Source organism: Eucalyptus grandis, chromosome 5, assembly GCF_016545825.1.
Source record: "Eucalyptus grandis isolate ANBG69807.140 chromosome 5, ASM1654582v1, whole genome shotgun sequence".
Taxonomy (NCBI): domain Eukaryota; kingdom Viridiplantae; phylum Streptophyta; class Magnoliopsida; order Myrtales; family Myrtaceae; genus Eucalyptus; species Eucalyptus grandis.
This window is the reverse complement of record NC_052616.1, coordinates 43068928-43129875: the sequence shown is the minus strand read 5'-3', so window position 1 is coordinate 43129875 and position 60948 is coordinate 43068928. Positions and strand designations below refer to the sequence as shown.

General features: G+C 38.1%; 1 protein-coding gene and 1 pseudogene across 1 annotated transcript; both read right to left on the bottom strand.

Annotated features, from left to right (window-relative positions):
• Window positions 1-21160: 21160 nt before the first annotated feature.
• On the bottom strand, window positions 21161-26328 carry LOC104446897 (coniferyl alcohol acyltransferase-like). The gene is made up of 2 exons (XM_010060691.3): window positions 25891-26328; window positions 21161-22306 (listed from the first exon to the last, which is right to left on the bottom strand). The coding sequence occupies exons 1-2, from the start codon at window positions 26326-26328 to the stop codon at window positions 21281-21283; spliced, it is 1464 nt and encodes a 487-aa protein (XP_010058993.2). The 3' UTR covers window positions 21161-21280.
• A 23756-nt stretch (window positions 26329-50084) lies between these two features.
• Window positions 50085-60948, bottom strand: part of LOC104446899 — a 12967-nt pseudogene continuing 2103 nt past the window's right edge.

Genomic DNA, 60948 nt, shown 5'->3' with positions numbered 1-60948 from the left:
AAGTTGCCTGGTAGATCAGGACGCGCTAGTATCGTGCCAAAGTGAAATTAACCGTGAAATTGAGATTAAATTCAGAAATTGGAAGTCATGGTGTGTCACAAATCATTTTAGGATCATTGACTCATCTTTGGAAGATTTTTCATACAATCAGAGTTTTTCAGTAATTAAATCATAAAATGGCTAATTTGGCGCGAGAAATTAGTAGGCCCGCCTTTGGTCACACTTTTGGGACTTAAGTTGGTTCTATGGACAAGTGAAGATGTGAATTGAAGTGTGGTGACCTCGGATTAATTTTATGGTCTTCAATTTGATTCAATTGGAAGATAATCAAGTGGAATTGAAGAATTTGTTGTACAAGATTTTGGGAGATAGTGGAGTGTGTGTCATCTTAGGTCTTGGTGGGCCATTTTTGTTGAATTAAAGAAAAAAAGAAAAGAAAAGAAATGGTCCCATCTCTCCCTCTCTCCTTCCCTCTCTCCCCGTCGCTTCTCTCCTCCATCTCCATTGTGTGAAGACCAGAAAAATTTGCAGAGGAGAAGCTGGAGCAGCCATGGTTGTCGCATGCCGCTAGTCGGAGCCTCATAATTTGTCCATTGCTGCCGCCACTCCGCCCGACCGTGCGCGCGCCACCCGCGTGCCTAGCCACCGCTCAACATCGCCCTCGTCCGCACCAGCCCCCGTTCCAGCAGCTCGTCCGAGCAGCTCGAGCCTTCACTGGAGCTCCCTCCACCGCCGTCGACCTCCCCACTAGCCCATCCAAGCCACCGCTGGTCTTCCTCTACTGGATTCGGTTCAAAGCCAGCCCGTTTCCCCCTTTGTCGGCCTCAACCAGCAGCCAAGAAAAATGGGTATGGCAGCTCGATTTTGGCCCGTTTTGGCCGGCTTCTTGGCCCCGAATGCTTGGCCCACTGTGAAGGAAGTTGTTCCCCTCGGCGTCCCCATCGTTTTGGTTTGCTCGGTTCGTTAATCGGGAGAGTTTAGCTCACTAAACCTTGATTAGAGTGTTAATGATGCCCTAAGTGTGCTTAGTCTAAGTTAAGCAAGTTTATGTGGATAGTTTAGTTTATTTAATTGTGATTTGGATTAAGAAGTTTGTTTAATTTAAAATGTGTTTAATTAAGGCTAATAGAGTTATTTAATAATAAGTCTTGATGGGACATAATAGGGTTTTATTTTTGAATTATTTAATTGTTTCAAAATTCTGGAATTTATAATATTATATTATATTCCAAAATTATTAAAATATTATTATTTATTATAAAAAACGGAAAAATTATTTTTACCCAGTTGCTCATAGTTTCATGCCGATCGCTGCTATGCATTTAGAATTTGAAATTGATGATTGGTTGTGGCAAATTGAGTGTGATTGCGATAAATAGAGATTCTTTTCATAAAATCTCAAGTGTCAAAATTTGATGGAAGAACGACCGTGATTGACCACCTATTAGAGGTTGTGCCCAGTGGGGTCATGATTGACCACCTATTACTATTAGAGGTCGTGCCCAGTGGGGCTGTGATTGACCATTTATTAGAGGTCGTGCCCATCGGGCCGAGATCTACCACCTAATTAAAGGTCGTGCCGAGTGAGGCCGTGATTGCCACTGGTTGTTAAACCTTCCTATATGGTCGTGATTGGAAACAATGATTGATTTGCTAGAATAACATGTAATCAGCCGAGTTGATTGATCGCTGAGACGATCCAAGTAGTTGAATTGTTATGATAATGTGATTGTGCCTTAGTCGTTTGGTTATCATAATTGCACGTTGTTGAATTATATAAACTATGCTAACCTGCAGATGAAGACTAATGCGAGGTAAGTCTTATATGTGATATGGCTAGGCCACCCGGGGCGTATTTTCTTTCTAATAGGGGTTTAGGGGGTTGAACTTGCTGAGACAACGTCTCATCCCGGTTGTGGGATTAAAATTTCAGGTCCCTAGTGGACGGAGCGGGCATATAACTTTGGTTGGCCTTGAGGAGTTGCAGATGTGAAGTCATAAGGATTGGAGAACGTGTCCGACTTGTAGGTCGTAGGACAGTTCATTTTTAAGAGCCGGTCTTTTGTAGACTTTTGGCTGTAGACCTCTATTAATAATTCTATTGAATTATGAAAGTGTTATGTTGTGGTTTTGCTTCCTACTTTTCTATCTCGTATTTCATTGTCAGGGGTTTTATAATACGTTCCGCTTGCGCAATAATAAATCAATGGGGTCGGCGACACTACCTGGGAATGTCGCATTTGCATGACCATGGTGGGATGTTGGCGCGCTCGAGGTTCGGGGCATGATAGCAACGGTTGGCGACCCTCACCAAATTTGGGGGAGAGCGATGACCCTCACCCCAGATTTGGGTGAGGGCTTGCAGGGTCCTTGCCGCTAGTCGACTAGGGTCATCGGGCCTTGGCCCGCCAAAGGGTTGATCCCTCACTTTCTATAATCTTCATCTTCATCTTCATCTTTTTCCTCTTTTTTTCAATAATTTAGTTTTAAATTTTATTTAATTAATATTTATATTAAAATTCAAATCCGAGACAAAATGACTTTGTTTTAGCTTATCTAGGCATGTCAATGTACAAAATGACATCGTTTTGCACTTGTCTCACTAGAAAAACATCACATCAGCATTTCGGTAAGATTTTCTCGCCATTGGGACTTAATTGATCAATTTTGCTATGGTTTTGTCACTTAAATGTACATTCATTAAATTTTGGCACTTAAGTATCCTCCATAACCACTGGGGGTTCGCCCCAGTGGCCACCCTTCCAACATGGAAGGGGAGGTGAGGTTCAAATCCCCACCTCCTCATGGGGATGGGGGTAGGGACGCGTAAGTTTCGAGAGTGGGTTGCGACCCACGCCCCCGCAAGAGGCAGGGCACAAGTCTACGAGTGAGTGTAGAGTAGGATTAGAGTAGGACTGACCAAAAAAAAAAAAAAGTATCCTCCATGTCAAGTTTTGGCACTCTATGGATTTGGGTCTCATTAATTTTGATATAATAAATCCCATTCAAGGCTTTCAATAAGAGTAATCTATCATTCTATGGTTGGAGTTTCATGAAGCGTATCTTGATGTAATAGTTTGCATGCATTCGTGAAATTTGTGTAACATAAGGTTTATGATCATATTACAAGATAAAAGGATCATAATTACTACTCACACATCAAGAATGCAAAGAGATCCACACAAAGAATGATATTAATATAGTTATGATTAGGCTAATAAGTACCTAAAACATTTTATTGTCGGAGGACATAGAATTTTTATTTAAGTTCTATTGTTCTCGATGATATAAAGGTGACCAAGATTTGAAACGTGCATACTCTCAAAAAATACTCTAAAGGAACGAAATTGACTTTTGTTGTATTAGCTGACCCTAAGGTGCCAAAACTAAATTTTGTCAACCTAGGTTGTCGGCTAAGGTGACCCAAGGCAACAAATCATGGTTTTATCATTTTAAGTCAGACTCCACTTGAAATAAAGAAGAAGAAGAGCGCTAGCTGTTCTTGAAGGTGCCGCTAAGGTCCTCTGCTTAAATTGTTGAACAAAATAAGATCTACATTTTACCATTGCCATGGGCCGGCACCACTTATCTGTGTTCTCCTCTATCACAGTACTGGGTCTAGGCTCACGATGCTAGATCACCAACATCACGACCTTTTTTGAGGTGAACCATTAAAAAAAAGTAAATGGATTATTAGGTGAGCATAAATGATTCCTTGTTAAGCTTCGACTCAGCTCAAATGGGAAGCCAAGCAACCGCAGAAAGAAAATGGCAGCGATGACTAGTCTGCATCTCCGGTATCCTCCGACTATCTCCAGGCCTTCACTTCTGTTCTTGAAACCTTCATTATCTCCTCATCTCTACTCCTACGCATAACAAACACCTCAGGTCTCTCTCTATTCTCTCTCTTAATTGATGCGCTTGGTGTTTCCTACTCATGTAATTTTATGTTTATCTGCCTCTCTGACGCCCTTGCTTGCAATCAGAGTGCCTCTTCGTTGACTCCGTTGAGCGGTTCAAGTGTTGGAGATCTAGTGGTTGGCTGCTGACCGACCTCTAGCGACCTTTTGTGAGGCTTGAGCCTTGCCTGGCTCGTTGGATCTAGTGAGGTGAGCCTCGCCAGATTTGGACGAGGCTTGAGCTTGCCTATGGCTAGTGGCTGGCCATTATTGTGGCCAGTGACTGGTCAAGGATGAATCAATAAGAAATGAAGAAAAAAAAAAAAATTAATTAAAAATTCAATTTTTTAAAATATTATTTTTGAGAAGAAATGTTTCATTAATCAATGACCCAAGTTCAAGTACCAAGGACCTGAGCCTGAGTGTCGGGGACTCGAGCACGGCCTTTACGGACCCAGGCTTGAGTGTCAGGGCATCAAGCACAGGCACTAGGGGTTCAAAGCCAACCTCAGTGGACCCAAGCATGGGCACCGAGGTCCGAGGCGTAACCATGGGAGACTAAAGAACCAACATTGGGTTTCCGTGCCCAAGTGTAGTTTTGGATTTAAGTTCTGGTACCTAGTCATATTTTATAATATGTTTTCCGAATTTTCAAAGAGAAAATTTCCTTAATTTAAACTTCATTAGGAAAATACTTTTCCTTTACTTGGAAAGCATTTTCTGTTGACTCATTTTTCTAAGCAAACCAACTACCAGAAAAATGAGTAAGATATTTTCCAATAATTATATTTTTTAGGAAACAAACAGAGCTTAAAGAGATGGTATTGTCGCCTAGCACGATCTCTCTCTAGCCTATACCAATCGCAACTTTGGCATTTTAAATAAATCATTTAGACATACAATTTAACTTATTTTGGAGGTGTCACTGATCTATTATGCTTAAGACGAGAAGCTCCAGTCAGCATAAGCAAGCTTGAATTTCTGAATTCGGTGGTCAAAGAATGGCTACAAGGAGACATGAGGAAATGAAGGGCGTAATTAAATGACACGCAAGAGCATATTTGCGCTTGGGCATTATGAGAAGCATAGGCTGAGTAGGTATCAAACGAAGAGGCGTTTTTCTTAAGGAGGTGAACGAATGAACGGACAGGGAAGCACGCGATTGTGAGTGCGCATGTGGAGGAACCGAAAAGAAGAGCAAAGAAGCATGTCACTGGCAAGAAGAAAGCAAGGTCCAGAGGGAATATTTGCTCAGCTACGAATCGGAAATTTTGGGAAGAGCAGGTCAACATTCACGGCCGAAGGGAGAGGAAGAAACAGTAGCATTCTAGAAGAAAGCAAGAACCCGTTTAGCTAAGCATGGATAAAACGTGATGGAAAAAGACGAACGCGCATTTCGGGATGGACTTCAGGAGCTCTTCCTCCATTTTGTTTTTCTGTTAAGAGGAGATTGACGGTGAATTATAGAGGGGGAATTTCGGGAGAAAAAGAGAGGAGAGAAAAGGAGGAATCATTTGAATATACAGATACACGACGAGATTCACTCTCTCCCAGGTTAGATGGCTACACGATTTGCTAGAGGCAATGGCATATTCGAACAAAGAGAAGGAGAACCCATGAGTAACTAAAGATGATCACCTGTTTCCATCCGTCGACTGCATTTATCCTCGTTGATCACTAGTCCATCTTCACTGCCGCAATTATTGTCGTAAATTCTGTCTTGGCTGCTGTTCTAGTCAGCAATGCTGTCACCCACTGCCCGTGACGTTATTGCTTGATGAAATAATTTGAATTTGAAACACTCGCAACTCACACATCTGAAGGAAGTGAAGGAGACAAGATGGATTTATTTATTTATTTATTTCACCTTATCAGAAACGATTGCAATACTTGCTTTTAAATAAGCTTGTTATGTGACTATTACACTCAAGTGACTCATAAATATATTTATCATTCCAATGAGATAAATCTTGGGAATTTACGAAACATTAACTCAACTTAGAAACACAAACAATCAAGACAAAGAAATACGAATAGACTCTTTAAAGCAACATTACAATAAAGACTCTTCTTAACTCATGCATGTGTAGTGGAATTTGAATAGACACCAACATTAAACTTGCCCATCAATACAACATTATGAATTTGGTTTGCTTTTTGACATTGCTAATGTGAACTTTGGAGCTACCCTCCTACTCCGCTTCTATGGTGGTTTGAGCTCAAAGATTGTTGCATCATTACCATTTTGAGCCGCATCATCTTTGCCATTCAAACTGCGGACCTTATGTACATCTAACTTCATGGACTAGGACGTCAATCGATAAGCTAAGTCCAACACATTCACTCTTTTGATTCTCCATAGTTTCGTGTGTATGATTTTGTAATAGATGGGCTCAACAAGCTCAAGCCTATCTCTCCCAAGCCCCAACCCATTTTAATTTTCTTCAGCAAATTAAGTGAGACGTCTCCGACGAACAAAACAAGGAAAAATAGAGGGAGCTCATCCTGGGCAGAAGAAGAAGAAGTGTAAAAGGAGAAAAGAGGAAAAACTTAGCGCCTAGCCAATTCAGACTCCATGATTAGCCAAATCAACTACAAGTTGCAACACTTGGTGAGTATTCAAGCCGATCATTCATCTAATTGGAGTAAATTTCTGATTTAGGGCACGAGTTCAAACTTATGTGGACTCTAATGAACGATTGAGGAGCTATTAAGCTTAGATTTATATGGAAATGATTGATAAAGGCATTGTGGAGCTTCGGAGTTTGAAGAAATTCAATTCTGAAGTACATTTTGATTGGAACAAAATTATGAAGTTTGCATACAAGTTACACGTAATGGATAATACACATAAGGAAAAGGATGCATGTGTGCTTTGAATGAGGTCACTCGCAAATGCATAGAAGTAATTTTGTTGATGATTAAATGTAATTTAGTCTAGTCGTTTGTTAGAATTGTCTTACTCAGGTTTTCATATTGTTTTTCAATTAATTGATAGGAATGCAAGTGCAATAGTTTGAATAACCACCGTAGGTTGGTTTTTGGTTTTTTTAGGTAAATGATAGTATTTCTTCTTTGAGTTTATAAATTCATGTTTCAAAAATGAAATAAATTAGTTATGTTATGAGTTAAGAACAAGCATATTCCTTGCATAAATTGGATTGCACATTTACTACCATTTGCGTATTAGATGTGAAAATGTTATATTTTGATTATAGTCTAAATTGATTACTTGCAAATGGGTTTGCAAAGCCTTTTGCGAAAGACTCATGAGAAGTCTTTGATTTTAAATATGGTTTGTGAATGGTTATATACTGATTTGTGAATTGGTTTACGAAATGGACTTTGAAATAGTTTGGGAAATGTATTGTGATATATAAGATGTGATTTAATACAGATTAATTAATGGACTTGACCATTGACATTTGAATTGTAATGGTGAAAAAAGTTGTGATATGGTTTTTAAACCTGAGTTGTAAGATTTTATTTTATTTTATTTGTGGATTTCTAGAGATTAAGCTTGATGGATTACGCTTAGTGTCTTTATAAACCTATTGAGGTGTGTGTGGGTATGTGCATATTGGTTTAGGATGTTTTTGTGAACAAAGTCGCCAGCTGATAATAGGTGGAGACCTAACTAAGGAGAGAATCATGGTCGCCTTTTTACAAGCATTATGCATGATCACGACTAGATACTTGAGCATGAGATTGGTCAATGGAATGGACTATTTATTGGCGGATGAAGCCAAATCTTTTTAGGGGCTTTTTTGTCTTTTATATTAATTTTGCTTTTAGGTTAAAAGCTAAGTCTTTATATTAGTGATAGTTAGATATTAGTAGTTAGCCGTCGAGGGGTTGAAAAGGAAAATAGAGAGAAAATAAAAAGTGAGTTTCTCTTTACGAGTGTACTCAACCTTTTTGTGCCTTGATCTTGATAGAAGATTATCACTATATTCCAAATTTCTTCAAAGTGCATTCATAGAGTGCCTTGTGCGAAAACGTAGCCCAGGTTTGGATAAACTTCAATAACACATTTTCTAGTGTGTTCTTTCGACTCTGCTCTTTATTATTATATTATGCTTGAGTGAATTGTTTGTGAACATTATTTTTTGAAATTGACATGCTATTTCCTAACAACTAGTATCGTAGCCTAGGTTGGCTAATTGAGAGCATAGAGGGTTTTTTATTTTAATGTTTGAGTGAAAGCAAACAACGTGACAAAAGATAAAATTAGATTCAACAAGTTCGATGGGCAGGATTTCGGAGGTAGAAACTCCAAATTGAGAACTTTCTTTATTAGAAAGATCTCTATGCACCACTCAACGGTTGGAAACCCAAGATCATTTAGGTGGATCTAGTAGTAAAATTGGGTGGAAAATTGATCAAAAAGCATTAGGTGCAATTCATCTAGGGCTAACGAAAAAGAGAAGATACCACATTGCGAAAGCAAAAACTACAAAAGAAAACATGGATATTCTAACGAATATTTATGAGAAGCCATCCACATCAAATATGGTATTCATGTTGAAGAGATTGGTTAATATGAAGTTACTTGTGGCAGAACTTATCAATAGTTTCACATAAGTCATAGATTAGTTGGAATTCACAAGCATAATGAGGATATGAAGTTTCAAGCATTGTTGTTTTTATGTTCACTTCTAGAAAGCTACAATACCATAGTGCAAGGAATTTCATGCACCATGAAGGATGGTTTGACTTTAGATGGATGGAGAGATGCCAAAGAAAGTCTCAAGTGGAGATAACTTTTTGGCATCTACATCTTTTTCCCAATGACCAATGTCATTTTCAATCACACATCCACATCATGATGCAACAATTCCATGATTCAATTTAAAAACACGTTGATGTCAGTACAATCCACGGACTCAACCGTCAATCGAAAAATCCTTAGTCATTTCTTATCCTCAAGAGTAATATAAACTCACTAGTGCTGATATTAAATGAACTGTAAAAAGAATTTCATATTCTAGGCCCTAAATTAGCCTTAAAAGGTGTTCTGCGCGCCTTTAGAAATGACATTTGTTATCTAGGTAAATAGGTTTAAAAAATTATGAAACTTTAGTATAAGGTAGACAAGACCTAGAGGGACATTTTTTAGCGAAGGACCCAAAGTCCGATTCAGCTCATATAGTTCTAAATAACTTTCATGAAGGATGCATGTTAAGATTCTCTGACTAAAAATTGGTGGAAAATGGAAAGCAAAAAGAGGTTGGTTCAGCGACCTCAAAAATAGATTTCTAATCATGTAGTTTTCAAATGTACTTTTGTCGTATGAAGTCCTAAAATTCGGATATTAAAGTATGTTGCAGAATGGCCAAAAATGGACAATTTTCATGAAGAATGCCCCTAAAATTCACATCATATAAGTTAGTACAAAATTAGCAAAAGTTCAAGGTTGGGCTAAATCGAATATGTCCTCAATCTCAGCATTAATTTCACCCAAAAATTCAACTACCAGCCCCCGTACGTGGTAAATATTAACCGTCCATGTTCCTACGACCTAACCACAAGCAGGACTACTTTGAACTCAACAGTGTAGCTAGGTAACGTAATTGAAACTTTCGATAAAATGAGGATCTAAACAACGTTCATGAATTTCACCAAAAAAAAAAAAAAAACAACGTTCATGAATTTCTAGGAAACCATCCTCATCACATATAATCGGTTGACATAGGATAGAACGGGAGATATCTACTTGCCTTGGGTCTTCGTGCATTGTGGTGAACCATCACATATAATCGGTTGACATAGGATAGAACGGGAGATATCTACTTGCCTTGGGTCTTTGTGCATTGTGGTGGTGGTTCAGCAGGACGATGGGGTGGTTGATGGTGGCGATGTGCATGGCTGCGACAGAAAGGGAAGTTGCTAGTGGTTGCAAGTTGCAGTGGTGCGCTAAACAAAGGCTTGGGGGAGAGAGCATGACTGTGAGCTGAGGAGGGCCGATCTTCGCTAGCTTCTAGCTTGCTAGCATAGACATGCAGAGGGCAACTGAAGATGAGTGTGAGGTGAACTGGGGCATCACAATAGAAGAGAAAGAGGGAGGGGGCATGTAGTGTCTAAAGAGGGATTAAGGAAGCAACTTCTTCTCCTAGCGAGGATGGGTAGAGTTTTTATTATACTCTGTTTCTGCCTTTTCGCTGCTGTTTTGGAGTTGGGCAGCACCGTTGCTCGAGTTGGTCGTCGTGATTGACTTGAGCAGCATTGTTGCTGAAGGCAAGTGGAAGAAGGGCCAACCAGTCAGGCATGTCTTGTAGGGATGCGGTCAGGTGGTAGCATGAGGAGGTGCTGAGTTGGCGAGTTGGCGTGGCATTGTTGTGGCGGTGTGGTGGTGGTTTGCCAGTGTCAGAAACTACTAACGTGAGGCATAATGGATCCGGTGTTGAAATTCAATAGTGAGCTTGGCAATTACGAGGTGACGGTAGGACCTGGTGGTTTGTTTTGATGGCGGTTTAAGACACGGCACTAAGTGAGGGAGTGGTGGTGGCGCATTTCGACGATGTCAACTTGACAGACTGAGGCATCTTGATGGTGCCGAAGGGGAGCTTACTTGTGCCGCATGATTCGTCAAGTATTCAAGGCTTGTTATTTTGTCGAGGGAAATTTTGGATGCCACACTCCCCATCCCTATAACTGTACATCATCACAAAATTGACAATTCTTTTATGTAACTTCCAATTTTCATTGAAAAAAAAATGTGCAGTGAGGCACAAATAATTCGGGTTTTGAATGGAACTTCATGTATCGGTCATGAGTATGATCCTAAATTAAAGAAAAAAATATCATCTTAAACAGGAAACTTGACCAAGGAGGTATGGTAGCAACCTTTGGATGTGGAGAGTGGGAGATAACCTTAGAGACAAGAGTCGTAGCAAAGGGAAATCATACAAGTATACTTTACCTTCTGCAATGAAACAATATTAGTGATATGGTTGTAAGTACAGTGGTTACAAGTAATTTGTCTACTCTTTGACATTATTGTTTGGGACATCTTGATGAAGTGAGTAAAGCAATTAAATTCAAGGAAATTACTCCTAGGTTTGCCAAAAGTTGAGTTGGATTTCTATGAGAATTGCATTTATATATATAAAACAAAGGACGGTAATTGATTTTCAATTGAATGGGTGACAAATAGAGGTTGAAAGTTAGAGTTTGTTCATACTAATGTGTATGGCAAACACAATAACTCTCTTATGGTGGTAAGAAATATTTTGTCATCTTCATTGATGATGCAATAAGGAAGACCTGGGTCTACGCCCTCAAAGGAAATTCAAAAGTATTTGGGATGTTCAAAATGTGGAAGACCACGATAGAAAAAGAGATAGTTTTTTTTTTTTGTAAGTTAGAAAAAAAAACTATCTCTTTTTCATACAATCAAAACTCTGAAGTTTGATAATAGTGGTAAATACATGAGCAAGGAATTTGCAGAATACTTGAGCCAAGAAGGCATACAGTGGTTGAAGACTGTTCCTAGAAACCCTCAAGAAAATGATGTAGCTAAGAGGATAAACAAAACCCTTCTATAAAGTGCGAGATGCATGAGGCTACACATGCGTCTCTTGCTACACTTATTGTGAAAGCTAGTATAAGCACCTAGAGGGGGTGAATAGGCTTGAATTGAGTGTACATTTTATCATCATCATTTCCATCAAGCTGACTAAGACCTCCAACACGTGGATCACTAGGAATATTCGCAAATGCTCAATCTACCGACCTCGCAGGAGCAATCTTCAATCGTTCCATTGTTCGCAAAAAGTGGATTTCATTGCGATACCCTTTATCTTTAAAAAATTCATCGATATAATTCAAGGGAGTCCCTCCCCTTTTTAAAGCATAATAAAGCTTATACATAAAAGCGGGCTTTTGAGATCTTACGGGTTCTGCGTCTTCAATGATTATTCCTCCGATCTATGAATACTGCCTTGAGGTTTAGCTTGAGGAGATTGACGTTGTTGAGAATGTTGTGGGCTCTGCTCTTGTCTTGGAGATTCTTCTTCCTCGGTGAGGTCAACATGTGTAGGACCCTCACACATTTGCTATGGTCCCCTGTTCGCAATCCTTGAAGACTTTCTCTGGGATGCCATTCTCACAGTTTTTGAGAGATTCCAAACTCGATTCGTGATAAAGGTGAGAACTTAGAAGATTAAACTAAATAGTAAAAGTAAGAAAACAAAGGTCTGTGCTTTTAGAGTTTTGAGGAAGACGAACAATATATAAAGCAGTCGAAAAGAGGCATACGGAACGACGCAAAAAGGAAAAAATAGAAAATGCCTTTTAAAAAATAACTGCATTTTTCAAAAATGGATAACTGTCTTTTAAAAAATAACCCCTTTTTCGAAAAGGAATGAGTGCAATAATTACGAAAACCGAGGAGATGATCGTGCCTTTTCAAGATCAGTCAATTATAGATTAATAGATAATCGTACCTTTTCGAGATTTTATCCAAGAGATAAATTTCTAAAAAAGAAAATAACTTATAGTCGTTGATCTTCATCTTCTGAGTCTGAATATCATTAGACTTTTATCCCAGAGTCTTAACTTCTTCAGACTTTAAGATATTTAGTCTGGAATGAATAAGCTCAAATTGACTTTTCTCTTAAGGCTTTGTGAAGATGTCTACTAGTTGATTCTTTGAGTCAATAAACTGAATCAAGATTTCTCCATTTTGAACATTATCTCTAATGAAATGATGTCGAATCTCTATATGCTTTGCTCTTGAGTGAAGAATTGGATTCTTGATGAGATTAATTGCGCTGGTGTTGTCACATTTGATCTCAGTGCACGAATCTTTAATTCCAAAGTCTCTTAGCTGTTGCTTTATCCACCGAATTTGTGAACAACAACTTCCAAGAACCACATATTTTGCTTCTGCTATAGATAGAGCTACGGTACTTTGCTTCCTCGAGAACCAAGATACTGTCTTGTTTCCAAGCAATTGACAAATGCCCGAGGTGCTCTTTCTATCAACTCTGCATCTTGCTAGGTCTGTGTCTGAATATCCAAGAAGAGTAAAATCTCATTCTTTAGGATACCAGAGACCTAAATTTGAAGTAGATGCAACGTATTTGATGATGCGTTTTGTAGCACTTAAATGAGATTCTTTGGGATCTGATTGAAATCTGGCACAAATACAAACACTAAACAAAATGTCAAGTCTAGAAGCAGTAAGATAAAGAAGTGAACCAATGATACTCCTATAGCTTCTGGTCAATTTTCTTTCCTCCTTCATCTTTGTCCAGCTTCGAAGAACTTGACATTGGTATGTCAATCTTTTTGCAATTCTCCAGGCCAAACTTTTCACAAGTTCTTTAGCATATTTTTCTTGGTAAATGAAAATTCCCTCCTTCAATTGTTTTACTTGAAGTCCGAGAAAGAAGGATAGTTCACCCTTCATGCTCATTTCAAACTCATCCTGCATAGTCTTAGAGAATTTCTTGCACAAATTTTTATTAGGAGATCTAAAAATAATATCATCAACATAAATTTGAACAAGCAAGAAGTTTTTGTTTTCTCTTTTGATAAACAGTGTAGTATCTAATTCTTACCAAAAAAAAAAAAAAAACATTGTAGTATCTACTTTACCTTTAACAAAGCCATTTTGGATTAAAAACTTACTTAGTCTGTCATACCAAGCTCGAGGTGCTTGCTTTAGACCATATAGTGCCTTTTTTAGTCTGAATACAGAGTTTGGTTTCCTTGGGTCTTCAAAACTGGGAGGTTGTTCCACATAGACTTCCTCTTGGATAAATCCATTTAGGAAAGCACTTTTGACGTCCATTTGGAATAACCTGAAATTCTTATAACAAGCAAAAGCAAGTAATAGTCTAATTGCTTCTAACCTTGCTACTGGTGTGTAGGTCTCATCATAGTCTATCCATTTTTCTTGTGTATTTCCTTTGGCCACGAGTCTTGCTTTGTTCCTTACAACTTTTCCTTTCTCATTCATCTTGTTCCTGAAAACCCATTTGGCTCTAATAATAGATTTACCTTTCGGTTTAGTAGTCAATTCCCAGACATCATTGATACTAAATTGCCTAAGTTCTTCTTGCATAGCTTAAATCCAGCTTTCATCAATTAAAGCTTCTTCTATGCTCTTGGGTTTTATTTAAGAAATAAGAGCCGCAGCACTAGACTCTTCACGTCTTTTGGATCTTGTACAAATTCCCTCATTAATGTCATCAATAATGAGTTCTTTAGGATGACTAGATTTGTGCTTCCAGTTGCTGGTTGATTTGTTAGACTGTTGATCATTTTCTTCATTTGATTCTTCAACGATCATTTGTTGCTGGTCTTTTGAAGTCTGAGCTGCTTCTGTAAATTTAGACTTTGTAAAGTCTGGAGCAGGTTTAGGTTCTTCAGGTTGAGTTTGAATTGATTGATTTTGCATAAAGTCTTGAAATTTAACATTCATTGATTCCTCCACAGATTGGGTCTTTTTGTTGTATACTCTGTAGGCTTTGCTGGTGGTTGAATATCCAAGGAAGATGCCTTTATTTGATTTTTCTTCAAACTTACCGATCATTTGCATTTTTTAATATAAAACATTTACATCCAAACACACAAAAATAAGAAACAATTGGCTTCTTTTCTTTGAACAACTCATAAGGAGTTTTCTCTAGAATAGGCCTTAAGAAGACTATTAATAATATAGCATGATGTAGAAACTACTTCAACCCAAAAAGAGAAGAAATGTTACTTTCAATTAGAAGAGTTCTAGCCATTTATTGCAAATATCTATTCTTCATTTCCACAACTCCATTCTACTTTGGAGTATAAGGAGAGGATAATACATGCTGAAAACCAGATTCATCACAGAATTTAGCAAAATCTTGATTTTCAAACTCACCTCCATGGTATGTCCGTATACTTGAAATAACATACCCTTTCTCATTTTGAACTTTCTTAGAAAATTTTATAAAATAAGAAAATGTTTCAGACTTACTTGCCAGGAAATATACCCAAGTGAATCGTGAATAATCATCCACAATTACTAGGCAATATTTCTTACCTCTAATGCTCTGAGTTCTGGTTGGTCCAAATAAATCCATATGCAAGAGCTACAGAACACGATTAGTGGACACTTGATTTATTGGTTTGAATGAATTTCTTACCTATTTTCCCAATACGCATGGTGTACATAAGTCAGACTTTTGGTATGTCAGATTGGGTAGTCCACGAACAAGCTTCTTTGTAGAGATCTTGGCTATTTGTTTCATGTTGATGTGCCCAAGCTTTCTGTGCCATAGATTTACTTCCTCTTGAATTAAGATTAGACATTGGGATTTTTTTGGTTTAATATCCAAGAGATAGATATTCTCATGTCTTCGCCTCGTAAAAGTCTGAGAGGAGTCTTTATTGGTTCCTGAACATATTCATTCTTGAAAGTTGATTTTGAAATCGGTGTTGCACAGCTGGCTAATACTCAACAAGTTATAGTTGAGTCCTTCTACTAAGGAAACGTTACTGATCGTGAGACTTCCAATCTTTACAATTCCATATCCCACAATTCTTCCTTTGCTATTTCCTCAAAAAAAAAAAAAAAATTTCCACCATTAACTTGCACAAGCTTTATAAAGCATTTTGAGTCTCCTGTCATATGTCTTGAGCATCCACTATCCAAGTACCATTTAACCTTTTCTCTTGATAGTGACTTGCATTTAAAAAAGAAACTCAAGCTTTCTTTGGTACCCATATTTTCTTGGGTCCAGTGGAGTTAGTGTGATATACAGTCTTTGCCCAAACCTTCTTCACAGGTTTCCAAACCATAGGACATTCTTTCTCAAAGTGGTCTGAGCTGTTACACTTAGAACATTTAAGAGCACTGCGGCCTACAGGTTTTACAAAAAAAAAAAAATTGGAAATGATTTTTGTAAGAATCTTTTGTAGGTCTTTATTTAATTCTTTCCTTTACCTTAGGAAAATCAATTAGAGGAATGGTTTTAGCAGTCATTTCCAAACCTGATTTGTTGAAGTAAGGTCTTTGAATAGAAAGAATTTTTTCTAATTTCTCAGATCCTATAGAAAACCTTTTAGAAATGCTTGAGATATCATTTTTCAAGAATGCATTTTCTTTTGAAAGATTATCTGCATTTTCTTTTAAAGTAATAACACTTTTGTCTAAACTTTCGACATTTTCATTCCAAACAATTTCTTGTTGCTTTAGTGCAGAATTTCCTTTTTAAGTTCGGAAATCCTCTTGAGAGAGGTTTTGAGACTAAGACATAATTCATCAATATATTTAGAAACTTTAGTCGGAATTTTTAAATTACTTATCTCGATTTCACTATCTGAGTTTGAGTTTGTCTCAAAGTCTGAATCTGAGTCTGATTGTGCCATGAGACAAATATTGGCATAATCATCATCACTTTCCTCACATTCAGTGTCCCTCTAGGTTTATGCTTTAAGTGATTTTCGATATTTCTCAGCTTTTACTTTCTTTCTCTTCAGCAGAGGATAGTTAAGTCTGATGTGTCCCTTTTTTTTGCATTCAAAGCATGCTATATCTTTGTTAGATTCATCATCCTCAGCTGATTTATTTTGTAGCTTTTGAAAACTTTGTTTTTTCGGATTGAATCTTCTTCCCTTTCTATTCAGTTTTCCGAACCTTCTTATCATGAGAGCAAGCTCTTCATCGTCCATATCGTCTTTAGAATATGTGACATCAGAATCATCATTAGATTTTAATGCAATGGATTTCTTACCTTTGGGATCTTCATCTTTGTTGATTTACTCCACTTCATAAGACTGAAGAGTGCTAACTAATTCGTCAACAGAGAGTGGCATAAATCTTTGTGTCTCTCTTATTAAGGTCTTAATGTGGTTCCAATCTTTGGAAAGCCCACGCAGTAACTTGTTGACCTTCATGGGTCCAGAGATTGGTTGACCTTGATACTCAAGACCATTCACGATTTCTGTAAAATGACTAAACATGTCAGTAATAGAATCTCTTTGTTTCATCTTGAATGCTTCATATTGACCGAGCAGAATATTGATTCCGGTTTCTTTCACTCGATCGGTTCCTTCATAGGTGATGTGCAATTTATCCCAGACTTATTGAGCTGTTTCACAAGAAGATATTATGTTATATCCATAGGAGATATTGCACAATATAAGGAATAAATTGTTTTTGCATCAAGAACTTGTCTCTTGGTTATCTCTTCTTGAGTCATTTCACTGGACTCAACAGCTTCTTTTCCTCTTTCTAAGACTGTTGCAGCTTTAGGAATGATTCCTTTGTCTACCATATCCCATTCCAGAGGATCATTTTGTTAGAGAAATCCCTTATGATATTTTGAAGATGACAAAATAAATCAAAGGCTACTAACATGTTAAGTAATAGACCATTCAGATGATAAAACATGTAAATGATATTGTTAAAGTCAAAAGACTGCTAGAAGACTGAATGTAACATATCTCCAAAGTATATTTTGAAGATTTCCAGACTTCTGTGTCAAAGTCTGAAGACTGCCAGACTTTTGTGTCAAAGTCTGTTATACATCAGAAATCTGTCAACTTTGACAAATTCCAGACTAAACGTGAAGCTGAACCAGAAGACATACTCTACACTGAAGCTGAACTTATTCAGACGGTGTTCATACCTTAAAGCTAAATTTGTTCAGAAGCAAAATATGTTCAAACCCAGATTATAAAGTCTATTGTACTTAGACTCAAATTGTAAAGTCTATTGCACTCAGACTTTACATCCAGATTCGACATAACGTAACACAAGCTCCAATCATACAACGGCTAGTGATTTGGATTGGATTCCACATCAAGATTGATTTGATTGACTCAATATAATTGATTGACAATTTGATCTTGAAGACAAGAACTTTCTATACGAAGAAGCTTTACTTATGGAAACCAAGATTCTGTTTATATGGGCGATCAGAATCAATTTGGGATTCTACCTTTGTCACTCAACGGCTACCAAATCTTCTAGATACAAATCTGTCCAATGGGTATATTGGAAGACGATCCTCAAGATACTGTCCAACGGCTAGTTTGGAAGTGGAGGAGTATTTAAGGAGATGAGGGACCGATGAACAAGAGAGAGACAGAGTGTACAATTTATAATTCCAAAGTTTGAGCAACCTCCGATCAAACACTTGTCTCTTGTGAGCTTAAACGTTTGTGATCGTAAGAAAAATACCAAAAGAGTGACTTAGTGAGATAGTGTAATCTATTACTAAGTGCCTGCACTCAAAGTTGTAACCTCTTGTTGATTGCATAGTGGAATCCAGCCAAGAAGGCTATTAGCGTAGGAGAGTGGACGTAAGCTTGAATTAAGCCGAACCACTATAAACCTCGTGTTCTTATTATCTTCCTTGAATCTCTTTATTTCGTTCGTAATTTTATTTAACTGTTAAAGTCTGATCTCGCTCAAAGTCCAATGCTCTTTAGACTCAGTTTCAAAAGTCTGTTGTTATTTAGAAAGTCTGTTGTTATTCAAACTCAGGTTAAAAGTAAAAGTTTTCACTGCATTTTGCAGAATATGTTTTTACACCTATTCACCTCCCCTCTAGGTGTTCATACTAGCACTTTCACCTTTGATCTTAGGAATGCATTCATCTTGTTTTTCCATATGTTGTATTCCTTTCCATCAAAATAAGGTGGTATGGTATTGCTCTACCTTTCAACCAAACCTAGAGCCAACATACTAGCCATGGATCGTTAAATCTGAAGTAAAAACACTTCAATTTAAGTGAGTACACGAGCTCTGATACCAATTGTGAAAGCTAGTATGAGCACCTAGAGGGGGTGAATAGGTGCGAAAACAAATTTTGCAATGTAAAGATTATAATTTTACTTTTAAACCAACTCGGTTTAGTAATAGATTATGAAAAGAACATTAGACTCTAACAAACAAATATTGTTGCGATCAAAGTAAAGAGCTTAGAAAAGAGAATAAGAACACAGGGTTTATAATGGTTCGGCTTGATCCAAGCAAACATCCATTCTTCCGCACTGATAGCCCATCGGCTGGATTTCACTAAGAATCAAAAGAGTTGTTACAGTATAGCACTTCCTTGATTCCACAGTATAGAGACTCTGTTACACTTCCTCAAGGTCTCACAAAAATATAAACGCTCTTTTGAGTACAAGTTTTCGCTCAACAATTGAATTTGACAAAGAACAAGAAGCTTCAGACTTTAGAATTCTTCTATCACGCACACACTCAAATAACTAGAACGACTTCCTTATATACTCCTCCATGCCTTCATATCCATTGGCACTTACCAAAGGAGTTCTTCCAATCTACCCGTTGGACAGAATCAATTAGGAAGATTTCGAGTTATTTAAGGAATATGACGATAGCCCACCAATCCTGCTTGCTCATACAATCGGGATCTAGGTTTCCATAAATAGAACCTTCCAAGTATGCTTTGTCAATCAACGGATCTAAATTACCCAAATTGAAATTAAAACGAATAACAGATTTCAAGATGTTATCTCCAGTCGAGAGATCTTTTTCAGTCGGTAGAATCAAATCCTTAACAAGATAATCAGTTTTGGATAAGTCTTCTTCGACGGTCTAGAAATTGTCAATAATGATAGACTTTGAATCTTGAGTCTAGCGGTTTGGCGATCTTCAGACTTTGACTAAAGAGTTTGCAAGTCTTCAGACTAGATTGATGGAAATGTTTTGTCAGCTTCAAAACACACAAGGAAGTTTTCTCCAACACTTATAAGCTATTACAGTTAATGCGGCTGTTTACATTATCAACCGGAGTCCATCTAGTGCGTTGGTTGGAGAAATATTGCAAGTGCAGTGGTCAAGTAAAAAAGTGAATTATTCATATCTACTAGTATCTTGTTGCATTGCATACGATCTGATTAATACATAAGATAGGAAGAAGTTTGATGATAAGTCCTAGAAGTACGTCTTTATTAGATATGGTGATGATGAGTATGGATATAGGCTTAGGGATTACGAGAATAACAAAGTCATCCGCTGACAGAATGTGGTATTCCATGAAAAAAAAAACGTACAAGGATTGTTAAAGAGAGCATGAGAAGGCAGTAGAACTAGAATATCTTGAGCTGGACATAATGTACGTGAAGATGATTCTAGAAAATTAGAGTGCACTTGAGGGAGAGGTTAAATATGAGCCTATTATCAATAAGGAGGTAAATTAAGAGGAACACAGTGACTTGGAGTAAACTAACAACCTTGAAGAACTTGTCTTGAGGAAGTCTGCACGTGTGAGAAAGTCGAAGGTAATATTGATCCACTAGCAAATATTATTACGAGCCATGTCTTATATATAGATTCAGGAGAGTGTGAGACTTTTGATGAGGCAAAAAAAAAAAAAAAAAAAAAACAAAACAAAAGGCATCACACATGCAGTGGGAGCATGCTATGAAAGACAAGGTGGGTTCGTTACTTCAGAACAAAACTTGGGAGTTGACCAAGTTGCCTAAAAGTAAAAAAGGCCTTATTAAACAATTAATATTAAACAAGTGAGTGTATAGGATTAAAAATGAAGCAAGTGATGGTATCAGATACAAGGCGAGACATGTGGTCAAAAGTTTTTCTAAAAAGAATGGATTGACTACACAAAGATATTTTCACCAATAGTTAAAATGACATCAATCGGAGTTCTACTGAGTATAGTTGTAGTGGAGGATCTACATCATAAGCGGTTAGACATAAAAACAACGTTTTTACATGGTGACCTAGATGTAGACTTATATGGCGTAATCTAATGGTTTTGAAGTCGGAGATAATGAGAACATGGTATGTTGCTTAAAGAAAAACTTGTATAGCTTGAAACAAGCTTCACAGCAATGGTATTTAATTGATGGTTTTATGGAAGAAAACGAATTTGCTCATTGTGAGGTTGACCATTGTATTTATTTTTGCAAATATGATGATTGTGATATTGTGTATCTCTCTTTATATGTAAATGACATGTTAATTTTCAATTGATGGTCCATGAACTTTTGGTACTTATTCGATATGGTCCCTAAAATATATAAAAATGTTCAATGTAACTATCAATCAAAATTCTATATGATACACAAATTATATAATTTGTATATTTGGTTGTAATTATCTTGTGGTGCAAGGAAAAGTTACTCCCTCGTACACAACGTTTATGTCACATTCACATGTAATGAGTGATTCGAAATGTCCGCATTCGTCAATTGCTTATGACATTGAAAGACTGAGCAAGCCAGACACCTTGCAATTAAAAAGAAGACGTATGCCTTGGATTGATTAAATCATAGGGACCGAATGGACGGGAAGAAAACACACGAGGAACATAAGGTTTTAATTCAATAGGACAAACAACAACAATGGACAGTGCTGATGAGGCACGTTAACGATACTCATAGAAGAAGAACAAGAAGCATCAAAGGAGGTTAAGATAGTGAGGGGTCAACGGCCTGAAGATGGTGGGAGCGTGGGACTCAATGAAGGCCACCTGAGACCTGGAGAGGTGAAGGTAGACCACCCAATCCCCGTTGGAGAGTGGGCTGGGCATGGGCATAACGTACCCGGATTTGCCTCCCCATGGGAAGTGGTAGGACCCCAGCACTGGCTTCCCCCACCCGAAGTCCATCTCGGTCACCGGGAACCTCTGTCCGGATGACACCACGAGCGCTGTCGACCCTTCCTCTTCCTCCTCATTGCCAGGCTTGCAGAATATCCTTGCTGATGCTGGCACTGGCCGGTGTCCTTCCACCCAATCTATCAGGTCTAGAAAGTGTTCCTTCTTTGCCGCCCTCTCCACAAACTCGTGCACCACATCTGCCACCCAACTCAGCGGCTTCTCCACCACCTCCCTCGCCCTCTTCTCTCCAAATGGCACCGACAACACGTTCCCAAAGTAGGATGACATGGGTGTGGGCTTGTCGTCCTCGCCCTGACTCATCAACCTACACCTACCGTCCACCACAATCCCCATCCTTGACATTGTCTTGTTGTCATCATTATTAGCAACCGAGGAGGATTCAGCCACCATCCTCCAAAGGAAAGCGCTGAACGATTCCAACTTAGTCCTTTTGCTTCCATTGGAGCAGGCACTCTGCTGCAACTCACTTAGCTTGGCAGCGGTCACATAGTACAGGCGGCTTAACAGGTGGTCGTCATCCCTTAATGTCACTGTCTCGCATTGCTCATCCACTTGCAGCTTGTGTTTGGGAGGTGGGGGCAATGCGGAGACCGGGATGTACATGCGGTCTAGAGAGGGGTCAAAGTAGAGCGGATGCCTTGGGTTGAGAAGAGAACGACGGAAGGAAGGAGGGAGGGAAATGGGTGTAGCGGAGCGAGCCGTTTCTGCCCAAAACACCATGAACATATTGATCGAGTAGGCGTCAGCTATTCGATGGTCAAACGTACAAGCCACCACTATTCCTCCACACTTTAGCTCCGTTGCCTAAAAGTTTTCCATCAAATGAAGAACTTATGTCTCAATGAATAGTTACAATCCTAATGTGGAAACTGTATCAAAAAACTTATGCCTTGGTGAGATTTAAGATTACTTCTACATGCTCTAGACATACCTTTGGTAGCTTACGCCAAGAAGTTATCAAATGACATATTGACCACATAGAACAATATTATTTCAATAAATAATTATATATGTCCGAACATGGATACGCATGAGTAACAGTGGAAACGAACTTGGTCTTTATCATAGAGACTACGAAAATGGTGATATCCATTATCCAATTACTTCATACGAGACTTACCAAAGAGAGGAGAGATTATTTAAGAGTCTTAGTATGTATTTGGTAACCATTCTATTTCCAGAAACAATTTGTACTTGAAAATAGTTTTTTTTTATTATTATTATGCTCCCTGAACAAATTTCTAAGTATTAGCCCCCTCTTTTCATTTGGGTTACCATGACACCCTTGTACTCCTATTGACATTTCCTAATGTCACCAAAAGTGAAAGTCCTTATGTTGGTGTCGGGTCCCCCTATGTATAGTTCCGTTTTGGGTTAAAGTTAATACATGCCTTACTTTTACCCAAAAAAAAAAAAAAAAACAAGTTTCTAAGTATATGATCCTCAAATTTTTTATGAAGTAAAATTTCTTTCAATTTTTTAATAATTATTTTTAGATTTTTCTTTTTTTTTTCCTTTTTTCTTCTTTCTCCTCTAGCTAATTGGTGGGCCTCGAAGATGGTTAGTAACCAACCAAAGACAAGAGCTAGCAACCTCGTTAGCCCCTGGGAAGGTCGGCATCACCTAGCTACTAGCAAGGCTCGACCTCACCCAATCAAGGAAAGGCCAACCTTGCTGAGGGCTAGCGAGGTCACTAGGCCTCATCTCCGATTGATCATTAGCTAGTCGCCGCCATTGCCGAGCCCTACAACTAGTTAGAGGAGGAAGAAGAAGAACAGAAAAAAAAATGATTTGGTTTTATAAATTTGTTCCCGAAAACAAAAATGTAATTTTTTTCAATTTCATATTTATGTTCCAAATCTATTCCATGGTCACCGATTTTTTCTCGTGAATAGAAAAATTAGCTAATGTTATCAAATGAATTTTTTTTTTGAGAAATAAAAGAATAAAAATAATCAAGTATTGACCGGTCATCTAATAAGACCTTAACATGTTTCCCATGAAGTCAAGGGTAAAAGAGAGATCCCATCTCTGCCACATATATTTGAATTCTTTTGTGCTCAAGGGCACTGGGAACCCACGCCATGCCATTATGGTCTCAATAAATTAATGATTGCTTCTAACGTCCACCTTCGCAAGATTTTTCCACTCATTCAATTCCGTCCATTAAAAAAAAATGATATCCTCCTCCTCCGATATATTATTATCACTCATCTATCATGCTATTATTATCTCGCTATTCTCTATGGACTCAATGAGCCAATGTATAATCTCAATGATCACACAAGTAAACGAGAGAAACTCGTGCAAAGTGTGAGATTCTTTTTTCCTTTCAATATTTAGGCTCAATTTGTTTCGGGAAAAATATAATATTTCTGAAAAATATATTCCAAGAAATCACTTTTAAGGAAATGACAATATTTTCTAGTGCTTAACTAAAAATATGAAAATGAATTAGAAGATATTTTTCACAATTTGATATGGAATTTGATTTTCCTAGAGAACATTGATATATTTTCATTTATTTTTTCTATTTTTTTATTTTATTTTTCCTCTTCCTTGACCAATCAATGGCCATAGCGGCAATTGGCTAGGCTCATGCTCTCCAAATTCCAGCAAGCTTGAGCCTTGGGTCGCCTGTGATGGGCTGTTGTCGTGGTGATTGAGTAAGAAGCGAAAAGAAAAGAAAATAATAAAAAGAATAAAAAATGATAATAATTAATTAAAAATTCATTTTTTTATAAGAGCAAACGTTTCATTAACCAAGGACTCGATTCCAAGTGCCAAAGACCTATGCCGATACATAGTCATATTTTGGAAAATGTTTTCCAACCTTTTAAGGAGGAAATCATTTTCCTGAATTTTAGTATAGGTTTTTTGTTGACTAGGAAAACATTTACCATTGGCTCATTTTCCTAAGCAAACCAAATGATGGAAAATGAGGAAAATGTTTCATAGAAAATATTTTCCACGAAACAAATAGAACCTTAACATTAAATGTTTCTACATTGTTATGTTTTGTATGAGAAATCATTGATGTATTTGTGCTCTATTTGTTTCACATAAAATATAATATTTCTAGAAAATCTTTTCCAAAAAGTCATTTTCCAAGAAAATGATAACATTTTATGATGTAGAGTTAAAACCTAAAAATGAACTGGAAAATATTATTCACCATTTGGTATATAAAATCTAATTTGATTTTTCTAAGGAAAATTACTAATAAATTAAATATTTTAAATAATATTTCAAATTTATTTATTTTCTTTCTTTATTATGTTTTCCCTTCTTCCTCAGCTAGTCATTAGCCATGGCAACGATCAACAAGGCTCAAGCTTACTAGATTTCGACAAGCTAGAGACTTGTTAGAGGTCATTGAGGCATGAACTCGCCAAAGTCTAGCAAGCTCAAGACTTGAGCTTGCCAGAATTCAGCGAGCTTAAGCTCGAGTCTTGTTGACCTTTGGTGAAGCTCAAGCTAGCTTATGGCCAATCAATGATTGTTGCCATGGCCCACAATTGGCCAAAATGAAGCAAAAAAAAAAAAAAAAAAAATCAAAATTCAAATTTTTTAATATTTTTATAAGAATGAACGTTTCATAAACAAGAACTAAAGCTTCTTTGCCGAAGACCGACACCAATACCAAATCATATTTTGAAAAATGTTTTCTGATCTTTCAAAGAGGAAATCATTTCCCTGAATTTATTGTTTGATTTTTTTTTTGGTCGGATATAAGCATAGTTTTCCGTTGACTCGTTTTCTTAAAAGAACTAAATGCTGGAAAATATTTTCCGTGAAACAAACAAAGTCTTAATCATAGATTATGCTGTTAGGTGTGATCGAAGTCCAAGCATTATTCTTCTTTTTGAACAATGGTAAAGGGTATCCAAATCGCACACCAAGTAATGTAAACAATTAGTTTATATTCAACACCTATTGACAAAACTTCAATATCGATGAATAAATCAATTTTGTGAACTGTTCTAAGTAAAGATGGAAAATTTGACTAATAGACTAGAGGCAGAAGATACACTATTTCGTTTGACGCTGGTTATGCATGATAACGTTCCTAGTCAACAATATTATCTCTTGTATCTAATTTAAGATATTGTTGATATTGTTCCCGTATTTTCTCTGCTTACCTTAAGCATCCTCAATCATCCCTAATTTAGGACTCTTGTAATATCTTTATATGTAGTTTGTACAAAAGAGATCATATGACAATATACAAAAAGTACGATTTCTTCAATGCATAAATAAAAGATATAAGCAAAATACTATAGATTTAGGTGAAATGAAGATGAAAATGGGTGCGGGTGCATATACGGTGATATGATCTCTTGAGATGGATAAACGATATATAGCAAGGCTGTATCAAATATCAATACCTGAACAGCAAGCACACCTCGCTTCTTTGTGGGCACCAGTTTCCCTTCAACGGTGTTATCCGGATTATATAGGTTGAGATGGCGGAGTTCCACGTCTGCGAAAGCTTCGATGAAGTCGACCCCTTGATTGTTGCACAGGAGCTCTGGCTCACCGGCTGAGTTCTGCACCACCTCTCCAGCGAGAGCATAGTAGGAGACTAGAGCTTGGGCCAAGGCGGCTTTCAGAACACCAATGACAGGCCCATATTCCAGCCTTTGTGACGCGGTGGTGGTTGGATTGGCGTAGCAGAAGAAGACGCCTACATCGAGCGGAGGCAAGAGCAAGTCGAGGTTGGAGAGGGGCAGCCAATGCCCTTGCATAGGTAGTGGTGCCACCACCACTTCTCTCTTGCCTAACTTCACCACGAACTCTCTGCTTGTACCTCCATCTGCATCCATTTTATGTACTCTGGTGCAAGTTTGGGAGGAGGAGGAGGGACCGATTTATAAGATTTATATTTAAATTCCTCCACAAGTCCTCCCGGTTGCTAGGGACTTATAAAATCAATTTGCGGTCACAATTGATTAAATTATTATATCAAAGTATTCAACGTAATCTTTTTTTATTAATAATTGAAATTGTTAAAAATATGACCCAACAAGCCAACTTTATAGAAAGAGAGTGGTTTGGCCCTAAGTACAATTTGAAACTGCTTCGTCCGAGACTTCATGCAAATCTCAGCATCCTTTAGATGTTAAATAAGCAGTGGGTACACTAGCGTATGTGGCTCGAAAAAGATATTATACCCACGAGAGAGGTAAAGTAGGTAGGTCCTAGCACATAGAAATAAGGGACCCAATTTAGTAGTCCACCACATTTTTCGAGGGTTGTAGACAGTTTCAGTTGTTGAAGACGACCAATGTTGATCAAAACGTTTAAAAGTAAATCACGACCGATTTATAAGATTTATATTTAAATTCCTCCACAAGTCCTCCTGGTTGCTAGGGACTTATAAAACCAATTTGCGGTCACAATTGATTAAATTATTATATCAAAGTATTCAACGTAATCTTTTTTTATTAATAATTGAAATTGTTAAAAATATGACCCAACAAGCCAACTTTATAGAAAGAGAGTGGTTTGGCCCTAAGTACAATTTGAAACTGCTTCGTCCGAGACTTCATGCAAATCTCAGCATCCTTTAGATGTTAAATAAGCAGTGGGTACACTAGCGTATGTGGCTCGAAAAAGATATTATACCCACGAGAGAGGTAAAGTAGGTAGGTCCTAGCACATAGAAATAAGGGACCCAATTTAATAGTCCACCACATTTGTCGAGGGTTGTAGACAGTTTCAGTTGTTGAAGACGACCAATGTTGATCAAAACGTTTAAAAGTAAATCACGTGGTTCATGAGAAAGAAGATTTCTTGTTGGAATAAACAAAGAAATTGAAAAAAGCATGTGAAGAGTCAAAAGTTTGACGTGGGCCCACCATGATTTGTCTTTCATGTGCACAGAGTCTCGGCAGCCTTTTTCTTCTTCTTTTGTTTGCATCGCCGAACAAGAAATTAGCGTCAATGTGTGCCCAAGGTCAAACCTTTGACCTTGGGCCCCACCAACTTTGATTCTTCATGTGCAGCACTTCTTCGTGGAGGGGGACATCTTCGGCAGCTTCACTTTAAAGAAAAAAATTCCTTTTTTTTTTTAAATTATTTCATTCTTTGTGCAACTTTAGCTTTAAGGAGTCCAGCGAATCGCATTTTGTTAATACTCAAACTTGAGATATAATTTAACAGTTTCAATTATTGAAAACGACCAATTTTGATTAAAAGGTTTAAAAGTAAACCACGTGATTCATGACAAGCATAAAAATCATGTCAAGATTGTCTTATTGAAATGGAAGATTTCTTGTTGGAATAAACAAAGAAAATTAAAAAAAGCATGTGAAGAGTCAAAAGTTTGACCTTGGCCCACCATGATTTGTCTTTCACGTGCAGAGAGTCTCGGCAGCCTTTTTGTTTCTTCTTCTGTTTGCATCGCAGAACAAGAAATCAGCGTCAATGTGTGCCCAAGGTCAGACCTTGGGCCCCATCAACTTTGATTCTTCTTCGTGGAGGGGGGCGTCTACGGCAGCTTCACTTCAAAGAGAAATCTTTTTTTTTTAAAAATTATTTCTTCATTTGTGCAGCTTTAGCTTTAAAAAAATCAGCGAATTGTATTTTATAAACGCTCAAACTTGAGACATAATTTAACAGTTTCAGTCGTTGAAAACAACCAATAATGATTAAAAGGTTTAAAAGTAAACCACGGGATTCATGTCAAGCATAAAAATTGTGTCGAGATTGTCTTATTGGAATGGAAGATTTCTTGTTGGAATAAACAAAGAAATTTAAAAAAGCATGTGAAGAGTCAAGCGCCCAATTCGTCATGTCCATTCCCTACAAAAAAAAAAAAAACAAAAAACAAAAAACGAAGAAGGACAGAAGCTGGTCTCACATGCTTAACGTGTCGATTGGGACTGTGAATTCAAAACTTCAACAACCAACGTACGAGCTTCGAGCTGAAGACCGTGTGGTCCGACGCTCTCGATGGGTTTTATCCAGAGTGGTTCGCGTAGTTTCGGATTCAAGTTTTGTTACCTAGTCATATTTTATAATATGTTTTTCGAATTTTCAAAGAGAAAATTATTTTCCTTAATTTAAATTTCGATAGGAAAATATTTTTCCTTTACTTGGAAAGCATTTTCTATTGACTCATTTTTCTAAGCGAACCAATTACTAGAAAAATGAGTAAGATATTTTCCAAGAATTATATTTTCTAGGAAACAAATGGAGCTTAAAGAGATGGTATTGTCGCCTAGCACGAACTCTCCCCAGCCTATACAGATTGCAAGTTTGGCATTTTAAATAAATCATTTAGACATACAATTTAAGAAGCTCCAGTCAGCATAAGCAAGCTTGAATTTCTGAATTTGGTGGTCAAAGAATAGCTAAAAGGAGACATGAGGAAATAAAGGGCGTAATTAGTGACACGCAAGAGCATATTTGCGCTTGGGCATTATGAGAACCGTAGGTTGAGTAGGTATCAAAAGAAGAGGCGTTTTCCTTAAGGAGGTGAACGAATGAACGGACAGGGAAACACGCGATAGAGGAAGATAGAAAATGGTGAGTGCGCATGTGGAGCAACAAGAAAGAAGAGCAAAGAAGCATGTGACAGGCAAGAAGAAAGCAAGGTCCAGAGGGAATATTTGCTTAGCTTTGAATCGGAAATTTTGGGAAGACTAGGTGAAACAATAGCATTCTAGAAGAAAGCAAGAACACGTTTAGCTAAGCATGGAAAAAGATGAACGCGCACGTCGGGATGGACTTTGTAACATCCTGATTTTTAGGTTTTGATTTCGATTGGCTAAGTCAGGCCTTTCATCAATGCAACTATAGTGTTTTTCTCTAAGATGACCATTCATGAGATAACTAACCTGTCAAATAAAGCCGTTAATAGATTTTAATGCAATATACTTGAGAATTCGACTAGGAATTGACCGTTCAACCGTGCTAATCTACAAAAGTCATTATGGCATAATTAAAAATCAATCAGAGACTGGGAATAGGTCAATTTGATTGAGATGGTGATCAAAGTGTGGGTGATTCCACCTGATTGCAAAATTCTCGTCGATCGGCACTAAACCGATTTTCTGTCGTTTTAGGTACCCTGTGTGTGTATTTGAAATCTCGAGATTTTCACAACCACCAAGAGTCGTCAATATGTCGAAGAGGTATGTGTTGCTCAAAGAAAATTGATCACAGGTCAATTGTACCAAAAATTCCTAAAAGCTACCCAGTATGCAAGGTCACACTAAAAGCGTGTCTGATTGAATTTAACCGCGAATTTGAATTTGATTTCAAAAATTAAAGGTCCTGTCATGTCACGAGTCATTCTAGGAATGTTGGCTCACCTTTTGAGGAAATTTCGACAAATTTCGGGATTTTTATGGAAAATCATTTTGGACAAATCGAAAAACGTACGGAAATTCGGATTGGCCAATTTGAAGGGATTTTTGGCATCTGGTGTAAGCAAATTGGTGATAGGGAATTTCGTGGGCTTTTCCGCATCAAATCAGATCCCAATTGGAGAAGTTTGTTTGAAAAATCGAATTTCGACAAAAACGAAATGAAATTCGGATTTGAAGGAAATTCGTGGAATAAAGGGACTATCTTATCTTGGTCTTTGTTTAGACTTTAAATTGCACATTTGGCGAAGAAATTGGCCCTAGGATGACCAATTGGCAAGGTGTTTTGAAGTTAATTAAGACTATAATTTTGTTTTAATCTTTTTCTTCCTTCTTCCCTTGGTCTTTTGCCCCTTCACGTAAACCCTCCCTTGGCCGCCCTTGGCCGCATATTATTTCTTCTTTTTACTTCTCTTTCCACATTTTTCTTTCCCCCCCACGCACGCAGACATCCCCTCCCTCTTAGCCGCATGTTTCTCTCTTTCTTTTTTCTCTCTCTCTCTCTCTCTCTCTCTCTCTCTCTCTCTCTCATTGTTGCCCCCACCAATGGTCCCTTTGCAGAAGTCAACCTCACTTTTTCTTTTTGACCAAGCCTTCACTTATCCAATAATTAAATACCTCTCGCTCTCTCTCTCTCTCCCTCTCTCTCTCTCGGCTGCATGGACAAGCTCCCTCTACCGTTTTCTACTTTGCTTCCTCTTGCTCATCTCTCATTTTATTCATTTTTGCCGCACGTGGGCTGCTCCCGAACGAGAACCACTGTCCCTCATCCCCATCAACAGCCTTTTGCCCCTTCTCTCCACGCCAGCATCACTTGGACTTCATGTTGTTGTGACATCCCATATTTTCAATCATGTTTTCTATTGAATAAATCAGGCATTTCATTGATGCACCTATAGGGTTGTTCTTAGAGCTAATCACTCTCGACATAACTAGACTATTCAGGGAAGCTATTAAGGAATTTTAAGGAAATAGATTTGAGAATTCGACTAGGAATCGACCTTTCGATCGTGCTCATCTTTAGAGGCCATTACGGCATAGTATAAAATCGATTTGAGATTAGAGAAAGGTCGATTTGACTGAGATGTGTGGCTAATCGTGGATGACACCACTAAATTGGAAAATTCTCGTCGACCGACCCTAGACTAATTCTTTTGTTGTTTTGGTACTTGTGTCCATATTTAAATCCTCAAGATTTTCATGACAACTGAAGATTACCAATGAGTCGAATGGGTTCATTGTGGCTCGAAGAAAATCGACCACAGGTCATTTGCACTAAAAATTTCTAAAAACTACCCGGTAGCTGTGGCATCCCAAAAATTCAAGACAAGCTCTAAGGTGTATTAAAGCCCATAACTAGGTAATGAAATTACCTATGGGTTATGCTTTAGCCATTAGTATTCTCTTAAGGCTAAGTGATATGCTTGTGTTCATGAATTTTTGAAATTTGGACTATAGGATAAATTAATGAGAATAATCTATGCTTGGCTATGCATTTTATAGACTAAGTTCTCATAAATAAAATGTTTCAAGATTTTTGGCTATGTGGAATTTAGTAATTAAATTCCTAAAAGAAAGAATAAGAAATGGGTAAAATTTGATTCTTTATTTAGGTTGGGCCTTAGGCCCAAGAGTGGACCTTTAATGGGCCAAGTTGGCCGGCCCATTAAAGCCCACAAGTGGGCTGCCGTCGACCATGAAAGGGGGAGGAGTGGCCGGCCCATTGCTGGCCCAAATGCCTCCAAGCCCAAGCCCAAAGCCCATTGCATGGGCCTTGTCAAGTGGCAAGGAGGACTTGCATGCATTGGCCATTGGAAGAGGCAATCTAATGATTGCAAATGATGAGGAATTGGGGAAATAAAAGGAAGAGGAGAGAGAGAGGGTGGCCGGTTGTGTTGTTCGGCCAAGTGAGAGAGAGAGAGAGTGAGGCCGAGAGAAGAGAAGCCGAGAGGGGGGAGGAGTCGCCCGTCGCCGCCGCACGCCGCCCGTTTGTCCACTGTGTGCCGTCGTTCTCCTCGGTCTAGAGGCAAGTTAGGGTCCTCTTGCTACTCTTGCATGTGTGTGTTGCATGTATGTTTGTAGAAATGTCGAATTTTGGGCGAATAGGAGGGAGAAACCGAAGCTAGAATGACTTGTTCTTGAGTGATGTTGCTGTTTTCGCATGAACCGCCTGAGTCAGAATTTTGTGAGAGCTTGCATACATGTTTTGAGTTCGATTTTGACTTTGATTTCTTCATGAAAGTTGTAGCCGACATCTTAAACTACAACATAATAAAATTTGGTGCAAAATGATGGAGATTTAGGGGTCAAACTCTCATCCTACGGAGACACTAGATCTGGAACTGTTTTGCTGACCTTGTGGTATATTTGTGGTTGCATGTTGATTTTTATCAAGAATCTCTCTTCTACTTCTTCATGAAACTTATAGAGAACATCTTAAAGACTAACATAATCAAATTTGAAGTAAAATGAACAAGTATAGCCTAGTGAATCGACCTACTCTTGAAGACAGTAAATCTGGAGACGCGGTACTGGACACCCGAGACTTCATGGACCCATATGGAGACTGTTCTTTGGAATTTGACTTAGATTCCTATGAAATTTGTAGGGGACCTCTTGAAGTAAAACATATCCAAATTTCAGAGGAAACGAAGAAGAATAAGTGGGTAAAAACTCGGTATTTCAGAGATGACTACACTGGACGTTTCGGTATAAGGACCAGAAGCTTCGAACAACTATAGAAAATTATCTAAAACGAATCTGGTCTAGAAGTTTTCATGAAAATCTACTTTAGTGTCTTAACTATAACCTGGTAAAATTTCATAATTTTCAACGGTCGTTTGGGTATTTTAATCGAATTATTTCAAAAATTGCACATTCTGTTTTTATCCGAAATTGCATGCTGTGATTGTGTGGATGATATCTTTTGTGTGGAACTTTATTGGCCATGTGTTTTCCATGAAATCACTATCTTACTGTCTTGTTTATCATATACCTTAATCTCATGATTTTTGGGAATCATATGGATATTTAATTTAAATATTTTCAAAATGGTGTAAGCTGGAATTTAAATAAATTCCAAAAAGGCATGATAAATGGACTATTTGAATGGTACAAATTCCATAAACCTGATTTTTATGAATGATTGCGTCTTGCTGCATGTATGATGATGACTGATGATGCATGTATAGATCAAAGGATGAAAGTGATTTTGTTTGCCATTACATCATGTGCCATGTTAAGTTGAGACCTAAATTGATAAACATGAACAATGATAAATGAGGAAACTGTTTGTGGCGGATGATAATGCCCTGGGAGTATAAGGATGTCCGGGATGGGGGGTGCCGGATGCCTGGAATGTATAGAGATACATGGCCGGATAGCCCTGGGAGTATCAGGATGCCCGGAATGGTTGGGTGCTAGAAGCCTCGGAGGTCTTTGCCCGAGGGGATGCCTCGTGATGCCAGTTGGGATGCGAGATGCCCAGAATGTGGGGGTACCGGATGCCCGGTGGCCTTAAGTGGCTGAATGCCGGAGGTTTTTCTCGCGATGCCAGGATGGGGTGCGAGTGTAAAGTATGGGATGAAGTTGATGATCCCGAGGAAGAGTGATGTGGTGATCAAATTGAAAATTAAAAGTGGAAATTCAATCATGCATATATGACACGATATGATGACGATCACCTATGGCATGATGATATGCATATATGACATGATATGATGATGATCACCTATGGCATGATGATATGCATGTATGACATGATATGATGATGATCACCTATGGCATGATGACATGTATATAAGATATGATGATGATATGCATATATGACATGATATGATGATGATCACCTATGGCATGATACATGTGATGGAGATGTATGATGGTATATGCATGGCTTCGAGGTAAGTATGCTTGGATGCATGAGTGACATGTATGATGTTGTGATTGTATTGTATGATGCATTGAGTGGTTATTGGATTCCTTTACCTGCTGAGTGGTTGTACTCACCCCTTCGGGGACCAACATTTCATATTAGCAGGATGCCACTCCCTGCTGTCACGCGGGGCATATTTTACGGCCTTCTTTCAGATGTAGAGGTCGAGTGTGTGGAGATCGACTGTCCCACCATTCCTGGACTGACTTTTATTCGAGTGCGCTGTTTAGTTATGTATGATGTGGGCCTAGCTAGGGGCCCTGTTGTCCAAGAGTTCATATCTGTTCATGTTCGTCGAGACGGAGCAATGCGTGGGATGTTGCTGCCACCACCACCTGATGCACCGGGATGGGTGTGAGGGCCCATGCGTGAGAAGTAGGAGCTGCAACTTTTTGGGATGGTTAGCCGACACTAGTGATGGGGGATCTTGCACGTGAGTCGTAGTGGGTCGACTGTTTCTTTTTGGGTTTAGGCCAAGTGTGGTTTCATGTCCTGGCCTTTCTTTTGATGTATCGACCCAAGGAAACCCATCTTAAAAATATGTAAATAAAGTGTCGTGGCTTTGTCTTTTCTCATGATGATTAGTGGTGTGCAATTGTATCATGGTTGTTGGAGGGGGAGATGGAGATATTATATTTTGCTTCTGCTAATGAGTCGCGCTGGGACCGTTTTCAAAAAAAAAATGTGTCTATGATTTGCGACGCTTCTTCTAAGAGATGTAGTTAGTGTTCCATTAGGTGTAACGTCAGGTGCCTGTGGCGACCCTAGGTGGTTCGGGGTGTCACAGTAGCCTAGGTCACGCTAAAAACGCGCAGAATGGAAATTAACCGTGAATTCGAGTCCGATGTCAAAAATTGAAGATACTGTCATGTCACAATAAATTCTAGGAACGTTAACTCAGTCTCAGAAGATTTTTCTGCAACCTGAGACTTTTTGGGAAAAAGTCGGCATATGACCATTTTTGTTCAGAAAATGATAGGAATCATTTGTGATCGCAAAATTGAGATGCAATATGGTTAATTGGATGAGGAAAAATATCAATTGAAGCATTGAGGTGCCAATTGAAATTATGAGGGTCAAATGAGATTGATTTGAGGTAGATCGAGTGTCCAATTGGTGATAAATTGTGTCAAATTCGTATGCCCCCCTTAGTCTAGCCAACATGCACCATTCCAAGGTTGTGAAGAGAGCCTTGTTGGTTGAATTGCAGCCAAGGGGGAAGGCCATGGCTGGAAATGGTCAAGGGAGACCATTGAATGGAAAAACTTGGCCAAATTGGGCCCTTGGCCTCCTCATCCTCTTCCTCTTTCTCCCTTCCATAGTAGCCAGCGACCAGCTCCTTTCCTGCCCTCCATTTAAGCCGTGAGAAAACCAGCAAGCTAGGGTAGAACTAGCTGCAGCCGTTGCACGCCGGGACCGCTTGCGCCGTCACCGTTCTTCCGCCGTTCGTTGCCTCGAGCAAAAAAGCGACCCCCGCGCCGTTCCCATTGGGTTGATCCAACCAGCGCGTTACTCAATTGAGTTTTGCTCACTAATCCCTTATTAGTATGCTAATGATGCTTAGGGGTTGATTAGATTTAATTAAGTGCAATTAGGTGGATAGATTAGATGAGAGTAATTAAATTAGAGATTTATCAATGTATGTTAGGCAAATTGTTGGTGTAGTTAGCAAGGAAATAGGTCACAATATTTATTGAGCGAGTCTCCGTAATTTTCTAGGCTCGTCTCGGCTTCCAATTAGGCATTACGGGCCTAAATTGGATTTATTGCATTTATTTAATAATTTTTGTAATTAATTAATTATTATTTTCTGAAAATTAGGCTAGGATAGCTGATGACCAAAATTTTATATTGATTATTGTGATGCAGTCTGTTTATTTATTTGAGTGCTAAATCATGCTGAATTGAATTAATTATGATTTTAGGATTTTATTCCTAATTTATTCAATTTTAGAAATTTATTGGAAAATGATTGAGCGTGGGTCTATAGCGCCAATAATGTTTTGATGGGTTATATCTATAAAGTGGTGAGAAAGAAAGTCGTATTACATGGCTCGGAGACCAAGAAGGTCGTCCTAGAGAATGCACGTGACTTGTGTATTTAATATAAAGTAATGAGAAAGAGAGTTGTAATACGTGGCTCGGAGACCTACAGTGTCGTCCTGGAGAATACACGTTCACCTGTGAATAGCACGTGGCTCGGTGATTAGTATGTCACCTTAGAGAATCACGTGGCTCGATGATTTGGTATATCACCTTTGAGAATGCCGTGGCTTGATGATTAAGTACGTTGCCTTAAAGAATGCACGGGGCTTGGTGATTAGACATGTCGTCTTAGAGAATGCACGTGGCTCGGTGACTAGATGTATACCGTTAGGGAAAATGAATAGTATGGATTAAAATGATCGGGAAATGATTTGAATGACATGTAATCGACTAGGTTGATTGGTCAATGATTCAATTTGATTGAGTGATGTAATGTAATCGCGTATATTTGATATATATACTGACTTGTAGGAAGAAACGAAGGCCAAGGTAAGTCCTCTGACTCATGTTGTGCTCAGCCAACCTCTAGAGTGTATTGGCTTCCTAATCAGGTTTTACGGGGTAGAACTTACTGAGATGTAGTCTCATCCTTGTTGTGGGACAACAGTTCAGGTCTCTAGATGGTAGCACATTCACCTCCTCATCCTCCCATTCACTTTGGTATACCCGAAGAAGTCACCGAGATATAAACTCATTTCCCGATTCACCCCCACCAGGAAGGACTAGAGTACGTTTTAGCTAAGTCGATCGTCTGGGCTGATGTGGGTAAAGATGCCTTGAGGCCCCATGAGTATTGGTCGTGGTATCGTGAATATCATGATGGGTGGAGGGAAGGTCCCATGCCAGAGGGTGATGTACCTCTGTTCGTTTTAGAGGAAGCATTCGGAGAAGGGATTGCGGATCCTAAGAACGGAGTGACCCCGACTCTCCCAAGCAATCAGTAGTAGACTCTAGCTAGAGCATGCCAGAAGGAGAGGTTGAACAAGAAGAAGTATACCTAGAAGAGAACTAGGAGGAGAAGCCCAAAGAGGAGGAGTCTAAGGAGGAAGAACCCGAAGAGGAGGACCTTGATGAGGAACTAGAGGAGGAGTCCGAGGAGGATCTCGAGAATGATCCGGAGTATGACCTAGATGAAGATTGAGACCTTACCCTGTTTTACAAACCCCAAGTTGGGATTCGATGTGTGATAGGTCCGGCTTGTTAAAAGTATTGTAATATATACTATGAGGTTTGCTTATATAAAAATGTGGTTGTGGTTTTTCAGTTGTGGAAAATATAGCCCTACTTTTCTATCACATTGTTTTATTGTCTGGGGATTATTTTATCTGCTTTCGCATGCGTATTAAAATGAAACGGTCGGCAATGTGTGCTGGGATGTCGCTATTAATTGACCAAGGTGAGGGATGGGTGCGTGCCCGAGAATTGGGGTATGACAGTTGTTGACCGAAGCAGCACCGCACGTCCTCCTCTCTCCGTGCAGCTCTCCACCAAACGCCGCAGCTCCCTTCTCTTCATGCGGGATCCCATCGAAGCATTCCATTTGGTCATAACCGGCAGCATCTCTCCACCGCCCCTCCTTCGATTCCTGTTTGGTCGAATGTCTTCAGCGGGTCATATCCAGCAAAGCCGAAGCCATTTCTTCGATTGATTTGTGGACCGCTAGTAGTGATGACGCGCGTCCCCTCCTCGTATGCGAGCCGAGTTGCCCAATAGCCCTAGAAACGAGCCAAATCTGCACCGGTTTTTTAGCTAGGGCAGAAAGTTGCGTGGCCGATTTCGGGCCCGTCTCGGCCCTCGTTGGCGCCGCCGCTTTGGGGTTTATCAACTGCCATCGCATCCCCATCGTTTTGATCCAAGCGGATCATTAATCAGGTGAGTTTTGCTCATTAATCTCTTATTAGTATGCTAATGATGCTTAGGGGTTGATTATATTTAATTAAGTGCAATTAGGTGAATAAATTATATTATAGTAATTAAATTAGAGACTTACCGATGCATGTTAGGCAATTGGTTAGCGTAGTTAGCAAGTAGACATGCTCTATTATTTATTAAACGAATCTCGGAAATTTTTTAGGTTTGTCTCGGCTTCCAATTAGGCATTACAGGCCTAAATTGGATTTATTGTATTTATTTAATAATTTTCATAATTATTTAATTATTTATTTATTTTTCGGAAATTAGGCTCGGATAGTTGACGATCAAAATTTTATGTTGATTATTGTGGTATAGTCTGTTTATTTATTTGAGCGTTGATTTATGCTAAATTGAATTAATTATGATTTTAGGATTTTATTAATAAATTATTCAATTTCAGCAATTGGTCGGAAAATAACTGAGTGTCAGTCTATAGCGCCAACAATATTTTAGTAGGCTATATAAAGTGGTGTGAAAGAAAGTTGTATTACGTGGCTCGAAGACCGAGATTGTTGTCTTGGAGAATGCATGTGACTTGTGAATTATATACATGACTTTCGAAAGGCACGTGACTCAGTGATTAGTACGACACCTTAGAGAATGCACATGGCTCGGTGACTCGATATATATTTTCTTGGAGATTGCATAGTATGGATTAAAATGACTAGGGAATGGTCTGATTGATATGTAATTGACTAGGTCATTTTATCAATGCTTTGATCTGATGCTGTGAATTGATGTGGTTCATGTATATTTGATATATACTGACTTGTAGGAAGGAACAGAGGCCAAGGTAAGCCATCTGACCCGTGTTGTGCTTACGCAACCCTTAGGGCATATTGACTTCCTAATTGAGTCTTAGGTGGTAGAACTCACTGAGACATTGTCTCACTGGTTATTGTTTAACTATTTCATGTGGCATCCCGAAAATTCAAGACGACCCCTAAGACGTATTAAAGCCCAAGATTAGGTAATGAAATTACCTATGGTTTATGCTTTAGCCATTAGTTTTCTCTTAAGACTAAGTGTTATATGCTTGTATTCATGAGTTTTTAAATTAGTATCATAGGATAAATTAATAAGAAGAATTTATTCTTGGCTATGCACCTCATAGATTTAATCCCTATAGATTAAATGTTACAAGATTATGGCCATATGAGATTGAAAATTTGGAATCTATACAAGAAAGAATTAAAAGTGAATTGTTAAAAATAAAATAAGGGTTTAATTAGGCTTGGGTCTTAGGCCCAATGGCATGGACCTTTAATGGGCCAAAATGGCCGGCCCGTTGAAGCCCACAGATGGGCTGTCGTCAGCCACAAGGGAGAGGCCGGCTCAAATCCTTTCAAGCCCACTCCCAAGCCCGTCTTGCATGCCTTGCCAAATGGCAGAAAGAAGACCCCATGCATTGGCCGTTGAGGGAGGCTACTAATCATGACTAATGATGGGATTTAGGGGAAACAAAAAGAGAGGGAGAGTGGCCGGTTGAGGGGTTGTCGCCCAAGCCATTAGAGAGAGAGAGAGAGAGAGAGAGAGAGAGAGAGAGAGAGAGAGAGAGAGAGAGAGAGAGAGAGAGAGTTGCGAGAGAAAGAGAGGAACTGAGAGGAGAAGAAGGAGCCACTTGCCCGCACGCCGTTCGTCCGTCCGTCGCCGACCGTGTGCCTCGTTTGCTCGGTTTTGGAGGCAAGTTAGGATCCATTTTATACTCTTGCATGTGTGTTTGGAGTGGTGTTGAATTTTGGGTGATTAGGAGTGAGAAACCAAATCTAGTGTGCTTTGTTTTTGAAATAGCTTGCTGTTTTCGTGTATACCGCCCGACCCAGAATATTGTAGAGGCTTGCATGCGTTTTGAGTTGGATTTTGACTTTTATTCCTTCATGAAAGTTGTAGACAACATCTCAAAGTATAACATACTAAAATTTGAGACAAAAGGGTTGAGTTTTAAGGGGTGAAACCCTCCTCCTACGAAGACACTAGATCTGGAACTGCTTTGTTGACCTCTTGGTGGTTTTGTGTGTTGCATGTTGCTTTTTACCGAGAATCTCACTTTGAATTCTTCATGAAAGTTGTAGAGAAAATACTAAATACTAACATATTCAAATTTGAGGTAAAAGTAGCAAGTACAGCCTAGTGAAACGATTTTCTTTTGAAGATGGTAAATCTGGAAATACGGTACTGGATACCCGAGACTTCTTAGACCTATATGGTGCCTATTCTTTGAGAATCTCACTTATATCCCTTAATAAAAGTTGTAGGGGACCTCTTGGAGCAAAACATATCCAAAATTTCAGAGGAAAAGAAGAAAGATAAGTAGGCGAAACCTCAATATTTTGGAGATAGCTAAACTGGACCGTTCGGTGCTAGAAACAGGAGCTTCGACCGTCTATAGAAAATTATCTAGAACGAATCTAGCCTAGATGTATTCATAAAAAATATACCATAGGGTCTTTTATATAACCTGGTAGATTTTCAGAATTTTTGGAGGTCATTCAAATATCTTAATCGAAATATTTCAAAAACTGCGCAATCTGACTTTGTCCGAATTTTGCATGTTGTAATGTGTGAGCTAAATCTCTTTGTGTGAATCTCTTTTGGGCATGTGTTCTTCATGAAATTGTTACCTTTATGTCTTATCTAGCACATGCTCTGATTTTGTGATTTTTGAGGATCATATGGATATTTAATTTAAATGTTTTCCAAAATTGTGCAAGCTGGAATTTAGTAAATTACAAAAGGCATGTTATATGGACTACTCTAAGTTGTATGGACCCCATGGATTGTATTGTCATTAATGGTTGTACCTTGGTGCATGTACGATGATGATTGGAAATGCATATAAGAATTAAAATGATGAAAGTGATCTTGTTTGCCATTACATCATGTGCCGTGCTGATTTTTGAGACATAAATGGGTGAACATAAATTATGATAAATGAGGAAACTGTTGGAGGCGGTTGATAATGCCCTGGGAGTGTCAGGATGCCGGGATGGGGGGTGCCGGATGTTCGGTTGTATTGAGATATATATCCGGATGTCCTCGGGAGTTTTGAGATGCCTAGAATGGTTGGGTGCCGGAAGCCTCGGAGGTTTGTGCCCGAGGGGATGCCTTGTGATGCCAGTTGGGATGCGAGATGCCCGAAATGTGGGGGTGCCAGATGCGCGGTAGTGTGTGCTGGAGGTTTTCTCGCGATGCCAGGTTGGGGTGCGAGTGATTAAGTATGGGATGCAATTACTAATCCCGGGAAAGAGAGATGTGGTGATCGGATTGAAAGATAAAAGTGGAAATTGAATCATGCATATATGATATGATGATGATCACCTATGGCATGATGATATGTGTGAGATATGATGATGATCACCTATGGCATGATGATACATGTGTGACATGATGATGATCACCTATGGCATGATGTGTATGTGACATGATTGAGATAAGTATATGAGGATGCATGTACATATAGTGTGTTTGCATATGCATGGCTGCAAGGTAAGTTATGCTTGGATGCATGAATGGCATGTACTATGCTATGATTGTTATGATTGAATTGTGTGATGCATTGAGTGGTTATTGGATCTTTTACCTGCTCAGTGGTTGTACTCACCCCTTCGGAGACCAACATTTCAGATTAGAAAGATGCCGCTCCCTACCGTCACGCAGGGCGCCTTCTATGGCCTCCCATCGGATGTAGAGGTAAAGTGTATGGAGATCGACTGCGTCACCGTCCCTAGACTGACATTTGTGCGAGTGCGAGTGCTAGTCATGTACAATGTAGGCCTAACTGAGGGCCCTGTCATCCAGGAGTTTCTGTCAGTTCATGTCCGCCGAGATTGAGTGTTTAGGGGGATGTTGCCGCCACCACCGCCCGACGCGCCAGGATGGGTGTGATGGCCGCTTGAGGGTTAGAGAGCTGACGTTTCTTTGTGAGAATAGCCGCCACTGATAGATGGAGGATGACATGTGATCACTTTAGGGGTTGAATTATCATTTTGGGATGTGGCCAAGTGTAGCTAAAAATCTTGGCTTTCTTTTGTTGTATCGACCCTAGAAAATTCATCATGAAAATATGTAAATAAAAGTGGTTTGGCTTTATCTTTTCCTATGGTATTTAGTGGTGTGCATTGTATCATGATTGTTGGAGGGAGAAATGGTGATATTAAAATATGCTTCCGCTAATACGTTGCGCTGGGACCATTTTAAAAAAAAAAGACTATGAACTACGATGCTTCTACTAAGAGACGTAACTAGTGTTCATTAGGTGTAGCGATAGGTAACTGTGGCAACCTTAGGTGGTTCAGGGGTGCCACATTTTAGGTCCCTAGATGGCAGTCATGAAGGATTGGCAACCCTGGAGTCTAGGAAGGAGGAGATCGAAGAATCGGCAACGTGTCCGATTAGTGGGTCATAGAACCATTACCTTTTATGGAGCCGATGGATTTTGTAAACAGCCTGTTGTTGTAAATAAACAAGTTTGTTTATAAAAACGTTTGGGTCGATTTGAAAATTTGGTCCTACTTTCCTATCCCATTGGGTTATTGTCTATGAATTATTTATATGCTTCCGCATGTGTATTAAAATGAATAGGTCAGCGATGCATCATGGGACGTCGCTATTATATCGACCAAGCAAGGATGGGTGCGTGCCTGAGGATCGAGGCGTGACAGACTTCAGGGAGCTCTTCCTCCATTTTGTTTTTCTGCTAAAAGGAGATTGACGGTGAATTATAGAAGGGGGAATTTCGGGAGAAAAAGAGAGGAGAGAAAAGGAGGATTCAATTGAATATACAGATGCACGCCGTGATTCACTGTCTCCTAGGTTAGATGGCTACACGAATTGCTAAAGGCAATGGAACATTGAACAAAGAGAAGGAGAACCCATGAGTAACTAAAGATGATCACCTGTTTCCATATGTCGATTGCGTTTATCCTCATTGATCACTAGTCCATCTTCACTGCCGCAATTATTGTCGTAAATTCTGTCTTGGCTGCTGTTCTAGTTAGCAATGCCGTCACCCACTGCCCGTGACGGCATTGCTTGATGAAATAATTTGAATTTGAAACACTCGCAACTCACACATCTCAAGGAAGCGAAGGAGACAAGATGGATTTTTTTATTTTATTATTATTTCACCTAATCAAAAACGATTACAATACTTGGTTTTAAATAAGCTTGTTTTATGACAATTACACTCAAATGACTCATAAATATATTTATCATTCCAATGAGATAAATCTTGGGAATTTACGAAACATTAACTCAACTTAGAAACACAAACAATCAAGACATAGAAATACGAATAGACTCTTTTAAACAACATTACAATAAAGACTCTTCTTAACTCATGCACATGTAGTGGAATTCGAATAGACACCAACATTAAATTTGCCCATCAATACAACATTATGAATTTGGTTTGATTTTTGACATTGCAAATGTGAACTTTGGAGCTACCCTCTTACTCCGCTTTTATGGTGGTTTGAGCTCAAAGATTGTTGCATCATTACCGTTTTGAGCCGCATTATCTTTGCCAATCAAACTGCGGACCTTATGTACGTCTAACTTCATGGACTAGGATGTCAATCGATAAGCTAGGTCCAACACTTTCGCTTTTTTGATTCTCCATAGTTTCGTGTGCATGATTTTGTAATAGATGGGCTCAACAAGCTCAAGCCTATCTCTCCCAAGCCCCGACCCATTTTAATTTTCTTCAGCAGATTAAGTGAGACGTCTCCGACGAACAAAACAAGGAAAAACAGAGGGAGCTCATCCTGGGCAGAAGAAGAAGAAGCGGAAAAGGAGAAAAGAGGAAAAAGTTTAGCGCCTAGCCAATTCAGACTCCACCATTAGCCAAATCAACAACAAGTTGCAACACTTGGTGAGTATTCAAGCCGATCATTCAGCTAATTATAGTAAATTTCTGATTTAGGGCACGAGTTCAAACTTATGTGGACTCTAATGGACGATTGAGGAACTATTAAGCTTAAATTTATATGGAAATGATTGATAAAAGCATTGTGGAGCTTTGGAGTTTGAAGAAATTCAATTTTGAAGTACAGTTTGATTGGAACAATATTATGAAGTTTGCGTACAAGTTACACGTAATGGATAATACACGTAAGGAAAAGGATGCATGTGTGCTTTGAATGAGGTCACTCGCGAACACATAGAAGTCATTTTGTCAAGATGATTAAACGTAGTTTAGTCTAGTCATTTGTTAGAATTGTGTTACTCAAGTTTTCATATTGTCTTTCAATTAATTGATAGGAATGCAAGTGCAATAGTTTGAATAACCACCGTAGGTTGGTTTTTGGTTTTTTTTAGGTAAATGATAGTATTTCTTCTTTGAGTTTATAAATTCATGTTTCAAAAATGAAATAAATTAGTTATGTTATGAGTTAAGAACAAGCATATTTCTTGCATAAACTGGATTGAGCATTTACTACCATTTGCGTATTAGATGTGAAAATGTTATATCTCGATTATAGTCTAAATTGATTACTTGCAAATGGGTTTACAAAGCCTTTTGGGAAAGACTCATGAGAAGTCTTTGATTATAAATATGGTTTGTGAATGGTTATATATTGATTTGTAAACTGGTTCACGAAATGGACTTTGAAATAGTTTGGGAAATGTATTGTGATATATAAGATGTGATTTAATAGAGATTAATTAATGAACTTGACCATTGATATTTGAATTGTAATGGTGAAAAGTTGTGATCTGGTTGTTAAACCTAAGTTGTAAGATTGTATTTTATTTTACTTGTGGATTTCTAGAGATTGAGCTTGATGGATTATGCTTAGTGTCTTTATAAACCTATTGAGGTGTGTGTGGGTATGTGCATACTAGTTTAGGATATTTTTGTGGATAGAGTAGCCAGCTGTTAATAGGTGGAGACATGACTAAGGAGAGAATCTTGGTCACCTTTTTACGAGCATTATGCATGATCATGACTAGATACTTGAGCATGAGATTGGTCAATGGAATGGACTATTTTTTGTCTTTTCTATTAATTTTGCTTTTAGGTTAAAAGCTACACCATTATATTAGTGATAGTTAGACATTAGCAGTTAGCCATCAAGGGCTTGAAAAGGAAAATAAAGAGAAAAGAAAAAGTGAGAAGAAAAAGTGAGTTTTTCTTTATGAGTGTACTCAACCTTTTTGCGCCTTGATCTTGACTGAAAATTATCGCTATATTCCAAATTTCTTCAAAGTGCATTCATTGAGTGCCTTGTGCAAAAATGTAGCCCTGGTTTGGATGAACTTCAATAACACATTTTCTAGTGTGTTCTTTTGACTCTGCTCTTTATTATTATATTATGCTTGAGTGAATTGTTTGTGAACGTTATTTTTCTGAAATTGACATGCCATTTCCTAACAACTAGTATCGTAGCCTGGGTTGGCTAATTGAGAACATAGAGGATTTTTTTGGTAATGTTTGAGTGAAAGCAAACAACATGTCAAAAGATAAAATTAGAATCAACAAGTTTGATGGGCAGGATTGGAGGTGGAAACTCCAAATTGAGAACTATCTTTACTAGAAGGATCTCTATGCACCACTTGAGGGTTGGAAACCCAAGATCATGGAGGTGGATCTAGTAGCAAAATTGGGGTGGAAAATTGATTGAAAAGCATTAGGTGCAATTCATCTAAGGCTGATGAAAAAGATGAGATACCATTGCGAAAGCAAAAACTACAAAAGAAGCCATGGATATTCTAACAAATATTTATGAGAAGCCATCCACATCAAATATGGTATTCTTGTTAAAGAAATTGGTTAATATGAAGTTATTTAAGGCAGAACTTATCAATAGTTTCACATAAGTCACAGATTAGTTGGAATTCACAAGCATAATGAGGATATGAAATTTCAAGCATTGTTATTTTTATGTTCCCTTCTAGAAAGCTATAATACCATAGTGCGAGGAATTTCATACACCATGAAGGATGATTTGACTTTAGATGGATGAAGAGATGCCAAAGAAAGTCTCAAGTGGAGATAATTTTTCGCCATCTACATCGTTGTCCCAAAGACCAATGTCATTCTTAATCACACATCCACATTATGATGCAGCAATTCGATAATTCAATTTAAAAACATGTTGACGTCAGTACAATCCAGGGACTCAACCGTCAATCGAATAAATCCTTAGTCATTTCTTATCCTCGAGAGTAATATAAACTCACTAGTGCTGATATTAGATGAACTATAAAAGGAATCTCATATTCTAGTCCCTAAATTAGCCTTAAAAGGTGTTCTGCGCGCCTTTAGAAATGGCATTTGTTATCTAGGTAAACAGGTTTAAAAAATAACGAAACTTTAATATAAGGCAAACAAGACCTAGAGGAACATTTTTCAGCGAAGGACCCAAAGTTCAATTCAGCTCATATAGTACTAAATAACTTTCATGAATGACGCATATTAAGATTGTTTGACTGAAAATTTGTGGAAAATGAAAAGCAAAAAAAGGTTGGTTCAGCGACCTCGAAAATAGATTTCTAATCATGTAGTTTTCAAATGTATTTTTGTCATATGAAGACCTAAAATTTGGATATTAAAGTATGCTGTAGAACGGCCAAAAATGGACAATTTTCCTGAAGAATGCCCCTGAAATTCATATCATATAAGTCAGTAAAAAATTAGCAAAAGTTCAGGGTTGGGCTAAATCGAATCTATCCTCCATCCCAGCACTAATTTCACCCAGAAATTCAACTACCAGCCCCTGTACATGGTAAATATTAACCGTCCATGTTCTTACGACCTAACCACAAGTTCGACTACTTCGAACTCAACAATGTAGCTAGGTAACATAATTGAAACTTTTGATAAAATGAGGATCTAAACAACGTTCATGAATTTCTAGGAACCATCCTCATCACACATAATGAGTTGACATAGGATAAAACGGGAGATATCTAATTGCCTTGGGTCCTTATGGATTGTGGTGGTGGTTCGGCAGGACGATGGGGTGGCTGATGGTGGCGACGTGCATGGCTGCGACGAAAAGGAAAACTGCTAGTGGTCACAAGTTGTAGTGGTGCGCTGGACAAAAGCTTAAGGGAGAGAGCATGACCGTGAACTGAGGAGGGGTGGTCTTCGCTAGCTTCTAGCTTGCTAGCATAGACATGCAGAGGGCAACTGAAGATGAGTGTGAGGTGAACTGGTTGTCACAACAGAAGAGAAAGAGGGAAGGGGCATGTAGTGTCTGAAGAGGGATTAAGGAAACAGCTTCTGCTCCGAGCGAGGATGGGTAGAGTTTTTGTTAAACTCTGTTTCTGCCTTCTCGCTGTTGTTCTGGAGTTGGGCAGCACCATTGCTCAAGTTGGTCGTCATGATTGACTTGAAAGGCATTGCTGTTGGTGGCAAATGGAAGAAGGGCCAACCAGTCAGGCGTGTCTTGTAGGGATGCGGCCAGGTGGTAGCATGCGGAGGTGCCGAGTTGGCGAGCTGGCGTGGCATTGTCGTGGTGGTGCGGTGGTGGTTTGCCAATGTCGGAAACTACTAACGTGAGGCACGATGGATCCGGTGTTGAAATTCAATAGTGGGCTTGGCAATTACGAGGTGACGGTAGGACCTAGTGGCTTGTTTTAATGGTGGTTTAAGACACGGCACTAAGTGAGGGAGTGGTGGTGGCGCGTTGCGACAATGTCAACTTGACAGACTGAGGCATCTTGATGGTGCCAAAGGCGAGCTTACTTGCGCCGCATGATTCATCAAGTATTCGAGGCTTGTTATTTTGTCAAGCGAAATTTTGGATGCCACACTCCCCATCCCTATAACTATGCATCACCACAAAATTGACAATTCGTTTATGCAACTTCCAATTTCCATCAAAAAAATGTGCAGTGAGGCACAAATAATTCAGGTTTTGAATGGAACTTCATGTATCAGTCGTGAGTGTGATCCTAAATTAAAGAAAAAATATCATCTTAAATAGGAAACTTGGCCAAGGAGGTATGATAGCAACCTTTGGATGTGAAGAGTGGGAGATAACCTTAGAGACGAGTCATAGCATAGGGAAATCATACAAGTATACTTTACCTTCTCCAAGGAGACAATATTAGTGATATGGTTGTAAGTATAGTTGTTACAAGTAATTTGTCTACTCTTTGGCATTATCGTTTGGAACATCTTGATGAAGTGTGTAAGGCAATTAAATTCAAGAAAATTACTTTTAGGTTTGCCAAAAGTTGAGTTGGATTTCTATGAGAATTGCATTTATAAAAAAAAAAAAGACGGCAGTCGGTTTTCAATTGAATGGGTGACAAAATAAAGGTCGAAAGTTAGAGTTAGTTCATGCTAATGTGTGGGGCAAACACAACAACTCTCTTATGGTGGTAAGAAATATTTTGTCATCTTCATTGATGATGCAATAAGGAAGACCTGGGTCTATGCTCTTAGAGGAAATTCAAAAGTATTCAGGATGTTCAAAATGTGGAAGACCGCGTTAGAAAAAGAGATAGTTCATCCAATCAAAGCTCTGAAGTTTGATAATAGTGGTAAATACATGAGCAAGGAATTTGTAGAATACTTGAGCCAAGAAGGCATACAGCGGTTGAAGACTGCTCCTAGAACCCCTCAAGAAAATGATGTAGCTAAGAGGATAAACATAACCCTTCTGTAAAGTGTGAGATGCATGAGGCTACACATGCGTCTCCTGCTACACTTATAAGCTCTTACAGTTAATGTGGCTGTTTACATTATCAATCGGAGTCCATCTAGTGCGTTGGATGGAGAAATACTGCAAGTGCAGTGGTCAAGTAAAAAAGTTAATTATTCATATCTACTAGAATCTTGTTGCATTGCATATGATCTGATTGATACAAAAGATAGAGGAAGAAGCTTGATGCTAAGTCCTAGAAGTACTTCTTTATTAAATTTGGTGATGATGAGTATGGCAATAGGCTTAGGGATTATGAGAATAACAAAGTCATCCACTGATGGAATGTGATATTCCACGAAAAAAAAAACATACAAAGATCGTTAGATAGAGCATGAGAAGGAAGTAGAACTAGAATATTTTGAGCTAGACACAATGTACGCGAAGATGATTCCAGCAAATTAGAGTACAGTTGAGGGAGAGGTTAAATATGAGCCTATTATCAATAAGGAGGTAGCTTAAGAGGAACACAATGACTTGGAGTAGACTAACAACCTTGAAGAACTTGTCTTGAGGAAGTCTACACGTGTGAGAAAGTCAAAGGTAATTTTGATCCACTAGCAAATATTATTATGAGCCATGTCTTATATATAGATTCAGGAGAGGGAGACTTTTGATGAGGCAAAGAAAAAGACATCACACATGCAATGGGAGCATGCTATGAAAGACAAGGTGGGCTCGTTACTTCAGAACAAAACATGGGAGTTGACCAAGTTGCCTAAAAGTAAAAAGGCCTTATTAAGCAATTGATATTAAACTAGTGAGTGTATATGATTAAAAATGAAGCAAGTGGTGGTATTAGATACAAGGCGAGATATGTGGTCAAGAGCTTTTCTAAAAAAGAATGGATTGACTACACCAAGATATTTTCACCAATAGTTAAAATGACATCAATCAGAGTTCTACTGAGTATAGTTGTAGTGGAGGATCTTCATCTTGAGCGGTTAGACGTAAAAACGATGTTTTCACATAGTGACCTAGATGTAGACTTATATGGCACAATCTAATGGTTTTGAAATTAGAGATAATGAGCACATGGTATGTCGCTTGAAGAAAAGCTTGTATAGCTTGAAACAAGCTCCGCAACAATGATATTTAATTGATGGTTTATGGAAGAAAACAGATTTGCTCATTGTGAGGTTGACCATTGTGTTTATTTTCGCAAATATGACGATGGTGGTATTGTGTATCTCTCTTTATATTTAAATGACATGTTAATTTTCAATTGATGGTCCACGAACTTTTGGTATTTATTCGATATAGTCCCTAAACTATATAAAAATGTTTAATGTAACTATCAATCAAAATTGTATATGATACACAAATTATGTAATTTGTATATTTGGTTGTAATTATCTTGTGGTGCATGGAAAAGTTACTCCCTGTACACAACGTTTATGTCGCATTCACATTTAATGAGCGATTCGAAATGTCCGCATTCGTCAATTGCTTATGACATTGCAAGACTGAGCAAGCGAGACACCTTGCAATTAGAAAGAAGACGTATGCCTTGGATTGATTAAATCATAGGGACCGAATGGACGGGAAGAAAACACACAAGGAACATAAGGTTTTAATTCAATAGCACAAATAACAACAATCGACAATGCTGATAAGGCATGTTAACGATACTCACAGAAGAAGAACAAGAAGAATCAAAGGAGGTTAAGATGGTGAGGGGTCAACGGCTTGAAGACAGTGGGAGCGTGGGACTCAATGAAGGCCACCTGAGACCTAGGGAGGTGAAGGTAGACCACCCAATCCCCGTTGGAGAGTGTGCTGGGCATGGGCATAACAAACCCGACTTTGCCTCCCCATGGGAAGTGGTACGACCCTAGCACTGGCTTCCCCCACTCAAAGTCCATCTCAGTCATCAAGAACCTCTGTCCGGATGACACCACGAGCACCGTCGACCCTTCCTCCTCCTCCTCGTTGTCGGGTTTGCAGAATATCCTTACCAATGTTGGCACCGGACGATGTTCTTCCACCCAATCTATCAGGTCCAGAAAATGCTCCTCCGTTGCCGCCCTCTCCACAAACTCATGCACCACTTACGCCACCCAGCTCAACGGCTTCTCCACCACCTCCCCCGCCCTCTTCTCTCCGAATGGCACCAACAACACGTTCCCAAAGTAAGATGACATGGGTGTGGGCTTGTCGTCCTTGCCCTGACTCATCAACCTACACCTATTGTCCACCTTGATCCCCATCCTTGACATTGTCTTGTTGTCATCATTATCAACAATTGAGGAGGATTGCACATCCACCCGTAGCTTGTGTTTGGGAGGTGGGTACAATGCAGACACCGGGATGTACATGTGGTCTAGAGAGGGGTCAAAGCAGAGCGAATGCCTTGGGTTGAGAAGAGAGTGACAAAAGGAAGGAGGGAGGGAAATGGGTGTAGTGGAGCAAGCCGTTTCTGCCCAAAACACCATGAACATATTAACTGAGTAGGCGTCAGCTATCCGATGGTCAAACATACATGCCACCACTATTCCTCCACATTTTAGCTCCGTTGCCTAAATGTTTTCCATCAAATAAAAAACTTATGTCTCAATCGATAGAACCAATCCTAACACGGAAACTGTATAAAAAAACTTATGACTTGGTGAGATTTAAGATTAGTTCTACACGCTCTAGACATACCTTTGGCAGTTTACGCCTAGAAGTTATCAAATGACATATTGACCATATAGAACAATGTTATTTCAATAAATAATTATATATGTCCGAACATGGATACGCATGATTAACATAGAGACTACGAAAAAGGTAATATCCATTATCCAATTACTTCATATGAGACTTACTAAAGAGAGGAGAGATTATTTAAGAGTCTTAGGATGTATTTGGTAACCATTCTATTTCTAGAAACAATTTGCACTTGAAAATAGTTTTTTATGATTCTGCTCCCTAAACAAGTTTGTAAGTATTCGAATGTGTTTGATAATTGTATAAAATTTTTATTCCCAAAATAGAAAAAGAGCATGAATGCATTTTTATGATCCTCAATTTTTTTTTCTATGAAGTAAAATTTCTTTCAATTTTTTTAATAATTTTGTGAGATTTTTCTTCTTCTTTTTTCCTTTTTTCTTCTTCCTCCTCTAGCTAATCGCTAGGCCTTGGCAATGGTTAGTAACCAACCAAAGACGAGAGCTAGCGACCTTGTTAGCCCCCTAGGGAGGTTGGCCTCACCTAGCTACCGACAAGGCTCGACCTCACCCAATCAAGGCAAGGCCAACCTTGTTGAGGGCCGGCGAGGTCACTGGGCCTCATCTTTGATTGGTCATTAGCTAGTCGCCACCATTGCCGAGCCCTACAACAAGTTAGAGGAGGAAGAAGAATAAAAAAAAAAAAAATGATTTGGTTTTAGAAATTGTTCCCAAAAACAAAAAATTAATTTTTTTCAATTTCTTATTTCTGTTCTAAATCTATTCCATGGTCACCGATTTATTCCGTGAATAGAAAAATTAGCTAATGTTATCAAATGATTTTAATTTCTTTTTTATTTTATTTTGAGAAATAAAAGAATAAAAATAATCAAGGATTGACCGGTCATCTAATAAGACCTTAAAATGTTTTCCATGAAGTCGAGGGTAAAAGAGAGATCCCACCTCTGCCACATATATTTGAATTCTTTTGTGCTTGAGGGCACTGGGAACCCACGCCATGCCATTACGGTCTCAATAAATTAATGATTGCTTCTAAGGTCCACCTTAGCAAGGTTTTTTCACTCATTCAATTCCGTCCATAAAAAAAAAAAATGATAGTCTACTCCTGCGCTATATTATTATCCCTCATCTATCATGCTATTATTATCTCGCTGTTCTCTATGGACTCAATGAGCCAATGTATAATCTCAATGATCACACAAGTAAACGAGAGAAACTCGTGCAAAGTGTGAGATTCTTTTTCCTTTCAATATTTAGGTTCAATTTATTTCGGAAAAAATATAATATTTCTGAAAAATATTTTTCAAGGAATCACTTTCGAGGAAATGACAATATTTTATAGTGCTTAGCTAAAAAATGAAAATGAATTAGAAAATATTTTCCACCGTTTGGCATGGAAATTGATTTTCATGGAGAAAACTAATATATTCAATTATTTTTTCTATTCTTTTTATATTTTTCATTCTTCCTTGACCAATCGCTCGCCATAGCAACAACTGGCTAGGCTCATGCTCTCCAAATTCCAGCAAGCTTGTGCCATGGCTCGCCTGCTATGGGTTGTCGTGGTGGTGGTTGAGTAAGAAGCGAAAAGAAAAAAAGAAAGAAAAATAATAAACAATAATTTAAAGTTTGATTTTTTTTTTTTTTTGCAATATTTTTATAAGAGCAAACATTTCATCAACCAAGAATCGAGTCCAAGTGCCGAAGACTGATGCCGATACATAGTCATATTTTGGAAAATGTTTTTCAACCTTTTAAGGAGGAAATCATTTTCCCAAATTTTAGTATAGATTTTTTGCTAACTAGGAAAACATTTACCATTGGCTCATTTTCCTAAGCAAACCAAATGATGGAAAAAGAGGAAAATGTTTTCTATAAAATATTTTCCACAAAACAAATAGAACCTTAACAATAAATCTTTCTTCATTGTTATGTTTTGTATGAGAAATCATTGATGTATTTATGCTCTATTTGTTTCACAGAAAATATAATATTTCTAGAAAATCTTTTCCAAAAAGTCATTTCTCAAGAAAATGATAACATTTTATGGTGTTTAGTTGAAACCTTAAAATGAATTGGAAAACATTATTCACCATTCGGTATATAAAATCTAATTAGATTTTCTAAGGAAAACTACTACTAAATTCAATATTTTAAATAATACTTTGAATTTATTAATTTTCTTTCTTCTTTTTTCCCTTCTTTCTCAGCTTGTCACTGGCCATGGCGACGATTGACGAGGCTCAATTTTGCTAGATTTCGACGAGCTAGAGACTTTTTAGAGGTCATTGAGGTGTGAGATCACCAAATTCTAGCAAGCTCAAGACTTGCCAAATTTCCACAAGACTTGAGCTCCCAGAATTTGGCGAGCTCAAGCTCAAAATTCACTGACCTCTGGTGAGGCTCAAGCTAGCTTATGGCCATTCGACGATTGTTGGCGTGGCCCACAATCGGCCAAAAAGAAGCAAAAAAATTAATTAATTAATTAATTAAAAATTCATTTTTTTAAATATTTTTATAAGAATGAACGTTCCATAAACAAGAACTCAAGCCCATGTGCCGAAGACCCACAACAATACCAAATCATATTTTGAAAAATGTTTTATGATCTTTCAAAGAGGAAGTCATTTTCCTGAATTTCTTGTATGATTTTTTTTTAGTCGGATTTAAACATAGTTTTCCGTTAACTCATTTTCTTAAAAGAACTAAACGCTGGAAAATATTTTTCATGAAACAAACAAAACCTTAATCATAGATTATGCTATTAGGTGTGATCAAAGTCCAAGCATTATTCTTCTTTCTGAACAATGGTAGAGGGTATCTAAATCGATCAGTCAAATTTGCACACCGAGTGATGTAAACAATTAGTTTATATTCAACATATATTGAAAACACTTCAATATCGATGAATAAATCAATTTTGTGAACTGTTCTAAGTAAAGTTGGAAAATTCGACTGATATACTAGATGCAGAAGATACACTATTTCATTCAACGCTGGTTATGCATAAATAAAAGATTTAAGAAAAAGAATATAGATTTAGGTGAAACGAAGATGAAAATGGGTGCGATTGCTTACACGGTAATATGATCTTAGATGGATAAACGATATATAGTGAGGCTATATCTAATATCAGTACTTGAACAGCAAGCACGCCTCGCTTCCTTGTGGGCACCAGTTTCCTTTCAATGGTGTCATCTGGATTATACAGGTTGAGATGGCAGAGTTCCAAGTCTGCGAAAGCTTCGATGAAGCCGACCCCCCGATTGTTGCATAGGAGCTCAAGCTCACTGGCTGAATTCTGCACCACCTCTCCGGCGAGAGCATAGTAGGAGACCAGAGCTTGGGCCAAGGCGGCTTTTAGAACACCAACCACGAACCCATATTCCAGCCTCTATGACGTTGTGGTGGTTGGATTGGCGTAGCAGAAGAAGATGCCTACGTCGAGCGTGATAGGGCTAGTAAAGACACCTAGATGGGGGTGAATAGGTGTTAAAAGAAGTTTTTGCAATACTTAATAGATTAACTCGTCTTTTGAGGATAATAGACTGAAGATGTAAGAGACTATAAACAGTTATATAAAGCTACGATTTGAAGTAAAGAGTTCAGGGAAAAGAAATTGAAACATAAGGTTTATAGTGGTTCGGCTTAGACCAAGCCTACATTCACTCTCCCGCACTAATAGCCTATCGGCTAGATTTCACTAAGAATCAAAAGAGATTTTACAGTCTCACATCCTTGATTCAACAGTGTAGAAACTTTACTACACTTCCTCAAGGTCTCACAAGTGTTTGATCCCTCTTTTGAATACAACTTAAGCTCAGTGATTGAAATATCAATGAACTAATAGCTTCAGACTTTGGAATTTTTCTTTCACGCACACACTCAAATAACTTGAGTGTCTTCCTTATATACTCCTCCATGCCTTTATAACCGTTGGCACTTTCCAAAGGAGTTCTTCCAATCTACCTTTTGGATAAAATCAATCAAGGAGATCTTGAGTTATTTAAGGAATGTGATGTAGCCCACCAATCCTACTCGCCCATACAATCGAGATCTAAGTTTCCATAAGTAGAACCTTCCAAGTATACTTTGTCAATCAACAGATCTAATTATCCAAATTGATTTCCATAAGAATAATTGATCATGAGATGCTATCTCCAGCAGTAGTAAGATCTTCTTCAACCGTACAAACGAAATCCTTAAAAATAAACTCGCATCTGAATAAATCTTCTCTTCGTTGATCTAGAAACTATCAGTGAGGGTAGACTTTAATTCTTGAGTCTTGAGGTCTTTAGACTGTGACGATAGAGTCTGCAAGTCTTCAAACTATACTGATGGAAACATTTTGTCAACTTCAAAATAATAAGGAAGTTTTCTCCAACAATCTCCTCATTTCTTATGGTGACAAAACTTTCTCGTAGATTTGAACACTTTTGTCCTGCAAAACAACACTTAAGCAAAATAAGATATCTCATAAAAGATAAGTAGATTAGGACATGGATAGTAATGATTTTGCAACCACAGAAAACATATTAGTCCTGCAAGATAACTATCCTTCCACAATCATTATCATGGCCTAAGTTACTACAAGCATCAAAAGATTAAATCAAATAGTCCAAAGTCAAAAAGTCCAATCCACAACCAAACCAAAAGATAAGTCCAAGGGTAAAATCATCCAAACCAACAAACAAAAGAAAAATATGCATCAAACATCTCCCCCTTTTTGTCAACAGCAAAAAATGGAGAACAAATAAAAAGAGTGGTTTGAAAATAGTGGGGTTTGAGTTAAGGCTATTTGGGCAGGCGAACAAGCTGGAATCCTCCCATAGAATTCACTGTCTTATCAAGATTTGCTATAGTCTCCTTCATCGGCTATAAATCTTCACCCTTCACATTTGTCTGTACTTGAGTCTTCAAGGCGAGTAGCTATTCTTGCAGTGACATTGAAGTGGCCATGAAAGATTTCTTGAGATCCTTCATCTCATACTCCAAACTATATTGCTGTCTCTTTAAATCCAACATGATATCAAGCAATCTTGAAAAGCCTGTTGTTTTCTAGTGCAGCACTAGATCCGACCGAGTCTAATCTAGGAGTTTTGAGAATGGATGGCTCTTCAGCAGTTTGTGCACCATGACTAGGAGCGGATACTTATGGATAATGATAGACATACACATCCTCTGGGTCTGCTGCAGAACGACTCACATCACTAATAAAGATCGGTGAAGAAATACCTCATTTTTCGACAGCTTCCCATGTTTGTTTGCCTTCTGGTAGAGTGGTGAATTCTTCCTCTTGTTCAACTTCAGCTTCAAAATGATGTTTTTCTTTGTCGTGCTCTTCAGCAGTTCCATTTCCTGTCTTCTTAGAGTGATTTGACAAGGATATAGCCAAAGTTGGCTCAAAAGAGTCATCTTGAGCCTCTTCTTCCTCTTCCCTTCTTTCTTCTCCTTCTTCGGTCAAGTCGAAGTGAGTAGGATCCTCAAGCATGTGTCGTGGTCCCCTGCTTGCGATTCTCAAAGACTTTCTCGAAGACATTGTCGCTTCAAGGAAGAAGTTCTCAAACTTGCTAGAAAAGGTGAAATATTTTTGGCTTAATCGAGGTGAAAGTGAAAGCAAGTGGGAGTTTAGTATTTCAGGGTTTGGGAGTGAAAACGGAGAAGACGAAATTGAACAGTATATAAAGCAAATAAAGTGAGGTAAAGAAATCGTCATAAAAATGCATTTTCAAAAATGAATAACTACCTTTTTAAAAATGAATAACTGCCTTTTTGAAAATGAATAACTGCATTTTTTGAAAATGAATAAATACATTTTTGAAAATGAATAACTACTATAAATTCAAAAACTTGGAAAGATAATTTCAATCAATTTGCATTTAAAAAGTAACCGTACCTTTTCAAGCCTTTAACCAAAAATTAAATTGCTAGAACCGAAATAACTTACAATCGTAACTCTTGGTCTTCTAAGTCTGAACACCTTTAGACTTTACCTCTGAGTCTGAGCACCTTCAGACTTTACTGGATAAGAGATGTGATATTCAGTCTGGTGCAAATAGACTCATAGGTTTTTCTCCAGTGGCTTTGTAAATATGCCTGCCAGTTGATTCTTTGAATCAATGAACTGAATCATAACTTCTCCATTTTGAACATGATCTCTAATAAAGTGGTGTCGAATATCTATGTGCTTTGCCCTTAGGTGAAGAATTGGATTCTTTGTGAGATTAATTGCGCTGGTGTTGTCACATTTGATCTCAGTGCATAAGTTTTCGATTCCGAAGTCTCTCGGTTGTTATTTTATCCATAAGATTTGAGAACAGCAACTCCCAACAGCCACATGCTCTGCTTTTGCTATTGGAAGAGCTATATTACTTTGCTTCCTTGAGAACCAAGATACTCTCTTGTTTCCTAACAATTGACAAGTACCGAAAGTACTCTTTCTATCAACGCTGCAATTCGTTAAATATGCGTCTGAATATCCAAGGGGAGTAAACTCTCCTTCTTTGGGATACCACAGACCTAACTTGGAAGTAGTTGCAACGTATTTGATATGCATTTTGCAGCACTTAAATGAGATTCTTTGAAATCTGATTGAAATCTAACACAAATGCAAACATTAAACAAAATGTTAGGTTTAAAAGCATTAAGATAAAGAAATGAACCAATAATACTCTTGTAAAGTTTCTGGTCAACTTTCTTTCCTCGTTCGTCTTTGTCCAGGTTCGAAGAACTTGGCATTGGTATCTCAGTCTTTTTGCAATTCTCCAATCCGAACTTTTTAACGAGATCTTTTGCATATTTTTCTTGGTGAATGAAAATTCCTTCCTTCAATTGTTTCACTTGTAATCCGAGAAAGAAAGATAGTTCACCCATCATGCTCATCTTAAATTCATCTTGCACAAACTTAGAAAACTTCTTGCATAGATTTTCGTTAAGTGATCCAAATATGATATCATCAACATAGATTTGAACAAGTAAAAAGTTTTTACCTTCTCTTTTAATAAACAAGGTAGTATCCACTTTTCGTTTGACAAAACCATTTTGAATTAAAAAAATTACTTAACTTGTCGTACCATGCTCGAGGTGCTTGCTTTAATCCATATAGAGTTTTTTTTTTCAGTCTGAAAATTGAGTCTAGTCTCTTTGGGGCTTCAAATCCGGGAGGTTGTTTCACATAGACTTCTTATTGGATAAATCCATTTTGGAATGCACTTTTGACGTCCATTTGGGATAACCTGAAATTTTTATAACAGGCAAAAGCAAGCAATAATTAACTTGCTTCTAACCTTGCTACTGGTGCATAGGTCTCATCATAGTCTATCCATTCTTCTTTCGTATATCCTTTGGCCACGAGTCTTGCTTTGTTTCTGACCACCTTTCCTTTTTTCGTCCATCTTGTTCCTGAAAACCCATTTAGCTCCAATAAAAGATTTACCTTTTGGTTTAGAAGTTAGTTCACTGACATTGTTAATGCTGAACTATCTGAGTTCTTCTTGCATAGCTTCAATCTAACTTTTGTCAGCTAAAGCTCCTTCTATGTTTTTGGGTTATATTTCAGAAATAAGTGCCACGGCGCTAGACTCTTCTTTCTTTTTGGATCTGGTGCAAATTCCTTCATCAATGTCACCGATGATGAGTTCTTTGTGATGACTAGATTTGTGCTTCCAGTTACTGGTCGGTCTGACAGTTTGCTGATCTTCTACTTCAGTTGATTCTTCAACTTTTGTTCGTTGTTGTTCTTCAGAAGTCTGACCCACTTTAGGGGAGGTAGACTTTGTAAAGTCTGGAGTAGTTTCAGAATCTTCAAGTTAAGTCTGAATCAATTGATTCTGCAAAGAGTCTTGGAATTTGACGTTCATAGATTCTTCCACAGATTAAGTCTTCTTGTTGAATACTCTAGGCTTTGCTTGAAGTTGAGTAGCCAAGGAAAATTCCTTCGTCTGATTTCTCTTCAAACTTACCAGTTCGATCATTTGCATTTTTCAAGACAAAACATTTGCAACTAAACACATGAAAATAAGAAACAATTGGCTTCTTTCCTTTGAATAACTCATAGGGAGTTTTCTCATAATAGACCTTAAGAATACTCTGTTAATAATATAACAGGCTGTAGAAACTGCTTCAGCCCAAAAACGAGAAAGAATATTACTTTCTATTAAGAGTGTTCTTGCCATTTCTTGCAAAGATCTATTCTTTCTTTCCACAACTCCATTTTATTCTAGAGTGTATGGAGAGAATAAAATATGCTGAAAACTAGATTCATCACAGAATTTGGCAAAGTCTTGATTTTCAAACTCACCACCATGGTTTGTCCATATGCTTGAAATAACATATCATTTCTAATTCTAAACTTTCTTGGCAAACTTTGAAAAGTGAGAAAATGTTTCAGACTTACTTGCTAGAAAGTAAACCTAAGTAAATCGAAAATAATCATCTATAATTACTATGCAATATCTCTTTCCACCAATGCTTTGAGTTCTGGTTGATCCAAAGAGATCCATATGCAGAAGCTGCAAAACACGATCAGTTGAAACCTGATTTATTGGTTTAAAAGAACTTCTAACCTGTTTTCCCAACACACATGGGGTGCATAAGTAAGATTTTTGATACTTCAAGTTCTGTAGTCCACAAACAAGCTTCTTGATGAGATCTTGGCAATTTGTTTTATGTTGACGTGGCTAAGCTTTCGATGCCATAAATTTGCTTCATCTTGAATTGATATTAGACATTGAGATCTTTCTGGTTTTATATCCAAAAGATAAATGTTCCGATGTTTTCGTTCAATAAAAGATTGAGAAAGATCTTTACTAGTTCCCGAACATATTCCTTCTTGGAAATTGATCTTGAATCCAGTGTCACACAATTGGCTAATGCTGAGTAGATTGTAATTTAGTCATTTCACCAAGGAGACATTATTGATTGTGAGACTTCCAATCTTTAAAGTTCTACGCCGAACTATACTTCATTTGTTGTTTCCACCAAAAAAGACTTTTCCACCATTTATTTGCATAAGTTTTATAAAATAGCTTGAATCTCTAGTCATGTGTCTCGAACAGCCACTATCCAAATACCATTTAACATTTTTATTGATATTGACCTGCAATTAAAAATGGAACTCAAGCTTTCTTTGGTACCCATATTTTCTTGAGTCTAGGAGAGTTAGTGCAATATACAGTATTTGCCACTTCCTTTTTAACAGGTCTCCAAACCATAGGACATTCTTTCTCAAAATGCTCTGAGCTGTTGCATTTTGAACATTTGAGAGCAGTTCGGCCAATAGGTTTTACAAAGACTTTTTGAAAATGGTTTATGTAAAAAGTTTTTGTAGGTCTTTGTTTGATTCTTTCCTTTACTTTTGGAAAATCAATTAGATGAATAGTTTCTGAAGTCATTCCCAAGCCTGATTTGTTGAAATAAGATTTTTATACTGAAAGAAACATTTCCAACTTTTCAGATCCTATTGAAAACCTTTTTGAGACATTTGAAATGTCCCATTTTAAAATTGTATTTTCTTTTGAAAGAGAGTCTGTGTTTTCTTTTAAAACAACAAAACTTTTATCTAAATTTTCAAACTTTTCTTTCCAAGAATTTTCTTGTTGCTTAAGTGTAGAATTTTCCCTTTTTAGCTCGAAAATCCTTTTAAGAGAGGTTTTGAGACTAAGACAAAGTTCATTAATATATTTTGAGACTTTAGTAGGAATTTTTAAATTGCTTACCTCGATTTTGCTATCTGAGTCTGAGTCTGAATATATCTCAGAGTCTGAGCCTGATTCTGATTTTGCTATTAGACAAATATTGATATAATTTTCATCACTTTCTTCGCATTCAGTATCACTCCATGTCTCTG

Coding starts and splice junctions, on each gene's coding strand:
- LOC104446897 (XM_010060691.3), bottom strand. CDS start 26,328: ATGGATGCAGATGGAGGTACAAGCAGAGAGTTCGTGGTGAAGTTAGGC. Junction 22,307..25,890: donor GAGGTGTGCTTGCTGTTCAG/GTATTGATATTT, acceptor GAAAACTTTTAG/GCAACGGAGCTAAAGTGTGG.